The sequence below is a fragment of the Euphorbia lathyris genome, chromosome 7 (assembly GCF_963576675.1).
Source record: "Euphorbia lathyris chromosome 7, ddEupLath1.1, whole genome shotgun sequence".
NCBI lineage: Eukaryota > Viridiplantae > Streptophyta > Magnoliopsida > Malpighiales > Euphorbiaceae > Euphorbia > Euphorbia lathyris.
The window spans coordinates 33,604,376-33,676,464 of NC_088916.1; the positions used below are offsets into that span (position 1 = coordinate 33,604,376).

At 35.4% G+C, this 72,089-nt stretch overlaps 5 protein-coding genes across 5 annotated transcripts; all 5 read right to left on the reverse strand.

Annotated features, from left to right (window-relative positions):
* Positions 1–3,739: 3,739 nt before the first annotated feature.
* Positions 3,740–6,827, reverse strand: LOC136201404 (ACT domain-containing protein ACR3). Its single transcript, XM_065992068.1, has 8 exons — positions 6,572–6,827; positions 5,634–5,722; positions 5,508–5,553; positions 5,309–5,423; positions 5,167–5,234; positions 4,476–5,084; positions 4,268–4,372; positions 3,740–4,194 (listed from the first exon to the last, which is right to left on the reverse strand). Exons 2-8 carry the CDS (start codon positions 5,702–5,704, stop codon positions 3,847–3,849), a joined length of 1,362 nt encoding a protein of 453 aa, XP_065848140.1. The 5' UTR covers positions 5,705–5,722; positions 6,572–6,827; the 3' UTR covers positions 3,740–3,846.
* Positions 6,828–21,719: 14,892 nt separating this feature from the next.
* Positions 21,720–25,403, reverse strand: LOC136235928 (probable serine/threonine-protein kinase PBL7). The gene is made up of 9 exons (XM_066026014.1): positions 24,473–25,403; positions 24,264–24,397; positions 23,817–23,914; positions 23,422–23,744; positions 22,917–23,327; positions 22,684–22,844; positions 22,383–22,601; positions 22,147–22,296; positions 21,720–22,047 (listed from the first exon to the last, which is right to left on the reverse strand). The coding sequence occupies exons 1-9, from the start codon at positions 24,645–24,647 to the stop codon at positions 21,967–21,969; spliced, it is 1,752 nt and encodes a 583-aa protein (XP_065882086.1). The 5' UTR covers positions 24,648–25,403; the 3' UTR covers positions 21,720–21,966.
* Positions 25,404–30,739: 5,336 nt separating this feature from the next.
* On the reverse strand, positions 30,740–34,188 carry LOC136235929 (2-oxoisovalerate dehydrogenase subunit alpha 2, mitochondrial-like). The gene is made up of 8 exons (XM_066026016.1): positions 33,969–34,188; positions 32,348–32,497; positions 31,909–32,249; positions 31,734–31,833; positions 31,546–31,657; positions 31,327–31,466; positions 31,063–31,248; positions 30,740–30,984 (listed from the first exon to the last, which is right to left on the reverse strand). The coding sequence occupies exons 1-8, from the start codon at positions 34,134–34,136 to the stop codon at positions 30,817–30,819; spliced, it is 1,365 nt and encodes a 454-aa protein (XP_065882088.1). The 5' UTR covers positions 34,137–34,188; the 3' UTR covers positions 30,740–30,816.
* A 10,769-nt stretch (positions 34,189–44,957) lies between these two features.
* On the reverse strand, positions 44,958–47,193 carry LOC136234892 (pentatricopeptide repeat-containing protein At1g43980, mitochondrial). The gene has a single exon (XM_066024390.1). It carries the CDS (start codon positions 47,107–47,109, stop codon positions 45,223–45,225), a length of 1,887 nt encoding a protein of 628 aa, XP_065880462.1. The 5' UTR covers positions 47,110–47,193; the 3' UTR covers positions 44,958–45,222.
* A 5,843-nt stretch (positions 47,194–53,036) lies between these two features.
* Positions 53,037–56,055, reverse strand: LOC136235047 (putative pentatricopeptide repeat-containing protein At1g77010, mitochondrial). The gene has a single exon (XM_066024561.1). It carries the CDS (start codon positions 55,812–55,814, stop codon positions 53,751–53,753), a length of 2,064 nt encoding a protein of 687 aa, XP_065880633.1. The 5' UTR covers positions 55,815–56,055; the 3' UTR covers positions 53,037–53,750.
* Between the last annotated feature and the right edge of the window lie 16,034 nt (positions 56,056–72,089).

A 72,089-nucleotide genomic window follows, 5' to 3' on the forward strand; every position in this document is an offset into this window, starting at 1 on the left:
AGCTCAAGGTTGTTAAACCTTTTACAGTGAGCTTTTAGGCTCTGATACCACTTGTTGGTCCCTTATAACGTTACAAGTATAGTTCCAAGGGGGGGTTAGGAACTATTTTAAAAAAATTTAAGTTAGGGCAGACTTCTTTTTCGTGAGAAAAAGGTTTTAACAGTGGCGATGAGTGAATAGCAAGATAATGGCTTAGTCAACTAGTGACTAGGTCAGTTTCTTTACTTGAGTCTGGAGATAGCACTAAGAGTCTATTCCTGAGCTCAGATATTCAATGCGCACAACTCAGCTTGACCTCTTTACTTGGTCAGTTTTTGTTTAAGCAAGCAATAAATATATAAAGGAGTTTAAGGTTAGAAATATGTTACTCAGCAGATTTATCCAGGTTCGGCCTCCAAGCCTACGTCTTGTCCCCGGAACACGTTCTGAGATTTCGAATTCTCTACTGAGCTCTTTAACGGTAGAGCATCAAACCTTTTACAATCTTAGCAACTGAGTATAACAAGAGTACCTTCCTCTATACCTCTACTCAATCCTAATCTCTCGCTGAGTACTATAACCGAGTACTCAGCCTCTCCTTTCTAATCTCTAGAAATGATAAGTGTTTGTCCTAAACAACGATTGCTAAGACACCTTAGATGATTGAATAATCACTCTAGACTTTTACACAAGATATGAAATGTAGTGTAAGATTGCTTAGCTTTTTCTTGCAGAACTTTGCATAGAGATTTGGTCAGCGTAATGGCTTGATCAAGTTCTGTGTTGAATGAAGCAACTGAAGGGCTCTATTTATAGAGATGTCTGAGGCATTGGTCATTTCGAATTTTGAAATAACCGTTGGAGGGAAACGGCTTCATGTCGTTGTCATCCTGACTTGCTCAGAGCTCTCGGCCAATCAGATTTGAGTATCTTCTGTCCTCGGTCAGCTTTTGGTCAGCTCGGCAGAATGTCTCTCTATTTATGGTAAGGTCAACTAGACAGCATACTGTGTCGTCTGAACTTTACCCAAAGTGAAAACACTTTGTTCGGAAGTTGCTCTTAGCCAGCTGCTGTCTTGTACTCTTTGTCGAATCAACTCAGCAGCTTCGTCCCGAAGTTGTTCCACGAAGGTCTTCTAGATCCTTCTTCCGCTGAGTTGCGTTTTGTACATAACGACAGCGTTTTGACATACGTGGGCCGAGTTGCCTTAAACTGTTTGACTTGGGCTTTGACTTCCGTATTGGGCTTTGGGCCTTTTAAACTTTGTATCTTATAAACAATTTAACTCAACATTGAACAAACACATTAGTAGAATAAATCAAAGCATTTAAACTTTGTGTTTGGAATATGTTTTTAATTCTACTTAAACAATTTTGTCAAATGTGGAAAGGTGTTTCAACATCTAGGTCAGCCCAATCTTGGCGCAACATGCCTCGACACTCTAGGAACTTCCGAAGATAACCTTTTTTCCAACCTTCAAGACAAGAAGCTTTCTAAGTCTTATACATAAACCATCCACTGGTCAAGTACGCCTCAATAAGATCATCGACTTGCAACTTGGTCTGAGCGGGGATCACATTCAGCCAGTTCACCAGCCTTTCATTGTCCTCAGTGAAACCCCCATTGCACTATCCAAGTACTTGGACATGTCAGATTCATATTCCAATTCGTGTTCAAGGGCAAAGACAAATCAGCCATATGCACCTTAATAAACCGATGTCTCCACTCCAAGACCTTCGATTTCAGCCCTCCCAACTGTTTAAAGTGAGGATTTTGAAAACTCACATGCTGCGATTTGCGCACCTTCAAGGGCGTAAAGAACCAATAAAAAAACTGCCCCCGTCAAATGATAGCCTTCTTCACAACAGAGGGAGTACATCGCCACCATTAATCTCCACCCATTCCCCATAATCTGAGCAAGAGTGAGATTAAACTCACGTAACAACTTCACGAAGAAAGGAAGAAGAGACAGTCGAAGCCCAACATCCAATTGGTCCTCATAAAGATACATCTCATTTCTCTAGCAATGTGCCGTTAGCCTTTTCCTGAATGCCCAGAGCCTCTAAAATCAGCGATTTCCCAAGACGATACACCAAATCCATCGCTCCCAGATCATGGGGATAATTATACTGTGAGCTTCATCCACAAACTTATTATTCGGTGCACGTGGCCTATTCTCAACCCCAGGACGAAGATCGGCCGATGAACTACTGTTGCTAGACCCCGAGGCCACAAATAGTCCCGCATGTTCTAATAAATATCACCCAAGGAGACACCCTTCGCCGCGACATGAGAAGCAAGTTCGGTAGTCACCACCACTCGATTCTTAAGAATCTCACTGTTTCCAGGACACGGCAAGAACGGCTCTCTCCGCGAGACAACCTGTTTCCCTCCTGCAACTTCCCCACCAGAACTCCCCGACGTTAAAGGCCCTACTTCATCTTGCGCACCTCTACTGCCACTATTGGACATACTCCAACAACCACAACCCGTTCCCAAAAGGAGGAAGAAAAAGGCACAGTAAAAGATAAAAGGTAGAGCACTGACCTCGTCACCGATGAGCAATTAAAGAGGAGGTAGCAACCACACCAACAACCTCACAAAGCAGCAACAAAAGATCGAGAACACAAGCAGCAGAGGAAAAGAAGTGAACGCAAGGAACAACTAGAACCATAAAAGGTTAAAAAGAGCTTCCTTTTATACTATGACTTGCGCAGATGAAAGGTCCAACCTAGGGATGGTAAAAAAGTCGTAGTAAAAGAACCTTGACTTGTAATGATTGCTCTGCAGGACCCAATCAAAAAAAGGGGGGCTAATAATGACAACAAATAAAAGTAGCCGCCATTGTAATAAAGACAACAAATAATTTCAAACGCATGTTAAAAGATCCGGCAAAAAACATAATTACAGAGCGCCAACATCGACTGAAGCTAAGTGCCTCACACCCCAGTGACTCACCCAACAGCAGGAGAAGGAGCATCTGATGAAGTATGTGAGAAAGCTCTCCCTGCTAACCATCGACCTCAGTCCCCGATCTCAGATCCCGTTGGGTCCGAACCCAACTCACCGCCTCCAGGCTCTTAGCCTAGAGGAACTACAAGGGTGGACTAGCTCCGATCCTAGGAAATTATTGGCACCTTAAACCTTGCGTAGTTTAAAAATTGACACCTTAAACAATTATTGACATGTCAAATTTTGTCAAATTGTCATATGAGTATTTTTATATTTTTAGAAATTAATATTATACGCAAATGAATTTCGCATTCAACACCCTCATTAATCAATTCATCCAACTCATACGACTCTCTCCCCCTTTTCTATTTCTCTCTCCACAACTCCCTCTCTCTCCCTCAATATCGGAAAATTATTAGGAAATCCTGGTCTTCCATATCAAATGGAGGACCCCAATATACATTTTAACATGTATAGTGTGGATCACATATCTTATTTGTCTATAGTGCTCAGTCCAATAATAATAAAAAGGGACAAAAGAAAAAAAAAACAGTTGTAATGGAAACCAAAAATTCTTGCATCATCTGGCTGTTTGAGTTATGATCCTTGTCGATTCACAAGGGTACTGGAATCTAAAAGGCTAAAAGCCTTGGTAGTTAAAGGAGAATGAGCTCTCAACTTAGATACGAATTATAGCCAACAACTCAATGAAATGTGAGTACGAGCATCTTTTGTGAAACTCAATCCAAGTGAACTTTTACTGCTGGATGGCAAAAAAAAAAAAAAAAAGTAAAAAATAACTTGAGAATTGTCAAAAAGCTAGGTAAGTAGGATCTGTATTTGAGTTAATACATGCCTTGTTTGGGGGCTGCCCATATTGTTTTATTTATTGCTGTATATGCAATCTGAAATAGGTCAAGGTAAAAACTTTTCAAACAAGTTACCGAAGAAAAAACTGGTTTTGGCCCATCCTTTGGTTGGAGGTTGTTGTTGAGTTGGAGAGGGAGAGGGAGAGGGAGAGGGAGAGGGAGTTTTCTTAACATTGAGCATCATAGTGTGTCCGATTTCTTTCCGAAGAGCTTCAATTGTTTTGATATCCACTGTATTTCCTGAAGCATCTCTCACATAGAATACATTCACTGCTTTCTCGCCTACTGTTGTTACCCCTGCTCTTGATACTGTTAATCCATTCTCTCTCAGAATCCTTGTTACTTGTGATAGCAACCCTACTCTATCCTTGCCACACACTTCTAAACTCAACCCCTGAATCATCATTTATCCAATTAATACATTAATTAATAAATACTCTCAATTAGTAATATAGGTATGTATGTACCTCGCATACTCTTCTCTGAATGGCTGCTTCCAGGCATTTTATGACTCTCTCTTTTTCTACTTGAGTATCAAGTATGCAACCATCCATGTGACGGATATAATACTCCTGCAATGCAATGCAATGCATATATAGTCTTTAAAAAAGAAGAAGCAATTGGTGGCATATATATATATATATATATATATATATATATATAAAAGAAGGTTACCTGCAATGCATAGGGAGCATTAGATGAGATATTGGCATGGAAAACAACGTACTGCATGTCAGTGAGAGTGCACACTATGTCGAATAGCAATTTGGCTCTATCTTTGCAGCTAACTGTAACTACTGAGTAACCCTTTTCTTCACACCTTTCAACTGTTATCTTTGGCTTTAAACATCCACCATATGGAGAATGAGAATAATCAACTTCTCTATCCTCATCCTCATAATCTCTATCTGCAAATAACATTTGGTGCAGTCTCCTGTCAACATGTGTGAACCCCATTGACAAACTAGTGCGTGATCGTGCTGCTTTGTCATCGCACCCTCTTAGAATGTTCTTAAGCTGCTCTTCCATAATTGACATTCTACTTCCCTCTTCCACTTCCACTTCCACACCACATGTCACATAAACAACACATGCTATTCTTCTGTTATGTGTCCAAACTTCCGCAGCAGCTACATTCAAGTCAAGGTTCGCAAGGATTGCTGTAATCTCAGATAACAGCCCTGGACGGTCCCACCCTATCAGTTCAATGGCTGTGTAATTCCCTACTGAATGCACTCCCACCCTTTTCACTTCTTCTTTCTTGTACTCCTTTGGACCTAATGCCTTTTTTCAATACAACTCACTACTTTTTAATCACTACATTACAATATTAGATTAATTAGCTCAACATAAACCACCACCATACCTTCTCTATGTACTCAATGGTTTTACTGTCACTGATCTTCTTTCCTTGTTGGTCGGTCACATGAAATACTGTTCATTCAAAACTTAACTTTAAGGTTGAGTTAGGATGAAGATGAATAAAAGAAAGTTGGTTGAATACATACTGTCCATGAACCATCCTCCATCTGAGGAGATGTAAGCTTTGGTGATGATAAGGTCAATATCAGATAGAATTTGCACAACTTCTAGAAGTATTCCTGGTTTGTTCATGCTGTCAACCTATTTCATGAATTAATCTTTTTTTCTGATTAAAACCTACTTAATGTTGTTATTAGAACCTCAAGAAGGAGTACATGTACATACCTTAATTAGAGTAGAGTCTTTGCAAGTATTGTTGTCTACTGATACCCTGCAATAAAAAACAGGGAGAATATAATTATTAAGAAATTAAAAATTAAAAATAAAATAGAATGTACAATTGATAAGTACCTTGGAGGATTGATTCTAGTGCTTAAATTCTCATACTCAGGATCAAAATATGGCCAGCAAACTTTAGCCATTGAAAGTAGTTAGTTGTCCTGTTTGATTGAGGTAATAATTTAGTGAGTGAGGTAAAAGGTGAAAATGTTAGGCATGATCTGATTGAGAAGAAATGAGGTTGATTAAGAAACAGCTCTAGCAGTTAAACATATATAGGCATTGTTTGACTGCTCATTAATGAAATATAAACCCACCCCATGTACAAGTAGGACCACATTTATTTATTTGTATGAAAATAAACAAAAATATTTGAAGGTGGAGCTTGTGATTGTCATTAACAACAAATATATATAATATATATATCACTTTCAAGAATAAGTAACACAAAGCAAGTGGGTCTTCCCCATTTGATTCCCTGCCCTGCCCACAATTGTAATAGTATAATTTTATGCAGGAAATTAAACCATTTAATGAGAGGGGTCCATTAATTGATTGATGCAGTCAAAATGAGAAATGGTTTTATGCTTAAGTAAAGACACAACTGAATAAAGAGTGAAGCCAAGCCGACCAAACAAACAAGAAAAACACCACTACTTTTTCAGATATTGATTCCTTTAATTTGACAAAGGACACTCACTCATCCGTATCCCTACAGTCAGATAAAACCCCATCTCCATTAGTCTCTAAAACTGCTTTCACATGATTAACAAAACGACTCTTCATTTTGACTATTTTGGTGTATTCAAGTTCAATTGCGTTCAATTTGTAAAGAATTCATATCAGTTACGCAAGCGACAAAAAAAACAGAAAAATAAAAGGAAAGCAAGGAGAAATTATATCCACAGCTGAAACTCATAATAAAGATAAACAAAGAAAGAGTGAAACTAGTTAAAATATCCAATAATCAAACAGAAAAATCATGAAGCAGAAGAAGAAATTGAACTGACCAGAGCAGACCAGACCCTGTTCTTGAAAGTTGGAGGGAGGAAGAAGGAGAGAATAAGTGAGAAATATAATTAGCTAGCTATGTATGCTTTCTGTGTTGGATGAGCACTTTGAGTAGTGGTGATGGCGTGGCGTTGATTCGGAAAATGAATTCATTAATCATAAATAAATAAATATTCTCTTCAATGTATGCGATGCGATGCGATGCGGCGACCATACATCTCTCTTCTTTTCCCACTCTCACTTACTCACCTCCACTCCATTCATCTTATATTTTAGGGATGTGCTGTCAAAATAGTTCTAAAGTTTTTAGTGAGATTTAATATTCAAAATAGTATTAATATAGACTTAACGATTGGAACATAATATCAATTTAGGCTTAACGTTTACAATACAACATCAATTTAGGAATTACGTACAAAATGACACCAATATAGACTTAACATTTACAAAATAATACGAATTTAAACTTAACGTTTATAAAATATATCTAATTTAAGATAAACGTCACAATTAATCATATTATATTCTTTTTCTATTAACTTGATATGTTATCTTTTTATTTAATTCTATATTTTTATTTATTATAATACAATTAATTAGTATTTTTGTCCATTAAAACTTTATTTTTTTTATCACGCCCCTGCTTCTTGAATTAAAAGTCAGTTTTGGTTCTAATATATTTGTCAATTCACACAAAATTAGTCCTTAATTTTTCCGCAGCAAGATCATGACAATTTCAATCTCAAAATCACTTCATCCTTGTTTTTTTAATCTCAGTTTCATGTCTGTCTAAATTAACTTTGATGAAAAACAAATATAAAATCTTAATAGGCAATAATACTAATTAATTGTATTATAATAAATAACAATATAGAACTAAATAAAAAGATAACGTATCAAGTTAATAGGAAAAAAATATAATATGATTAATTGTGACCTTTAGTGTAAATTAGATATATTTTGTAAACGTTAAGCCTATATTAGTGCTATTTTGTACGTAATTCCTAAATTGATGTTATGTTATAAATGTTAAGTCTATATTGGTGCTATTTTGAACGTTGAGCCTAAATTGATACTTCCCCAAAAACCTTAGACCTATTTAAGTACCTTATCCTCATATTTTAATTAAATTGTCTAAAATATTTTACTGTATTATTAATGTATCAAATATTTTTGTTTTGTTAGTAATGTACTAAATATCTAAATATTTAACGTATACGTTTCAATCGAAATACAGATTTAACCATAACGTATGAAATTATGTAAATTTAGCACTAACGTCTCTGAGTAAGATCAATTTTAACCCTACGTTATCGAAAATTTGAAAAGATTTGTTTGACTATTATTTAGTCACGTCAGATCTTCTAAACTAGCTTGTTGATAAATTGAATCAGTTTCACACATTTTTTTTTGTAACTATATTGATAATATAGTAAAATATTTTAAACATTTTCAAAAAAACTCTACCTGCTACCTATAAATTAATCACAATTTATTTTTAAATTGTCTAAAATATTTTACTATGTTATTAATGCACTAAATATTTATTTTGTTAGTAATGCACTAAATATTTAACCGTAACGTTTCAAGTGAAATACAGATTTAGCCATAATGTATGAAATTGTGCGAATTTAGCGCTAACGTTTCCAAGAGATATCAATTTTAAGCATACGTTACCGAAAATTTGAAAAAAAAAAAGTTGACTGTTATTTAGCCACATCAGACCTTCTAAACCAGTTTGTCGATAAATTGAATCAGTTTCATACATTTGTTCGTAACTATATTAATAATAGAGTAAAATATTTTAGACAGTTTCAAAAAACTAAACCTGTTACATATAAATTAATCACAATTTTTTTTGAAAATGTCTAAAATATTTTACTCTGTTATTAATATACTAAATATTTTTTTTATTAGTAATACACTAAATATTTAATCGTAACGTTTCAAGTGAAATGCAAATTTATCCATAACGTATGAAATTGTGCAAATTTAATCCTAACGTTTCCAAGCAAAATTAAATTTAAATTTTAAACAAAATTTTATAAAATAATAATTCAATAACATTATTGTAATATAATTTTATTTTTATAAAATGATAAATTAATTTCTATTTATATTTATTTTATAAATCTAATTTTTATTTTTATAAAATAATAATAAAAATTAATATTTGTTGGGTTTTTGGACCGGAATCCCATTACCACGCCAATGGCGCCGTAATGAGTTAATCTTATTGAAAACAATTTCTTTTAGAGAAAAAATTTTCAACCAGATCTAATGGGTTTTACCCCAAACAAAGGTTTAATCCTTATATTTCTATTAAGTCCAAAATCCATTTATGTCTTGTCTCTTACCTCACCTCTAAAACTTGCATCTTTATCAATCACGATCAAAAAGAAAGTGAACTGCTATATATCGCAACTATTATACTTTTCATCGCACCTTTTGACATTTATGCCCTCTTCACAATTTCAAACCAAAAACCAAAAACTCTCAAATCCTCTCTAGCTTTTTTAGCTTTTCAAAAAACCCGACCTAAAACGACATGCCACCAAAGGAAGGAAGGGGAAAAGGCTTTATGAAGGTTTCGGTAAGTTTTATTTTTAAAAAAATGTCCGAAATCACGGGATCCGCCCGTGGTGGCAACGACATCGTAAGGTGGAAAGCATGGCGCACTCGTTCCACCATTAGGTGGAATGAGTGGCGCACCAGTTCCAGCGTAAGGCGGAACTTGGTGCCACGCTCGTTCCACCTAATGGTGGAACGAGCGGCGCATCTGTTTGGCCCTACGGCCCAACGGAACGCGCTGTCCGTTTGGCCGTTGGGCCAAATGATTGCGGCGCACAGGTCGGCCCTGGGGCCGACCCGCATGCCACAACCATTCGGAAGTCCGTTTAGGCCCAGTGGCCAAACGGACATGGCGTTCCGTTTAGGCCCAACGGCCAAACGAGAAATTGAGTATATTAAAAAAAATGCGTTATTTGCTTATATATATATATATATATTTGTTTTATAGGCTGATATTGCTGAGGCCCGATCTAGACACAGGCATACAAGGTCACGTGTTATGACTGCCTCTACCCGGAGCAACGGACGGAGCAGATATTGATGGGGGATGCCCAGAGGGCACAGATTGAACACGACGAGCGTGTTAGACGTGAGGAGATGGCGGATGCTGTGGAGATGGACGGAGATGACTCTATGCCTCCTCAGAGTGCTTCTTCTGTGCGAGTACATCCTCACACAGTGACGAGGGGTAGTGACGGACGTTTTGCTTCTACAGCAGGATCGTCTTCGGGTGAGAATTTTAAATTTAGTTATTATTATGTGATTTATTCGTGATTAGTAGAAAATATACGAATATTTTGAAATGAGTTTACTGCAATTTCAGGTAGCAGCAAGCGCTCGAGGAGTGCTGGAGAGGATGACTGGATCGTGAAGACCCCGGTTCTTGGGGGTACATCAGATGGTCTTGTGATCCCGAGCTTTCTGGGACATATTGCCCATGCTATCTAAAGCGGGCAGGATAGGGGCCTCCTCAGGTGTCAGACACGCTCAGTCTATTATGGGAAGCTGTGTGTATGGCACGGTGGTGCTTCTAGGGAGATCCAGACGCGTATAGCGTCATCTGGATTGTCCCATTTACCAGGTATCATGTATGCCCACATCGATGCGCCCCTGATTGCGGCTTTTGTGGAGCGGTGGTAGCCAGACACATCATCATTCCACATACCGTTTGGTGAGATGAGCATTATGTTGCATGATGTGTGGCAGATTTTGCGTATCCCCATCGATGGGGCTATGGTGACTGCTGAGGCGAGTATTGAGGATCTTCAGTCTTGTGTGATGGAGTTGTTTGGTATGACTCGGGATGAGTTGTTGAACGGTCACTACTTTAACGGCGATATACGATCGGCTTCCGTCCTGGAGTATTGTCAAGGAGATCGGATTCCTGATGCACAGGCTACAGCTTGGATGTTTCTTATGCTCGGTTGCACATTGTTCGTGGATAATAGTGGTGACCGCATTCGACCTTCCTGTCTGTTGGAGGTACATGACTCGGTAGCTGGAGCCATTGGACTCTCGTGGAGCTCAACTGCACTAGCATATCTATACCGTCATCTAGGTATTGCTAGCAGAGGAGACTACGGGTAGATCACGGGTTGTCTGACACTGCTTTAGGCATGGATTTATGAGTACTTTTCGTGCTTCAGGCCTCAGCGGGAGGGAGTTACATTGGATCCGGAGCTTCCGAGGGCTTACATGTGGCCATCTATAGCGTTGGAGAAGAGTGACTAGCCAGGTCTCTACCTTCGAACCCATCCTTCCTCATCTTATCCCTATAATTGTAGACGTGTTTAATTGTTGGGTTGTCTTCGGGATGCTTTTCTTTAACGGCTGCTAAAATAGCATAAGGCTTTGCTTGAGCCGAACTCATATCACGAAAAATTAATTTAGATACGGTACTGAGTCCGCTTATCTGCCGACTTCCCTCTAGATACACACGTAACGAATGATTGTGCTTACCAGTTAATCCAACCTTAGCCTTTATCCCCTAACCAGAAAGGTCTGGCCGTTGATAAGCTTTAATCTCAAATTTACACCTGCACGCTTTAGTTTTAGTTTGTCGTATTAACCCTGCATCATCTGTTCTTCCTCTATAGCGTTCACCCCATGAACATCTCAATTGCTTTTGCTTTCCCCCATGTTTATGCGAAGATATTATAATCTCAAACCCAATTCGAATAGCTACCTGTTTTGCCCAATTAACAACATCTTCATACGAAGGGAAAACGGTGTCTGTTATAAAACGGGAACTGTAATCAATGTCGTCGGGTTGCCAATCTTCTAAAGGTACCTAAATATATAAAAAACGCATAATTGGTATTAACAATACTCGCAAAAATTTAAAAAAATGACATTCGGGTGCATGATAGGTATTAACAATACGCGTAAAAATTAAAAAAATATAAATTTGGGGCTTATTCGGGCAGCCTGCACGTTAAAAATTAAAATTTCGAGCTTGTTCGAACCTTGTATAGGCTAAATGGGCAGGCTGCCCGTTAAAAAGCAAAAAACGGGCCAATATTGGCCTAAACAGGCAGCCTGCCCGTTCCACCGTCAGTTGGAACGGGCAGGTCACTCTGCCCGTCCCACGGCGGAACGAGGGCAACACGCGGCCCGTTCCGCAGGTGGAACGGGCGGCGCGCACTGCTCATTCCGTTGATGGAACGAGCGGCATGCGCCGCCCGTTTAGGCTAATTCCATAAAAAAATCGAAAAATGAAAAACGAATTTTCAATTTAATTTTAGATCGTAAGATTACCTCGTGTTCCAAATCATGGTCTTCGGGAATGCTCGGGTCCATTTTCGTCAAATTCGGGTTTTTATGTTTGGAAGAGAAAGAGAGAAAAAAAAATTTGAGTTTTAGAAAAAAATAAATGAGGAGGGCATAAATGTCAAAAGGGTGCGATGGAAAGAAAAAAAGTTGCGGTATATAACAATAAAATTATTACACCCATCAATGGTTGCTACTATTATTACACCTATCATCAATGGTTGCTACTATTATTATAACAATACCCAGAAGAAACCCATCAATGGTTGCTACTATTATTACACCCATCATAAAATTATCTTTTCTAATAACAATTAAAACTTAAACAAGATTCCTGTTTTATTCACATCAAAATAACAATAATAATGAATGAACCAAATTTACCATATCAATATTTTCTAATTCATATCGAGATCAACTTAATTATAAACCCACCACAACCTATCACATTGTATGTTTTCACCATTTAAATTTCTAATCATCACATCTTATTTCGGAGGGTATCAATTTGAATATGAAAATCTCTACGATCTAAAATAAACTTAAAAGGCTCAAACATGAAGGGCCTGCTTGGTACGTTATAATTGGTGTTGTAGTTAAATGCCCGTTACAATGGAGACTCAATATATTTCGTTAGTAATATATATCATTTTTTGACTTAATAGAATCACAAATAAATCACTTAATTTTTCTTTGTAAATTTATTTATGTAATGGGAATTATGAACAAAAAAGCATGAATCCTCATTACAATTAATCATTGTATTTTTATTACTAATGGCGAAATACGAAAAAAAAACATGAAAACATAAAAACCGAAAAAGTGTGAAAAAGAGAAAAATATGAAAAAAAAAACCAAAAACGAGAAAAAATGCAAAAAAAAAAAAAGAACAAAAGGGAAAAAGGCGAAAAAACATGAAAACCACGAAAAAAGAAAAATGAGAAAAAACGGAAAGAGCAAAAATGAGGAAAATAACGGAAAAAGCGAGAAACGGGACAAAACCGAAAAATGAAAAGAAAAAGGGAAAAACATGAAAACACGAAAAAAACAAAACGGAAAAATGTGAAAAACGAAAAAAACACGAAAAACATGAAAATTGCATTTAATTAAATAAACATATCTATTATAATGATAATTTCACTTTGTCAATTTTATTAAAATTTGTCAACTAAACATGATAATAAAATTATTATTCTATTCCATTATATTACACAACCAAACATGATAATAAAATTGCATTTAACTTAATTGTTGGAATTTAGAGAAGTATACTATAAATCAATTAATTAAGTGTTAATTGTTGAAATTTGGAGAGATCATTAAGCTAGTTCTTTTATACATCAAAAGATAAAGATATAATAGTATTAAATAATAATATTTATTTACATATAAATATTTATATGTGATATAAAAATAAGAGTGAGATTATTATGGTGTTTTATTAAAAAGAAAAAAATGAAATGAATGACTTATACGTGGCATTAGGGGTGAGCATCGGTTTGGTTCAGTTACTAACTAAACCGATCTGTTGGTTAATCCAACTGAGATATATCATAACTTCAAAATCGAACCGAACCGAATAAGATTAGTGACCACATATCATCAAACCGAAAATTTTCGGTTCAGTTACTGACCGAATAACCGAAAACTCATAATATTTAATTTCTTATATTTTTGTTTCATTGGTTGTCAAATAAACACCTCTACAAAAATTATGATTGAAGAAATTAAAGGACACTAAGCCAAAATTTATATACGTAAAGATAAAATATATTTTTTAGCAGTTAAATTTTAAATTTTACAAGTTATTTATATATGTAATGACAAAAATGGAATTTTTTTATATTTATACATTAAAATCGGTTCGGTCATCGGTTATACCGATATTTTTTTCAGTAACCGAATCGATAATTAATTATCAAACTGAGCCAAAATTAAAATCGAACCAAATTAGAATGTTAAAATAATCGAACCAAATTAAAATTTTGATTTGATAATCGGTTACGAGTTATTTTTCTTACCCTTACGTGGCATTCACTTGTGAAAGTGACATTTTATAACCATTGTTGCCATTCTATTCCATCCAACATTTATATAAAATATATATGTTGTTTTAGGTATAAAAAGAAGGTGTCTTTTATGCTTATTTTGTTTTTAACAAAGTAAGCTTTACTTTGTTTTTTCTACCATTGGATGAACTTACTTTGTAAAAGTTCATCACCATCCAACGGTGGAAAAAATAAAGTAAGACTTACTTTATTAAAATCAAAGTAAACATAGCCTAACCCATAAAAAGAAAGATAATAATTATCATTTGGTGTTAATTCATTGTTATATATGAAGATTGCTTATGAATGAAAATGAATCTTAAATTCAATCGGATTCTAAGATCTTTTTTTTTCATGTTGAAACATTCACAAAAATAAAGTTGGCTTATAGCCATTATTCCACATTATTCTATTATATATTTATATATTCCATCGACTTAGTTTGATTTCACTCTTCTAAACAATCCATTTTTTTTTCAATTCTTCTCTTTCTTATCATTATCCCACTAAGTCTTTATTTTCTTGTAATTTATTTTCTTATTATTTTTATTTATTAATATTTTTTATTAGTCAATCATTGAATTGAATAAAACCGATTAAAATGGAAATCACTCCATCTTTCTCGAAAGAATCTCTTTTTTTAATCACATATGGCCATGTAAAATAAATCAAGTCGAGTGCAATGCTAAGTGTACTATGTGGCTTGTGACTAGTTGTATATGGAATGTGATTGAATCCAATGTGAATAATATGAAAAATATTGATAATAATTGTGATATGAAAAGTATGAGATGAAGTAAATTGTAATGTTATGATAAATATGAAAGATATGAGATGAAGTAAGTTGTAATGTTATGAATTGGAATGTGATATGTTAATTGTGCACATGCTTGAACTAAATAACGGTTGGATGAGAAAAGAATGTGAGCTTGCTTAAATGGAGATGTGAAATGGTCCTAGTTGAGAGTGCTATCCGAATTAAGAAGCCAGAAGTACGCATGTTGAGTTATATCTATAGTATACGTGAGTTGAGTTAAACTCATCCGTAGCGCAGATGATTGTATTCTGAATTAGTAAGCCAGAATATATATTAGGTCCAAGGATCATTGTCACGTCCGTGACTAAATATCTAGAATTTATATCTTGATAGTAATATATATTATAATTATTAGGTGTGTGATTTTTCTTTGATGTTATAGGAAAAGTTTGGAGTTAATTTGATGGTTTTAGGTGTATATTAAAAGTTTAGAGTAATTTTTAAAAGATTATAAAAAGATGGAGGATCAAACGTGATATTCGTCAATTTGAGATATATATCTGAAATGATATATACGATGATCATCATCCTCTTTGTTTCATTTTTTCTTTTTCTTTTCTTTATTTGCCTCTTCATCTTTTTCATCGTTCCTGAACCGTTTTTCCACCGTTTCTTTTATTTATGGAGATTCGACCGTCTGAATCACTCGAAATTGGAAACATAGCATCCTTATGTATAGATCTAAGTCCTAACCAAAGAATTTTTGGGTTTCGGCAATGTTTGGAGGGAAACGTCTTAGATAGGATTTAGAGGAGAATTGAACGGGTGTAGTTTAGCCAAGGTAAGTAACTATCAACTATATTTTGAGTTTTATGTATATAGATATATATATATAATCAAAGAATTTTCAGAAAGTGATCTTTTAAGGTTATGCAGGAATTTTGTAAAATTGGGATTTTTCACGATTTTGCTTTTTATTGTGAAATTATGGTTCAAATGAAGCTTTTGACTATGCTTCTATGCGAATTTCAGATTTTACTTGATTATGTTGATTTAAGGCTTAATTTGGTTGATTTTCATACATACATATATGTTTTTGGTTTCAATGTATATATATATTGAATAAAATGAATTTGATGATTTCTTACGAATTGGTTTTGGACTGAGAAAGTTGTTGCGGTTATTGTTGTTATTATTTTGGATTGAAATCCATATATGATTTTTATGAGTTGTGATATTTCGAAAGATTTAATGGTTTTGTCCATCTAGGATTGCCCGGGGTAGGAGTTGTATTTGTAAGACCATATCTAATTGCGGTATGGCCAGAGTGCACGGCTGGTAGTCCTAACTGTTAGGCAAGGAACGAGATATAAATGAGATATCTCGATATTGTTATGATTGATGTTATGATCTACACGGGTGGAATTCGAGGATGGATACACATACACAAATTTTATTTTATGAACTTAAGTTTTGAGTATATTTTATAAGGTTTTGATGACTATCTTATAAACTTAAGTTTTGAGTATATGTTATAAAGTTTTGATTAAATCCCTTTATAAAAGTATATATGTAGCTATGTTAAGTAAAATTGGTTTTTATGGCTGATAGTTTCTTACTGAGATTTTTGTCTCACATTTTTAAATGTTTTAATGTTTTTAGGTGAGAAAATACAAGATACGGAGAAGGTTACCAACCGATTAGGCGGGGTTTGGAAGTTGGCTGCTTATTGTTAGAATTATGGTTAGAACTTTGGTATTTCGATTGTAAGATAATGATATTTGGATTAATTGGAGACTTCTAAGTATTGATTATGATCTTTCTATTTCACGCTCGATGCCAATTGAGGTCGTCTAGGATTGGGTGTGACAGTTTGGTATCAGAGCTTTAGGTTAAATTCTTCGGACCTAAGGTTGATAGTAATTGAGGAATACCGATATTTGGTAATACCTAAGAAATACTTGATAGTAATTGAGGAATACGAATAGTTGGTGATAGCTAAGAAATAATCGATAGTAATTGAGGAATATGAATATTTGGTGATAGCTAAGAAATAATTTGGAATTTTTCGAGGATTGAGTAACTAGCTAATGAGGTGTAAAAATGAGATTTGATGGTTAGCAATATCTAGGTGTATGAAAAATAGTAAATTATTTGATATTTGGTGATATGAGTTATGAGTAAGTCATAACTTTGAGCTAGAGATATAGAGAATTGTCTATATAGGTGCTGCTGGAAAATCAGATTCGTACCTGAATCTTGTGATGCATTTTTCGATTGGATATAGGCTGAATCTGTCATGGAGTCTTAAATGAAAGTTCTTTATTATTATCTTACGTTTCCAAGGGTTTTTGAATCGCCTTAATCGGACTCTGTATGAAAAAGTTATGCTGAAAACGGCATATGTTGGTCATTTTAGCGTTAAACCAGAATTTGGTTTTGCTTTGATTTTTCTCCTTATTTGAGAGACATTGCTACTGGTTTACATGATAAGTTGGTCTTCTTAGGAATATAGGAAATTGAGGAAATGATAAAGTGATCAATTGAAGATAATAGATATGAAATTGAGAAAGATACAATATGGAGGTTTCATTAAATGGGTTTGGAAGTTGATTCATGATTGAGAGATTATAACATGAATTTAGTGTATTATAGAATCTTAAGTTGAATAAATGAGATCTGAAATTTAAATTACTGGTTTATTGGTGAACTTCATTGGGTTGAGGTTTAGAATTATTGAGAGTTGTATAAATGATGTTTAGAGAGATACCGATGTTAGTAATCAATAAGAAGTAAAATGAGAGAATATATTAGATGTTTGAGGAAATAATTACGATATGAATTTTAGGGACAAATTTTTCTGATCTTAAGCACAATTTGAGGTAGGAAATTAAGAGATAAATATGATATAAGAGGAAATTTTTAGTTGACGTTTGTGTGATTATGGTTTAAGTTTATATAAGGATAAAATTGAGTGTTTATAGGCCAAATAAGAAAATCGAATGATATTATAGATTTATTGACTTTTATAAGTGTAAAGATATTATTTGGAGTTTGGAAAAAAAAACATTGATTATCGTAATTTAGGTACTCTATCTTCCTTGGTTATATGGTTTGGAGAAAAGATTGAAGTTTCGAGGATTATAGTATAAATTTACATAAATATCAATTGAGTATTTATAGATCAAATAAAGAGATTGAATGACATTATAAAAATTTTAGGCTTTTATTCTGTTTGAGGATATTGCTTGGAGATTTCAAAAACTTTCACATTGCGATTTAAGTAAATCGTATTTGTTATCCATATAGTTTGATGAGAAACTTAAATTTATTTGGAGTTATTAATGGGATGTAGGATGATGGGTATAAGAATGATCTATATTGATTTTTCTTATTGTCAGGATTTGATTATAGAAGTTTTACGAAAATACATAAGTCAAGGTGATATTCATAGAGGAAATATGTTATCGATATAAGGTTTATATTTGATTGATGATGATGACTTGGAGTTCATATTCATTATGATTGGAGTGAAAAATTATAGATATAAGTATTATTATTATGATGAAGTAAGATTATATGCTGATGCAAATCATTGATTTAGATTATTTAAAGGTTAAGGAAAATATAATATCGTACATATTAGTGGTTCAAACGTGATTTTTTTTGAAGTCTGTATAACTTGGAGATAGGTGAAATATATTTGATATATATGCAATTGATGGAATCAATTGCGATTTAAATTTATTAAAGTGAGATTTGGTGTATGTTAGGAAGATATGCATGATATTTGAAGTTTTATTGTGGATTATGGAGATGGAATTAACTACGTTGAAATTTAGAGTTACTAAGAATTATGTATAAATAATTGTTACAGTGATGTGGATATGGATAAATGATGAAGTTAATGGAAGAAAAAATTAGAATTTGTGGTCTTATGATGATTATGAGGAACCTTGATCATTTGAAATAACTTCGTAAGTTTGAAAATGGTTTCGGAAGGAAATTAAGATAGATTAGAGAATATGAATTTCGAGGACGAAATTTTCTTAAGGTGGGAAGAATTGTCACGTCCGTGACTAAATATCTAGAATTTATATCTTGATAGTAATATATATTATAATTATTAGGTGTGTGATTTTTCTTTGGTGTTATAGGAAAAGATTGGAGTTAATTTGATGGTTTTAGGTGTATATTAAAAGTTTAAAGTAATTTTTAAAAGATTATAGAAAGATGGAGGATCAAACGTGATATTCGTTAATTTGATATCTGAAATGATATATACGATGATCATCATCCTCTTTGTTTCATTTTTTCTTTTTCTTTTCTTTATTTGCCTCTTCATCTTTTTCATCTTCATCTTTTTCATCGTTCCTGAACCGTTTTTCCACCGTTTCTTTTATTTATGGAGATTCGACCGTCCGAATCACTCGAAATTGGAAACATAGCATCCTTATGTATAGATCTAAGTCATAACCAAAGATTTTTTGAGTTTCGGCAATGTTTGGAGGGAAACGTCTTAGATAGGATTTAGAGGAGAATTGAACGGGTGTAGTTTAGCCAAGGTAAGTAACTATCAACTATATTTTGAGTTTTATATATATATATATATATAATCAAAGAATTTTCAGAAAGTGATCTTTTAAGGTTATGCAAGAATTTTGTAAAATTGGGATTTTTCACGATTTTGCTTTTTATTGTGAAATTATGGTTCAAATGAAGCTTTTGACTATGCTTCTATGCGAATTTCAGATTTTTCTTGATTATGTTGATTTAAGGCTTAATTTGGTTGATTTTCATATATACATATATGTTTTTGGTTTCAATGTATATATATTGAATAAAATGAATTTGATGATTTCTTACGAATTGGTTTTGGACTGAGAAAGTTGTTGCGGTTATTGTTGTTATTATTTTGGATTGAAATCCATATATGATTTTTATGAGTTGTGATATTTCGAAAGATTTAATGGTTTTGTCCATCTAGGATTGCCCGGGGTAGGAGTTGTATTTGTAAGACCATATCTAATGGCGGTATGGCCAGAGTGCACGACTGGTAGTCCTAACTGTTAGGCAAGGAACGAGATATAAATGAGATATCTCGATATTGTTATGATTGATGTTATGATCTACACGGGTGGAATTCGAGGATGGATACATATACACAAATTGAACTTAAGTTTTAAGTATATTTTATAAGGTTTTGATGACTATCTAATAAACTTAAATTTTGAGTATATGTTATAAAGTTTTGATTAAATCCCTTTATAAAAGTATATATATAGCTATGTTAAGTAAAATTGGTTTTTATGGCTGATAGTTTCTTACTGAGATTTTTGTCTCACATTTTTAAATGTTTTAATGTTTTTAGGTGAGAAAATACAAGATATAGAGAAGGTTACCAACCGATTAGGCGAGGTTTGGAAGTTGGCTGCTTATTGTTAGAATTATGGTTAGAACTTTGGTATTTCGATTGTAAGATAATGATATTTGGATTAATTGGAGACTTCTAAGTATTGATTGTGATCTTTCTATTTCACGCTCGATGCCGATTGAGGTCGTCTAGGGTCGGGTGTGACAATCATTTTACATGTCACCTAAGTGAGCTGGAAGGAGTCGATATGTAACGAAACAAAGACCCAGTCAGCTCGATGTTCAAGTCTTCGCATATGTTTACCAATCCTAGCAAATCTAGCCAACCATTTAGGGAGAGCTAGACGGGACAAATATCAAAATTGTTTAGTATGTTCAGGACGCCCGAGGAAAAAGATAGACAAACTCCATTTTCTTGGAATGTCTTATAAAAACACGGATAACCTTTTGGAGCCTTAGTTATCACATGGCCAGAATGAGGTACGAGAAAGCCTAAATGCTCAAACTCAGGATAGTTAGAAACTATTTCCGTCAATGAGAGATCATCCATGGTACAGGGTTGCTCGTAATTTCGAAGTTAGGAACAATGATCTTTTTCACAGTACCCTCTTCAGCTTGTAGCTTCTTACGACCCATTGTAAAGCAAATAGAAAATAGAAAAGAAGGAAAATTTGAAAGAGGTACTTACTCAAAAAAATTAGGGCAGATGAAAACTTGAAAATGTGGATTGAAGAACTATTAAGAGGCAAAAGCAGCAGAAACGAAATATAGATAGCGATAAAACCTTTATAATGGAAGAAGAAAAACCACAAGAAAAACTAGATGGCATAATTAATGATCACAATTATTGAATTTCACTGTCGTTTCAAAATCCCTGAAAGACGCACAAACAAAGCTAATCAAAACACGCAACTTGGACAACGCATGCCAAACAAAGAGCAATTTCCGAGGAAACTCAAAATGGCACGTGTCAATAAAGAAAGTGTGAGACCAAAGGCCTGAAACAACCGAAGGCAAAAGATAGTTGCTTCACTTCTCCTGCCTGTACTGAACCCTGCCAAAATTCCAAAAGAGGGCATGGGGATATATGATATTGTATAAAACGAATCAGTCACATGGTAGTATGGGAGCCCTCACATACCATATGTTACAGTTTGGACCTTCGGATCAGTCAGGAAGCTTCCATAGAAACCCCCATACGACTAGGTTGAAGACACCACATTAAGGAGGATTTCTCCTAAAACTAGACTCCTAATTGGAGAATGAGTCCCAATACCAAAAGCACTCCTAAAAGAAGAGGGGTTCGGTCCATCCTTATAAATAGACAGGTATGGTCACATCCTACGGTACATTAATACTATAAGCTTACAATTAGTAACGGATTCGCCGGACTTTTGCCTCTTTCTGAACTTTGGTTCTGTTTTACAGATTGATTCTACAAAAACCAACAAGACATTTAGACTCTGACTGACAAATTTATATATGCAGTTATCACTATCATAGTAAGGAAGTTGTCCAAATTTATGTGTCTCTCTTTGATTAGGAGACAATTCATCCATATGCAATGCAATACAAGAATAACAATTACTTATTTAAATAATCAATATACAAAATACAAATCGTGTCCTATTTATATTTTTAATGGAAATTTTGAATCACATCCTAATTAATACCTAATTGGCCCAATGTATGAACTGGATGTATTCTAAATTTGTTCTCTTTTATATATAAATATATATAGAACATTACATAATAATAGAGCTTTAAATAAAATAGATACATAGAAGAAAAGGAATCTAAGTGATGCTGCTGCTCTTTCTCCAAAACCATTTGACTGACCAATAAGAATAAGAATAAGAAAAGATAAATATGTTGTTCATATGTTTGGATAACTTGGTAGTATTTGATCCCGAAAACGATGGATATGGTTATTCTCTCCTTCAAGAAGACGCACAATCTGTATGTATGTATGTATGTAGTATAATCAAATCAAATGAAATAATCAAATAATGTGTGTGTATATATATATAAATAAGTAAAAGTAAAGTAAAATGACCTCCCCCATAGATGGACGTTTTTCAGGGATTGCTTGTATGCATAAATAAGCAGCTTTAGCCATCAGGTATAATTCATATGTGTCATGTGAATCATCCATTCGTTTATCAACCAGTTCATGAAGTGCCAGCCTCTCTATTACTGCTTCCGCCTTATTATATAGTATATATTTATAATTAATGCATGGAAGGAGTTATATATAACATAAAGATAAATGATTGTATCATACGTACGTACCCACTGTCGAAGAGATTGTCTTCCTTCATTTCTTTTAGAATCAACTACTTTTTGACCTGATATTAATTGCAGAAGAATTATCCCAAATGCATACACATCTGTTCTTACTGATACCATTCCATTTTCTGCATATTCTGGAGCTAGATACCCGAGTGTACCCAGAACCCTTGTTTGCACCTCATCACTTGTCCTCCATCGTGCCAGCCCAAAATCCCCCAGCTGATTCATTTTACAAACAACCATTAATTAATTTAAATCCTACATCCAATAACTGTATAAATAAATATTACAAAAAATTCACCATTGGAACGAAGTCATGTGTGAGCAGTATATTTCCAGGTCGGACATCTCTATGAATTATAGGCCCCCCTCTACACTCTTCATGCAGAAATCTCAATCCTTTTGCAGTTCCAATCGCTATTGAGTATCTCTGGTGCCACTCCAGAGGAGTTGCTTCCTCATCTGTCAAGGGATGGATATACATATATTAGCAACCTCCTTAATTGATAATATCTATAGTATAATTGTACTCACCAAATAAATGCCAATCCAGAGATTTGTTGCAAATATACTCATAAACCAGAATGTTAAGGTTCTCCTTACAACAAAAACCCAAAAGCATGACGATGTTTTTGTGGCGAGCAAAGTTCAAGACATAAACCTCAGACTGAAATTCTGCAAAACCTTGACTGCTTGCTTCTTTGTGTACCTTTGCTGCTATGAGTTGTCCATCTCTAAGCTCACCCTTGTATACATGCCCATATCCACCTTCTCCTAATAACTTCTCCTTTGAAAAATCTTCAGTTGCTTCTTGAATCTCTGCAAAACTGAATCTCATTGTATCTTTTATATACAATTCAGTCCTTGCCCCACATGCTGAACACAAAATAGGTGCATCTGATGCTTGCCGTCCTGACCCATATTTTTTGTTCTTTTGCCTCCAACCTTGATGTTTGTTTGTTATCACCAATATATTATTAATTCATGAATTCTCAAATTGGTCAAACCACATATTTATATATATAATTAGATTGCTGACCTGATTTAGAGGTCCCAAAATCGGATGAAAAAGTAAGTTGATCCAAAGAAGAAGAAGTAAACATGTTGGTGGTTTCAAGGGAATTGGGGAATGGTGAGAAGCTTCTAATAGTGCTTGATATAACACATTGTCCATCGATTTCAGGAGCTGCTTGATTCAGCAGAGGAACATGTTTGGACAAGGAATAAAAGGTTTTATGTTCAATAGGATCTGTTTCATTTGTAGCATGAAGTCTCTTTACTTCCACTGTTAAGTTGTCCTGGATTAGTGCAACTTTGCAAGGTATTTGTTTAAGATAATACTTCAAATCTCTTCTAAGATGCCTGTTCAACAACTAATTAATTAATTACACCAAATCAATGGCAGACCAAATGAGAATATTTAAATATACCAACCTATCCAGAATAACCCAAGCTGCATTATATGATATAACTTCTTGAATAATAACATGCTTGGTTGGAGTTCCAGCTGTAACTTTAACTTCAATGGTTACCTATTTTCTCAAACAAAAACACAAAAATACAGTAGAATGAAATAATTAATGCAATTCAAAATTAATGTTCATGTATTAATGAAAATTTGGACAAAAGCCTAGATAGATGAAGTCCAACATTGTCAACCCATATGTATAAATATAGCATAGTGATATGACAAGTCCAACATTGTCAATCCAAATACAAATTTGAAATTGAACTTTGTAAACTAACTCAACCTTAGAGACTCTTATTCTTTCCAGTAGTAATCAACGATAAAAGTTAAAGATTGTCTTGTCTTGTGAAGAGAAAAGGAAAAAGTGTCCATGTAATACATAAATGATGAATGTGAAGAAATGCATTAATTACCCCTTCATCTTCACAAACTTGTGCAGTTTGCAACAGCATGTTTACGTAGACTTCAATTTTCCTTGTAACTTGTTCTTCCATCACTCGGGCATTTGCTCCCCCAAAAGATTCAGGACAGGGTTTCATATAACCCACTAATTAATTCATAAAACACAAACTCAGTAGTATAATTCAACAACAACATTAGAATTAGAATTAGATTCACTTACTGGGATTAGTCAACTTGTGAAGAACTCCGAGAACAATAAGCGTATCCCCTCCACGAAGAATGTCGCCTCTCATTCTGACTTCATCAATGGTGCGTTGAAGCTCGTGTACTCCTCGATCTTTTGTGGCATCATAAGCTATAACTACATGAGATGGCGAAAGAGGACTCTCCATCATATTCTCTATACAGAATACAATTACAAGAACGATTAATTATAAAGAAGCAAACATTTGAAGAGAATGGGATTGGCCATCCAATCAAAAATTAATTAGAGTCTGGAAATGAAGAATGAAAGAGGAGTAGGAATCGAGGAGAAAGAGTAGATTCGGGGAATAAAAAAGGAATGATGCTTCCAGCATATCCTATTCCTAACAGGAGGAACATTTTTGGATGAAGATAATTCCAATGAGATGATTATAAGCTACTTGATGACTCACTCCCTTCATGCTTTCCTTGTCTTCTCATTCTTATGCAATTCTTTACATTCAAACTAACCCCAACTCTCATTTGCGGCTTTTTTTTTTCTTTGCTAAATAACTTATTAATCTTTGTTTTTTTCTACGAGTCTTAGTTAAACTCAACAACATATTCTCAATCTTTCATAATTTTATTTGTCAAAAAGTTTAAGTTCGTTACTTTGAATTTGTCTCATTTTATCAACTAAAAAATTATTATACATTTTGATGAGGGCATCTTTTTAAGAAACCCAAGCCAAAACCGAAGGCGGACTCACATGGTGTGTCACCTTAGCCACACGTTGTGTGAGGCAATCTAGAGAAAAAGGTGCACCAGAAGAAGGAACCACGCGACGTGTGAAACCTCCACCCGCCATGTAAATGGACTGCTGAAGCTCCTAGAAATTTTGAGGAAATTCATATGGCGGGTGGCTATCTTCACACGTCATGTGACATCTGTTGAAGAGACCGTCAGTCCAAAATCAAATAGCCACATGACGTGTCAAATGGACCACACGCCATGTGGGAGTCCTTCGCTGTCAATGACACAAACCTACCACCATACTACTCCAACTTATTTACCTTTTTGCCATTGACTATTTATTGTCTTGTCATTTGGCCTAATGACTGATCTGCCATTAGTTTCCTTTCCTCCCATATCACCCCTATTATGTAAATAGAATTCGTAACCCTAGTAAGGGCTTTTAGGTCTTTTGTTATCTAAATGTGGGAGGTATTTAAGCTCATAATTTTGTAAGGATGAACAACTTTTTCAATCAAAAACTCAAATTCCTTTGGAAGCAAGGTTTGTAACCTTTAATTTGGGATTAACTCGTACTAGTTTAGCTAGTGAAGAAATGTCTTTGTTGATTTATAATGAAAATCAACTCTATCGTCATGAATCTGTATCAGTTGGTATCAGAGCCAATCATTTTCCTAACCCGAGACTTCTTCAATGGTTCAATCGAGGCTACCACAAAAATCAATGGAAGTTATAGACAAGAAGTTTGAGGATGTCAAAGCCGACATAAGAGAGATTAGGGAGTTATTAATGAAGCAAACTCAGGCTCAAACAGAGAGGCAAAGACGTTTCGAAGAACAAATGAAAGTCTCCATGGAAAGCTTCAAGCTAGAAGTGCGGAATATGATCCAACAACCCCCCAGAGGTCCTAACCGGAGGAATTAAGAGATTCTGATACCCCAACCACAAAGACAACCCACCCCACCACAGTCAACTCCACTAAGGCAGAACCTAGAACCACAACATTCGTATCAAGTGGGCCCACGAGCTCACGAGGTAAGGAGACCAAACTATATTATTGTGCATAATGAGGATAGCAGTATCGATACTTTTGATGGTGTTGGAAATGTTGGGAATGTTGGTGTTATTGGTAATAGAAATGTGGATATTGTTTGGGGGAACCCGTATTTTGATGATGATCATACTAGGAGAGGATATCTCGGAAACTTCGATCAGGATGATGCCTTCAAGCTTAAAATTGACTTGCCCTCGTTCGGAGGTGAGTTGGATATAAAAGGGGTTCTTAGATTGGATATCTAAGGTGGGTGGATGAGCGAAAAGTACGGTTAGTAGCTTAGCGATTGAAGGGAGGTGCTTCGGTATAGGGGGATCAAGTAAGGGAAGAAATAAGAAGAGGGGGAATGGAGCCTATTAGATCTTGGCTTCAGATGAGGACTATGGACAGTATATTTACAACTCGTGTCGTGGGTGTTCACAAGGCATTAAGAGCGTCCATGAGTATACCTCAGAATTCTTATGACTTTCGACAAGGGCGAACTTGTTGAAAACCGAAAGTCAAAAAACTTTTACGTGTCTTGAAGGGTTACGATATAACATTCAAGATAGGATTTGTATGCAAATGGTAATTCGGGTGCAAGATGCTCAGAATTTAGCTCTTAAGGTCGAATCACAATTGAGTATGAGAGCTCAAGATATCTATCGAAGATTCGGTGGTGATGGTCCGTATATGGGGAGAGATGCTTTGAAGACGGTAGATGAAGATATTGGAATTCGTACCCTATGATAATATCCAATAAAGAGGGGATCAATGGAAGTATTTTGGAATACATTTGAATGAAAGTCAAAAAAGTCATAGAAAATGTCAAACTGTCCTAGGTAAAAAGTCGACATTTTAATCGAAGTCGAGTTAGGTCCCAAATATCAAAGAAATTCATAGTGCTCTTCATGAGCTATCCAGCACCGTGTGGCACGCCTAAATCGAAAGTCTAACGAAGAAGTTATGACCTGCAGAAGTTTTGGTCAAACTCGATGTTTGATCCTAAAGTTGAATTTTTATACGGATAGAATTAGTCTTAGAGGTCTTATAAAGTAGTGTTCTTCTAGTCTTAATGGTTTCAACGCAATTAACCGTGTGCATGATTCCGATGCCAAACGAGAAAGTTATGATCTAGCAAAGTTTTCTGGTGGTTTGGGCTATGTCTGGACTGCACCCTGCCATGGCAGAGTATGTGTTGTGGGGTACCCTGCCGTGGCAGGGTGCACGCAGTTTTGAAGAAATTTCGAATTCTAAATTTTCCACCTATTTTAAGCGTATCTAATTAGCTTCTTGATCACAAAATTAGGGAACATCAATTCATATTCGGTTGTGGATTGATTCTAGGAGCTTTAATAAGATTCAAATCCATTTAATTGGATTTAAATGCCTTTTATTTCCTATAAGTAGATAAGAACGAATTAGGGTTAGGGTTAGCTACAATTAATCATCTCATAGCCTTCCTCTTTCCCCAACTAAGCTTCTTTAAGTTAGAAACACAAGAGTTAAAAAGAGATTAGAGTTTTAAGGTGAAAAATCCTACGCTGAATCACCAAAAACTAGGAACTTTCGATTAGGTTTAAAATTTCAATTGTATCTTTACACTTCCATTGAGAATCCTCAATTCAAAAAAGTAAATTTTGAAGGCGATTCATGAGTTTCGAATTGATTCTTTACGTTTTGTTTACTTTAGATCATTTCACGAGTTTTAATTGTGTTTTTCTTTAATTTTTTTATTCCTAGATGTTATGATACTGATATAACGAGTTTATATGTCGTGCATATAAATATAAAAGAAACATTTTTACAAAAAGAACTTTAACAGGAAAAATGAATTTGTAGCATCCCAATAGGGATACCTTGCCACAGTAGGGTACAGTCTGCCATGGCAGGGTGCAAGCCCATAGGCACCTTGTCATGGTAAGGTGTAGTGCATATTATGCCAAAATCACATGTTTTGCCCATTTTACAATTCTTCACCGTGCATTTTTTGTGTTTTCGAGTTTTAAATCTTTTTATATGCTTTAACTTTAGTACACCATGCTTAATGTGATGATAATCTATTTTTGGTATGTAAAATCATTTTAAATAAGATTCCTTCGTATTTTAATGATCTTTAAGGGTTAACCAAAGCATGTTTTAGCGGTTTAATGTTTTATCATTATATATATGTTGAAAGTTTACTGATGTGTTTACTTTGAATGAGTTAAAGGATGAACCGAAGGTTGTGGCGCGAAATTTGTCTTGTAGATGAGACCTTGCTGCTGCAGTGTGTGTCCTTAGAGGCACCCTGCCACGGCAAAGTATGACCAAAATATAGACTTTTTATCCTGTTCTTACTTTTTTGTTATTGTTAATTGATTTTATGTGCAACCAATTCTATTTCAACAAGGTCAAAAGGGAAAGAAGTCTCGGGAATGGTCGAGTTTGTTTATAAATGTCAATTTAATTCCGTTTTGGTAATTGTTTGTATTAATTTACCCTTTTTACTTGCTTCATCTGCTTTTTTCAGTAATCCCTAATTAAAATTAGGGTTAATACACATATTTACCCTTATATTTTTACGTTTAAACAGATATACCCTTATATCAAATAAACACATAAATTTATCCTTAAACTTTCAAAAAAAAAAAAAAAAAAAACAGCAAATTTACCCTAATTTAAACCGAACCCTTAGTTGGCAAACACCGTTAACAAGCTTTGTCTTCCTCCTAAATATACTCTTCTCTCACTGTTGCCCTTTCTTTTAAATCTTTCTCTCTCTACTTCCATCTTTTGCTTTCTCTCTCTATCAACTAAATCCCTGTTAGACTCGATCTACCCATCCAATCTTCACCTTTTTTTTTGTTGCTTTCTTCTCTATTGCTCTCTAAGGTTTTGATTCCTTTATACATCCTCTATCCTTCTTCCTCAATCATATTTCTTGAATATATTTCAGCTAATAGCATGATTTCTGTGAAAAACAATTTCTTAAATTGTTTTGTTTCTCAATTTTCTTTTTATTTTAAGAAAAGGACACCAAAGGAATTAAAGAAAAAAAGAAAGAAGAAAGGAACAGGCGTATTTGATAAATATGGTTTTTGGCATTTGGATTTTATGCCTTTAAAATAGGCTATTATTCTTTCTTGAGTGGCATCTGATCGATTTGCAGAATTACTTATCAGCTTTATTCTAATAAATATGTAAGCTTTTGTTGTTCATAAGTTTGTTTTAACTGATAAAATTGTATGTAGTTTCTAGCATATGACACTTCACTTGCTCTTGCATCATGAATTGGATTTACTTTTCTTTAAATTTTCTTAGGAAAAATAAACAGTTTCGGTTGAGAGAGGTTGAAGAAGGTGATTTTGCTGTGTTTTTTTTTTTTTTTTTGTAAAATGAGAAGTTGAAGAAGGTGATTTTGTAAAATGGAGCTGGTGGAGGAGGCAAAGACCAGACGTGAGTGAATGGAATGGGTGAGGGATTTAATTAAGAATTGACAAAAAAATCCAGACTTATTTCACTTGACTTGCTAAGCTGAAAGGGGGTATAGTAGTCATTTAATGAGATGTGTAAAGGTGCTACTAACGTGTTATGCTAAATAAGCATTTCTATTTAGCTTAGGGTATATTTGTTGTTTTCCGAAAAGTTTAAGAATAAATTTATGTGTTTATTTGATATAAGGGCATATTTGCTTAAACCTGAAAATACAGGGGCAAATATGTATATTAACCCTTAAAATTATCGTTCTTATTTCTACAAAATATGTTTATTCTTTAACATCATTTATATTTCTACAACATAATTATCGGAAGAACAATGTTTTGTTGCGTGCAATAAATTTTTTATTTTTTATATAGATTATTTTTATTAATTTGTGTAACATATTTTTTTATTTTATAGCTATGAGCAATTTTACACTTAACATCTAAAATGATGCAATTTATTCCCCTAATGTTGGCAGCCAAAAACATTTTTACCCCTAACATTGACAAGTTGGGTCAATTTGAGAAATAATTTATCAAACTTTTTTCTTGGTCATGAATATTGTCATCTACACTTCATATTTGCATCATTTTATCATCATTAGTAACAGATCAAAAATATATGATTAGACGTGAAATTTTTTTTAAGGAAATAAAAAAATATATTGTCTTTTGCACGAGTTTGACAAAAAAAATTTAAATATTTCGTCGAATTTATAAATATTAATTTTCAATTTTATTATTAAATCACAAAAAAAATATGAAATATCTTTTTTAGAACTACTGGTACATGCAATTGGTGTAGAATAAGAATTAAAATATTTATACTTTCTATTAATATTTGAAATCGACCAAACTTGTCAATGTTAGAGGTAAAATTGTTCTTAGCTGTCAGCGTTGCGGTTAAAATTTTCCCCATTTTAGACGTTAAGACTAAAATTATTCCTAGGTGTAAACGTTATGGGCATTTTTTCACATTTTTCCTTTTATAATTTCATTGTTGATTAATTTAAAACATGTCCATTTTAGATATTTTAAATCCGAACAGCAACAGTTCAATATAATTTTACCAAACACTAGTAATTAAACAACTAATAACAAGCTTGCTGCAACTGCAAACACGAAGGCAGTTTACAGAGGAACATCAGATGGATAGTCTTGTGGATGTTTACTGATAGTTTGTCTGAGATGTTTCTCTTGCTCGTAAAGATTTAATGGGGGATTATCATATACATCTTCAAACATGTGTTTAAGCTCAGGTTTTTCTGTTCTTTCTGCAATTTGAATTGCTTGCAATAGCTGCACAACACAACATAAATGATATTGACATGATTGTAACATACTACATTTATGAAACCTTAAAATGATTGAGCTCACCTCCTTCCTGATGCTGCTTCTCAGCTCCGACTCTTGTTTTTGACTCCACCAGCCATTTTTTTCGACCCATTTTCTATATTTATTGACAGGGTTTCGCGCCATTTTCCAGTATTCAATCTCATCTACTGGTCGATACTTTGTTGAATCATCTGATGTGGAGTGGTGTCCTACTCTATATGTCAGGGCCTGAATCATATTTTAAAACTTCAAAAGCTCTTATACAATTAATACAAATGAAAAAGAAAAGTGACTACTCCATCTTACCTCAACTAAAATAGGTCTATTTTCATTTACAGCAATTTTGCGAGCCTCCCGAATGGTTCTGTAAACAGCAAGAGCATCATTGCCATCTACTCTGATGCTTTGGATGCCATAAGCTTGACCTTTGACAACAATTCCATCACCTGCAAATATGTGAAGGCTTGCCTACTTATTGGAATTATTACAAGTAAATGATGGATTTAGAAGAGATGGAAATATTACTTCGGAATTGCTCTGCTACACGGGTACTAATAGCCCAGCCATTGTTGCGACATATGAAAACAACAGGAGCCTCCATAACTGCTGCAAAGTTCAAAGCAGCATGAAAATCACCCTGAAAAGAAATATTGAAATATTATTAAGAATTAGAAATGGTATATCAGAATGGAGAGATATGGATGATATGATACCTCACTTGTACCGCCATCTCCAATATATGTGACTACACAGGCATCCTTTTGATCCATTTTGAGAGAATAAGCAACACCAACAGCTTGAGGAAGTTGAGTCCTGCCATTATTAAGTTAAGAATGGTTGTTATGGCATGATAGAAATAGAAAGAGGGTCGGATTAGAGGGTACGTACGCTATAGGAGAGGAAACAGTGAAGTAATTGAGGGTGTTAGAACCATAATGGATAGGCATTTGCCTGCCTTTTCCATAATCAGCCTTATTTCCGAAGCACTGATTGGCAAATTCCTCAAGAGTAAAACCGCGCCATAATAGAACTCCAGGTTCCCGGTACTGAGGCAAGACAATATCACGTGCACAAAGAGCAGCAGCTGATGCTACGCTAATTGCTTCTTCACCTATCGATGTCAGATAAAAGGAAATTCTACCTTGCCTTTGTGCTTCAAAGAATATGGTATCCATTATTTGAAGAGTCAACATTTCCCTGTAAATCTTTACTGCTACTTCTTCTTTCACCTAATAATAATATTCAATTGTACTGGATTAACATGCATATTCCTATTAAAAAAAAAAAAAAAAAAAGTGGATTAAACAAACTTGTATGCTTTGCAAACCTCATCAAAATCAAAATCGGTATCTCGTAGTAGGTCTCCATCGTCCGAAATAACCCGATAACAGGCTACTCTCTTCCCATTTGAATATGATTGTGATATAAATCTCATTTCAGGTGTATATGTAACCTTTCCACCAGGATAATCCAATACCTGTAACCAAACAAAATCAATTCATAAACATTCTAATGGGCCTAAGCTCAAGCCCAACAGATAGCTTCCTAATTTACAATCATTTTCTTTCTTTGGGAATACTTGAGAGGATGCTTTATTAGCAATCAATTCTCAATGACTAGTTTGATAATTGAATTCATATAATTTGGTTTCAATGTTACATGAATGAATGAATGAATAAGCTAATTAATACTTGCAGTTCCATTAAATAGTACATCCTTTTCATCCTCCACTCAATCAATCACTTTATTTATCTGTTTGCATTCATACATAGTAAATACGGCTTTGTGGAAAATGATTTCTCATCCTTTAGTTTCAAAAAATGAAATCAAATATCAATAACCACATAACATGTAAAACAAGTTAAAGAATTAAAAGTAACTTTTCAATACTTGGATTATTTCACAACATTTATAAATTTAAATAAAATTGAATTATCAATAACAAACAGAACCCAACTTTAATTTAATTATAAAGAGAGAATGAATTTCAAGTCCGGACAACAAGGCCATGCTCTAAAAGCTATCCTATTCGGATAAGCATTACAATTAGATTTAGAAGCCCCTCCCTACCCAAGATAAGGTTTAAGACTATCCAATTTCATTTATATAATATCACTAAATATTTCTTTTCCTAAAAAATATTAAACTCTTCTATTTTATTTTATTTTATAAATCCATATACAAATTCTACAAAGGATCTAATGCATTTTTTGTTTAAATAAAAGGAAATGGATTCTTTCTTTTTTCTAGTATTCAAATTCGTTAAAAACATACAAATTTTGTTTGGCGACTTGTGGACTCTTATAAAGATTAGTCAAGTTTTAAGATGAAAGATTTACAAAATGTTAACAATAATAATAAAGCTAAACACATGGAAACAAAGATTAATTGGAAGATTATTTATCTAAAGATGAGTCTCGAATAATCGAAAAATCCAAAAACCTAAAAATAATAATAAAGCTGAAGATATGCAATCACACATGCATAGTTGGGCTACAACTACCGGCAGGCAATATAGTCGGGAAATTGATACAACAACAACAAGGAATTACTCATGAGCTCCGATCACAATCTCCAAAACTATAGGTGCTAATAAATAAGCAAATAGGAATTGAAATTTCTATGGAAAACAAAACAAAACCAAATCAAATTTCAGACCATCACATCTATTTTCTTAATGCCCATATTTTAAATTTTAAACTGCTAAAAATTATATATATGGTAAAGAGATATAATAGTTTTTTTTTTTTTATCACAATCGAATAATAAGGACAAAACAAATTTAAAGTAAATAAAACCAAAATTATGGTAATATTAGCACATCTAAAGAAAATATCTGGTAATATTATCACAGAAAAAAAAAGTTTATTCATACATGGATTTTTTTTTTTTAAAAAAGAAAAAAAAAATCGAGGGAAAGTTAATTTGAAAAAGAAAAATGGAGATACCTGAGGTTTTTGATGAATGTCGGCAGAGTAGAAGGAATCGAGTTTGTTGGATATGAATCGACGAAAGAAAGAATTGGGAGGCAATGCGTTAAGAAAAGATGGTTTTTGATTGAAAGAAATCCTGAAAGAATGATAAATGGTTTTTGATTTTGTGAGCCAAATTGCCATTATGGTAAATTAGAAAGCTGGTTGTGTTTGTGATGATTTTAATTTATGGAGATGAAGGGTATGTATGGACACGTGGGTTGTCCAAACAGAAATAGAATGAATGAATCCCTTTGCCCCGTTGGATGTGACGCATCCTTCATTTGTCCTAATCACCAAAACCAAATTCCTTTAACCAACTTACTTCTACACTCTTTCCATCCTACCTACACTTTCTTTTGATATCTATATATCGTGGACAGCCTCTAGCTATCTGTCGACCGTACGATACTACTAATTTCTCATTCGATTAATAGTTCAGTTTTAACTTCTATTGCTTAGCTCGAATGCTAGGCAAAGTAATGGAACGAAAATAAAGGATATTGCACAAAGTCTACAAAGGTTAATTATACATAAGGTTATTACTTGCAACATGATCTCACAATTTTGGTCGATGCTCACAAATGAGCTCATACTCCTATTTATAGGCTACAAACTCATCTTAGGAACATTTCACATATTTATAATACTTAAAAGATTGGAAAAGTCTAGAGAAAAAAGAGTTCAGAAGAGTTGGAGAAATTCTTAAATGCCCCTTTGAAGTTTCTTGGCCGTTCTAGCATACTCCGGGCGATTCTGGCCCGTTCTGGCCCACTTCGAGCTCGTCCGACAGATTCTGGCCCACTCTGGTCCCGTCTAGAAGATTCTAGCACACTCTGGGTCCATCTGGAACGTTCTGAGGCCATAGCTCGCAGACTTGAGGTTCACTAGACGAAGTCTCTTGTAGCTTGATATATGTCCAATTCAACAATGAAATGCTCACTTTAGTACTAGGTTATTTAGTTCATTTAATTGCTATTTTAGGTGTTATGGCTTGTTTTGGTATGATTTATCTCCATAAGATTAAAATGAGCAGAATTGGACTTAACTTGAAGCAAATTTGGAGTAGAAAGGAATTTTGGAGCTGAAACAAAGGCAGAGTTAGTCTTGTCCAAGACTAAGGATTTTGGGATTGCTGCAAATTTCTGAATTGATAATGACTATTTTCCTATTCAATCAAGAATGAACCTGGACAACTAGAGATGACTAAGCATGCACGAAATTAGGAGATATGGCATATTAGGAAGGATTCCTATTGTGATTAACACTCTATTATTTTACTAATTCTCCTTAGCTATCTTTTAGGAAGGATTTTTACTACTTAAACATCAGACTTTACGTTTGAGTAGGCAGTTTTAGTTTTAGCTTTTAGTCCTTTTGTTCTCTCTTTACAACAGAAAAGTATTGTTTTCCATGACTATTCATAGCAGAATCTTATTTTCAGATAAGGCTTAATTCAAGGATAAGATTTCTTAAGTATTTTAAGATCGTTTTACTTCTATCATTCTTCTTTATTCTGTATCACTTACTCATTCACTGTGTTTAGGGATTTCATCTCAATTGTTATTTTATATTTGAGTGATAGCGCCGATTGTTCATTGATTAAATTAACATACGACTATTTGATTAGACTAATGAATCGTGGAGTCATTGTTTATTTGAATCAAAGCAATTAGTGATTGATATCATAAAGTTGAATTTTAGATTGTATTCGGAGATAAATCAGATTGACAAACTGAAACCCCTCCACGTGACATCAATACATCAAGGTTCAATTTTATCATATCAATTGAATGATTAACTAATTTTTTAAATCGATATCGCTGAGAATCGGTTGTCTTAAATTAGGTTCTTCTATTTCATAACATTGTTAACGGATTGAATCTTAGCCGCTGAGAAAATTGTAGTAATTAATATTTAAGAGTTTGGAACCAACATAAACTTCTATTGAACTTCAGAAAATTTATACATCAATACAGACATCAGTTACAACTGACTTCCATAACTTCTCCTAAACATATGCAATAACTAAATAACTTCTTCTGAATTCAAAATAATTAAATAAAACATTATCTCATAATAAATTAACTAAGGCACATTTCCAACAAACTCCTCCTTGCCTTAGTATTTACAAAACCTTCTGGCTGCTCAACAAAAATTTCTTCATGAAGATAGCCATTTAGAAAGGCTGATTTAACATCCAATTGGTAAAGCTTCCACCCATTTTGTGCATCCAATACCAATAACATTCTGATGGTGTCCAAGTGTGCAACAGGAGCAAAAGTTTCTGAAAAATCCACCCCAAAAACTTGACTATACCCTTTATCAACTAGCCTCGCTTTGTGTTTGTTGACAGAACCATCAGCATTGAGTTTGGTTCTGAAAACCCATTTAACTCCAATTTTCTTTCTATTTTGAGGCAAGTCAACTAGCTCCCAAGTGTCATTCTTCTCAATCATACGAAGCTCCTCTTTCATGGCTTCTATCCATTTGTCATCCTTCTCGGCTTCTTTAAATTCCGAAGGCTCAAAAACAGCAACATTACTTCTTTCATAGATATCAGATAGAGATCTTGTGCCACGAACAGGAACATCATCGATCTTTTCATCAAGAATCTGCAAATTTGTTGGAGATTGCCTTTCAAGTGACTCCTCCCAACTCCATTGTTTATCTTCCATGAACTTGACATCTTGGCTCACAATAATTTTCCCATTTTGTGGTTGGAAAATTCTGTAAGCTTTTGAAGTGCTGCTATAGCCAATAAAGATGCCTGGTTCTGCCTTCTTATCGAGTTTGTCTCGCTTCACCTGTGGCACATAAGAAAAAAAGAGACAACAAAAAATTTTCAGATTTTGAAAGCATGGTTTATAACCAAACCAAGCCTCAAATGGTGTTTTTCCTTGCACAGCTCTAGTGGGCAGCCTGTTTAGTAGAAAAACTGCAGTACTCGCTGCTTCCGCCCAAAGACTTTTTGGCAATTCCTTTTCATGAAGCATGCATCTAGCCATCTCCATGACACTCCGATTCTTTCTCTCACTTACATCGTTCTGTTGTGGTGTGTAAGGTGTTGTAAGTTGATTGCTAACATGACTTGCTGGTGTTGCTTGCTCATCCTCCATCAAATTCAATGCAAAACTTTTGGCTTTCATCTTCACTTTAAACACATCTTTGCCCCTTGTATCCTTGATGAAGCACCACTTGTCTTCAAAAATAACTTTGAAGCCCTTTTCAACAAGCTATCCAACACTAAGCAAGTTTTGATCAATGTCAGGCACGTATAAAACATCAGTAATATGTTTTACACCTGCTAAGCTTTCAATGGCCACTGTTCCCTTTCCTTTCACTGAGATAAACTCACCATTTCCAATTTTGACTTTAGAAATTAGAGTTTTATCTATTTCTGTGAAAAGAGTTTGATCGTTGGTCATGTGATTTGTGCAACCACTATCTATCAACCACGCATCACTGGAGCTGTTGTTAATTGCAAAACACGTTGCCACAAAGAGTTTCTCTTCATCTTGTTCTTCTGTAACTTTTGCGGCTTCAGTTTGTTGTGATCTGCAAACCTTTTCCATGTGGCCCATATTACCACATTTCCTGCACTTGATGTCAGGCCGCCACCAGCATCTTTTTGCCATATGATTCATCTTCTTGCAATATGGGCAAGGTGTGCTCACATAATTTTTGTTATCACTGCTGAACTTGTTATTCTTCTTCTCCTTGTAATTTTTGTCTGTGCTGCCTCCTGAACTTTCTGTTTTGGCCTTGAAAGCACCCTCTACCATTTCTTCTTTTCTCATCATTCTCCTTTGCTCTTGAGCCTATAAAGCATTTACTAATTCTGCCAAAGATATGTTTGACAGATCTTTAGACTCCTCCAAAGAAGAAATCTTAGACTCATATTTTTCAGGCAAAGTAACAAGGATTTTTTGGACAATTCTCTCATCAGAGAACTCCTTACCAAGCAGCCTGACTTTGTTAACAATGCCCAACAACTTGTCACAATAGTCTTTAATTGTTTCTGACTCTCTCATCTTCAGCATCTCAAATTCTCTAATCAAATTGAGCACTTGCATGTTCTTGGTTCTTTCATTTCCCTGGTACTCCTTCTTGATGTAGTCCCATATTTCTTTTGCTGATTCCATACTCATAATTCTAGTAAATATGGTGTTGGAAACAGAAGAAAAAAGACAGGCTTTAGCTTTTGACTTCCTTGTCTTTCTCTCCTTATGATTCTTTATCTGTGCCATTGTTGGATTTAGTGGAAGCGGAGCAACTTCATAATCTTCTTCTACAGCCTCCCAAAGATCCAATGCTTCAAGATAAACCTTCATTTTAATAGCCCAAGCTTGATAATTCTGGCCATCAAAAACTGGTGCAGCAACATGATTAAAAGATACTGCATCTGCTTCCATTCTCACAGATCCCTCAAGATAATATGATCTACCAATTTGTAGTAATTAATATTTAAGAGTTTGGAACCAACATAAACTTCTATTGAACTTCAGGAAATTTATACATCAATACAGACATCAGTTACAACTGACTTCCATAACTTCTCCTAAACATATGCAATAACTAAATAACTTCTCCTGAATTCAAAATAATTAAATAAAACATTATCTCGTAATAAATTAACTAAGGCACATTTCCAACAAAAATGTTATTTGTTAATTAGGAATCGGTTATAGTCTTACGTAACCAATTCAGTAATTTGGAAGAAATAATCCAAACTAATCTAATATGCGATTTTGAAGAATAATCCTTTCTGCCAATGATCAAATCTCCCTTTGTTTAATTTTTTGTCTTCTTGGTTATTAATTTAGTTAAAGCAGTAGTAATCCTTTGGGTTCGACCTTTACTTGCTCTTTTGCAATCTATTTTCGGTCTATTAGTTTTTTTCAATGTTCTCTACAAGCTCATCACCAAGTGCATTGTGAATCGGTTGAAACCCTTCTTAAAGTCTATAATCAGCCCGAGCCATAGTAGTTTTGTGCTTAGACGACAAATTTCTGATAATGTGATTCTTCTGCAGGAAACTGTCCACTCCATGCGGTTCAAGACTGGGAAGAAAGGGTTCATGGTTATGAAACTTGACCTTGAGAAAGCTTATGATCGGGTTTGTTGGAAATTTCTATACGATATATTAGAGGTACTAGGTCCCAGCTTTGCTTGGGTGAACCTTATTATGAACTGTGTTGCTTCTTCTAACCTGAGTCTGCTTTGGAATGGGGAAAAACTTTCCGACTTCACCCCGACAAGGGGTCTCTGTCAAGGGGAAGATGCGCCTCCGAGCGGTCGCTCTAGAGACTCACTAAGGGATAAGTGTACCCTATTGTTATCAAGTAATAATCTGGACAATTCCAGGTATATAATCTATAGGATTTATACCACAAGTACCAAATTACTAAGCTTCTAATGTTATCTAGGCTATGGGGGGTTTGAGATTGATGGTTTTAAGTTAAACTACTCCTAATTAAGTTAAATCTACTCCTAAATGATCTTTAGCAAGGTAAATTAACCTGGAATGAGATGGGGTGATACGATAATATCAATTCCAATCCTATTTTAACATTCAATTGTTAACCTAAACCGAGTCACTTATGCCTAAGGCGATTAACCCTACTTATCCTTTTATGGTTCCTAGCGCGTGATTCCCTTGTAAGGTCGAAACTAGATCTGAGGCTCAGAAATTTGGGTTTAATCTTCCATAAGGTTGTCAATCTTATAGGCTCTGACTTAGTCAGATTCAAGACGATATTTAGATTTATGAATGAGCAACCCAGAAAGGCAAAGTATGAGCAGAAAAGCGATAACAATCAATTGAACAAAATAAAACTTAGATTAATATTAAAGATGAAAAATTGTTTGTCACGAGGATACAATTAGCCTAGGATTCATAGAATGGATCAGAGACAAACAGATATAAAAGAGAAAGAAATCTCTTTCAGGGAACCTATCGACCATTGCAGACGTCTTCCTAGGACTTGAAGGATGGAAGCCTTGAATAATCCGCTTGGAGCACGGGGGTTGGTGTTCTTCAATAGCAGACGAAGGAAGGAGGAGGATTCTTCAAGGTTGAGGCAAGGGCTTCTTTACATAAACTAAAGATATTAAATATAATGATAAAAAGTTCTATTTATAGTTGTAGTTTCGTGTCTAAACCTAATCTAACTTGTTTCCCAATGCAGGTGGAAGAGTGAGGGCGAAGACGTGAAGACGTGAAGACGGGAATCAGCTAAAATGTTGATTCTTGCAGGCCAGCTCGTCGAGCTGGCCTGCAGAGGCCAGTTCGACGGGCTGGTGATGCCCAGTTCATCGAGCGACTCTCGGGGGTCCCCGAGACGCGATTTCAACCCGAATTTGATCTCGTTCAACCTGCACACACACATAAACTACAAAAAAACATTAGTCCAAAGGCTAAATTGACCCACCAGTAGTTAGATTTGAGTAAAAACTCCTTTTGGTATGACCTTTGGTGGATCAATTAGCCGAAATAAATAAAGTGAAGTTCACGTGTGTGCTATTTTGGCAATATTTTGCCTGAAAACAATAAAAAACGGCTAGAAACTACAATAGTAAATAAAACATATACTAAAACTAAATAACATGTACACATGCATAAAAGTGCGAGAAACGCTCGCTTATCAAACGAAAACTAATCAAAACTATCCTAAAAATTGTACCTAAAGATAGGGGTTTTTGACCCCTATCAGGGGACCCTCTATTCCCTTACCTATTTATTTTATGTCTGGAGAGACTCTGTCACATGATTGATGATGCTATTTTTAATCATCAATGGCACCTTATCCGCTTATCTCGTGGTGGCCCTCTTCTCTCACATATTATGTTTGTTGATGATATTATTGTCATGTTTGAGGCTAATATTGGTCAGGCCAAGATTATTCAGAAGGTTCTCAACTGTTTCTGTGAGGGGTCAGGATAGAAAGTAAGTATTATTAAGTCTAGAGTATTCTTCTCTAAGAATGTTTCTTTACTCGCTAGAAATGATATTTGCTTTGCCTTGGGAATCATGGAAATGCAAGACCTCAACAAGTATCTTGGCATGCCCATTATTCATAACTGAGTATCCAAGAAGACTTACAGCTATGTGGTGGATAGGGTGAATGCTCGCCTTTTGGGATGGAAACCAAATGTCTTGCTTCGGTTAGGATACTCACCTTGATTAAATCAGTCACATGGCTATTCCAATGTATGCGATGCAAACCACTCTTTTGTTGTCACGTCCGTGTCTAAATTTCTAGAAGTGATATATTGATACTAATATATATTATAAATATTGGGTGTGTGATTTTTATTTAGTGCTATAGGAAAAGTTTGGGGTTAATTCGATGGTTTTATGTGTAAATTAAAAGTTTGGGGTAATTTTTAAAAGATTATATAAAGATGGAGGACCAAACTGGATATTTTTCAGATTTGAGATATGTATCTCAAATGTTCTAGCGATCATCATCTTCTTCTCTTTTATTTATTTATTTTCTTTCTTCTGTATCTTCATCAGTTTTCTCTCGACCGTATCTCCACCGTTTCTTTGATTTACGGAGTTTCGACCATCCGAATCACTTGAAATTTAAACCATAGCATCCTCACGCATAGATCTAAGTTCTAACTGAAGAGTTTTTGAGTTTCGGAAGTGTTTGGAGGGAAAACGTCTTAGACATAATTTAAAGGAGAATTGAACGGGTGTGTTTTCTTCAATTAATAGCCAAAGTAAGTAACTATCAACTATATTTTGAGTTTTATGTATATATATATATATATATATAATCAAAGAATTTTCAAAAATTGATATCTTAGGGTTATACGGGAATTTTGTAAAATTGGTTCACGATCTTGCTTTTTATTGTGAAATTATAGTTCAAATGAAGCTATTGACTATGATTATATGTGAATTACAAATTTTACTTGGTTATGTTGATTTGAGATTTCGTTTGGTTGATTTATTTGGAATTTTTTTTGATTCATGGTTGATATTTTGGAGAATGGAAAAATTATGAGCTTGATTATGAAATATATACATATATGTTTTTGGTTTATATATATATATATATATATATGGAATAAAATGTTTGGTATCCATTAAGAGTGATCCGGTTGGGTGGTTTCGAATCTAAAGACCATATTTAATGAGAAATATGGCATGTGTACACAGTCTGAAGATCTATCGGATATGGCAGAGAAGTGTCGGGTAAGACCATATGGGATAGGCAATGTTAAAGAGATGTCTCGTATATGTTGTGAATTGTGATTGAATTATAAGGGGATGAACTCAAGAATGGATACACGATTATATATTTTTGGTTTTTGGTTTAGTACCTTGACTATATTATGAACTTAAGTTTTGAGTATATTTTATAAGGTTTTGATTAAATCCTTTATAAATGTATATATGTAGCTATGTTAAGTAAAGTTGGTTTTTATAGCTGATAGGTTCTTATTGAGATTTGTGTCTCATTTTTCCAAATGTTTTTAATATTTTTGTTTCACGTTTCCAGAGGTTTTTGAATCGCCTTAATTGGACTCCGTATTAAGAAGTTAGGTTGGAAACGACATATGTTGGTCATTTTAGCTTTAAACCAGAATTTGGTTTTTGTTTTGATTTTTCTCCTTATTCGAGGGACAGTGCTACTGGTTTATATAATAAGTCAGTGTTAATGTCTCACCGTCTTATCTGATCTTATTTTAGGCCGGGTTTGACATTTGCCTTAATCAATCTGTCGCCGGATCGATTGTTGTAATATACGGTTTTTATAGGGAGGGCGGATGGTAAACGGAAAATTCACATTGTGAAGTGAGAGAGTGTGTGTAAGCCTAAGCAGAATGGGGGCTCGGAATTAGAGAGGCTCGACGTTCTAATCTAGCCTTCCTTGCAAAGTTGGGATGACAACTCATCTCTAGCTCGGAATCCCTGTGGTGTAAGGTTATGTTGTCGAAATACTGCACTGAGAAAGCAAGGATGAATATCTTTTGTTATACGGTTAAACAGTCGTATACTTGGAGAGGGATCATGGCAGGGGCTACCGTGTTGATGCTGGGACTATCTCGGGTTCTTAATAACGGACAATCTATCCGCTTTTGGACCAACTGGTGGTGTGGTTGTCCATGTTGGAGCAGCAGGCCATCAGAAACATCCCGCCAGATCTACTACATGCGTTTGTAGTAGAAATGTGGAAACCATCTTATGGATGGAACTGAGACCTTTTAATCTCGTATCTCCCACAGGCTATGATTTTCAGAATTGCTTCGTATTTAATCTTTGAGGGTATCGATCAACCGGACAATTTCTACTGGGATCCATCTTCGAACGAGTTGTTCAGCGTAGCATCGGCATATAAACTTTTAAACGGTATAGACGCTAGTTTGAATGAACAGATTTGGCTGAAGATTTAGAGCTTGGACATACCCGAAAGCTTGAAGTTCTTTCTTTGGCTTTGTGTGCAGAATAAAATCCTTTGTAATGATAATAGATTCCGATGTAACCTAGCTCCCAATGGTGACTGTGTGTTCTGTAGGGAACCTAAAACAGAACTACATCTCCTACGAAACTATGGGCACACCAGGAAGGTTTGGAACACCTTTGTCCTCTGCATCTCCTTGCTTGGTTTTATAGCATGGCCATGGATGAATGGTTTGAGGTTAATCTGACTGCGATTGTGATGGTCCGTGGGTTAGTTGGCCAAATATTTTTGCCATGGGTATTTGGTGGATCTAGCGTTGGCGAAATGACAGAGTTTTTTCAAGTACTTCCTCGGATTCAGACCGTTCTGGCTTCATTCGTCATCAAGCAAAAATCTATGTTAATGCCTTCCTACGTCTCCACCCCCTTCCCGCCATATGAAGGTTTTTGCGTGGATTTTTTGGAAGGCTCCCAAACATCAGTGGGTGAAATTGAACTTCGATGGGGCGAGTAAAGGCAACCCAGGTAGAGCTTTGGTTGGCGGGCTTCTTTGGGATGGTCATGGGAATTGGCTCAGTGGTTTCGCAACCAACATAGGCATTTGTTTCGCCTTCCTCGCGGAGCTTTGGGGGCTATTCTTCGGCTTGCAGCTTGCCTGGAACAAGGGCTTTAAGCGAGTTATTATCGAGCTTGACTCGAGAGTTGTGCTTTCCTTTATGACTGGGACTATTGCCCCCCTCCACCCCTTCTCGTGGTTGATCGCTCAATGTCTAGAGCTGCACGACAAACCTTGGGGGACATAGTTTGTGCATTCCTACCGGGAAGGGAACCGTGCGGCAGACTGGTTGGCTAACTTCGCAGGGAGTCTCTCTCTAGGGCACCATGAGATTGATGTGCCGCCGATGGGCATTCTGGAGATCATGTCTGAAGATCGGCGTGGAGTGAACCTTGATCGATGGATTTATATTTAGCTTTAGATTTTTGCTTTTTCTTTTTTGTTGTCTTTCCTCGGGCCGTTTCTTAAGCCCTCCTTACCTTACCAAAAAAAAACAAAGGAAGCAAAAAAAACCAATAATTATGCAAATTTCGGAGAAAGTAACAACATGGAGAGGAGTGGAAGTTTGATTCTTTTCACACCTAACGGATGAGAAGAAAGGGTAATGTATCATAACCTTTTTGGATGTCCTCATCCTGCACTAATTTTACCTTCAAGGAGTTTGTAGTGGTGGGTCACCGGAGAGCCTCCATTTTGAGCGGCGGACAGACACTGGAGAGAGAGGGGGGAAATATATATATATATATATATAGACAGAAAGAAAGAGGAGAAATAGAAAGGGAAAGCTAGAGAAAATAGGATGTGGTTCCTTATTTTTTTTTTAAATGAAAGAGTTAAAAATTGATGACGTGCTAGGTTTGAATCCAGTGTACACCATGTTGGAAGAAGGTCATCTAGTATATAAAATTGAAAGTTGTAAATTAAATTGAGGAGAAAAGGTTTTATAGTTTACCCAAGAAAACTTGAAATCTGAATATAAAGATATACTTGATTGATTGATCCCAACAAATAACTATGAATACAAACAATGTTCCTATGTAAAGAAACAAAGGTAGGGGGCAAAAGAGAGAAAGCCGACAGAAGGGTTAAGTATGAAGTGCTGAATTGAACACATAAAAAGAGGTCAAGATTTCCAAGATGCAAAATGAATCAAAACGTCACAAAGGGTCCCTTCCCTTCTACCCGCACGGTGTAAATGACTCAACTACAATGTGCCGAGGAGATGCTCATCTATACCTGCTGAAGATTTCTGGATGCTACAAAAGGAAACCACCTTCATTCTCCATATCATGATCGAGCAATCTTAATAACAAATAAATTTCCTCGCCTCCATGATGATTTAACTGCTCTGCCTCGAAAATATACACAAGGTTTTTTATTCCAATCCAACTGTATCCATCTACAGTCTTAAACTTTTTCTTTCTCATGGTATTCTTGACTCTAATAATGTTCTCCCATTGGCCTCTTGTTTCATATATCCGAGCCAATACTAAATAAGGGAAAGATGTTAATGGTTCCAACTCCATTAGCTTCTCTGCAACTAATTCCATGTGTTTCAAGTTTCCATAACTAGCACAAGCATGGAGCACTGATCTCCAAATCGATGAATTCATTTCAAAAGGCATTGCTTCTATTATGCTCATAGCTTTGTCAATCATATCACCTTGACACAACAACTCAACAATGCAAGCATAATGCTCACTTCTAGGACTAATCCCATAGCTTTCTTGCATTGATGAAAATATAGCTAGGCCTTGATCAACAAAACCTCCATAGCTGCATGCTAATAAAACTCCAGCTAGTGTTATTCCATCTGGTTTTGTACCTCCATCTAGTAGCTCCTTAAATGTGTCAAGAACATCAAGCAGTCTACCATTTTTAGTCAAACCCATAATCATGGTATTCCAGCATATCAAATCTCTTATTTTGATATTCTCAAAGATTTCCATGGCATAATCAACGCATCCACAATTAGCATACATCTCCACAAGTGAGCTACAAACAATATCATCCAGCTCAAGACCTAATTTGACAACTAAGGAATGGACCTGAGTTCCTCTTTCTGCTGCAAAAGTGGAAATACAGCTTAGAATGCTACTGATTGTAAACTCAGTAGGCCTAATACCCTTCCTCAAAGCAAGAACAAAAAGTCGGAGAGCTTCCCCTTCAAAACTATTCCCTTCATAACTTGAAATCATAGAATCGCAAACTGCAGAATCCCATTGATCTAGTTCTCCAAAGAGCTGCACTGCATCATCCAATCTGTTGCATTTGGAAAACAGGTCAATAGTGGCACTTGAAACAATGGTATTGCAAAGAAATCCCATCTTGATACAGAAAGCAAAAATTTGCTTACCCTTGTCTAAGTTTCGCAAATGAGAACAACAAGTAATTACTGCACAGCATGTAAACTCGTCAGGTGAGTACCCTAAGGATCTCATCAAACCGAACTGTTTTAATGCCATTTCTCCGTAACCTGATTTACAGCATCCTGTAATCAAGGAATTCCAAGTGATAATATCGGAGTCTTCCATTGTCAAAAACACGCCAAAAGCATAAACAGCATTCCCAAACTTCCCGTACATGTCAATTAAGGAATTCCCAAGTACTAGATTTGGGATGCTTAACCCAGTTCGGATCATGCTGCCATGAAGTTCTTTTCCATGAAATACATTGAAAGCTATGGAAATCATAATGGAGTAGGTGAACACACTTGGTCTCACACCCATATTCTGCATTTCCTTAAAAAAATCGAAAGCAGATTGAGAGTCGCCATGCGAAGCAGAACCAGAGATGATGGAATTCCAACTAACAACGTCCCTTTCAGGCATTTTATCAAACAGATAATGTGCCTTCTCATACTGGCCAAGATTAAACATTGCTTTCAAGCAAATGTTCCAAGATATAGTATTTGTACTAGTTATATCAGCAAATATTTTGAAAATATCATCAACAGGAGCAAACAAGCGAGAATAAAGATCAAGATAGCGATTTCCCACATAAGTGTGAGTATTAAACCCAACTTTGATCAACTGGGCATGAACAATCTTGGCGAAAGATAATGAGTTTGCTGACAAACAATGATCTATAATGTGAGAGTAATAGGAAAGTGTGGGTCGAGAGATTCTACGAGTTGTGTACATAAAAAGGTTGTGTTGTGTGATGACGAAAAACTAGGAGCACTTTCATCTCCTATGTAATTTTACCTTATAAAGGTTGTGTTGTGTTTGTTCTTCTTCTTGTAGTTGTGCATTCATTCACACCACACGATTTGGACAACTTTCATGGGCAGATGGATGGGACTTTCAAAAACTGCTTATCCAGGTCCAGGTCTATGCGGCTCTCTACATTTGCCAAACCCGTGCGTGCTCAAATCCTGTTTAACTCGCCCATCTACTCTCAGCACTACAAGTAATATAATTGTAATTTGTAACTTCCCTGCCTGCCTGCCTGCATATAATAATAATAATAATGGTTTATTTCCTGATTTCAGCCCGCCAACTCTACGGAAAAGTAAATGTTTCGGGTAAATTTCATCAATGGTGTACAACCTTTATCCTATTTCACACTTTGGTGTACAACCTTCATTTTGTCTCACTAATATATACGAACTTATAGATGACCTCCTAGTTTGGTGTATAACCGGTTAAAATGACCGGTCAACGCCAGTCAACGCGCCACATCATCCATTTTTCATCTATCCCATTAAAAACGTGGGACCCACTTCTTCTACAATTACTAAATTACCCCTATTAATTGTCCCGTGTTCAATCTTTCCCTTTCACCCCTCCATCTTTCCCTTTAAATCTTTTCTCTTTATCTCTCTAAGCTCTACTTTCTCTATCCAATTTCTCCATTATCAAAGCTTTCATTATCAATTTCTGCGACTCCGCCATAAAAAATTTCCTCTCCCTTTAAAATCCCAAATTACTATTATTTCATATCTAGCGGACTCATTGTAAATGCCTTTGAATCGCTGGACCCAAACATACCCACCACTATCTGAACCCACTCTCCTTGGATCTGTTCTGTTAATAAATTCCATGTGCAAAGTAGAGTTAAATCTGTGCTTTCTAGAGGGGCGATGATTTCAATCAGTTGATTCTGCTACAATTAGTTGTGAGAAATCAAATGAAAGCTTATCTTGGCTTGATTCGCAACCTGTGCTGTGAAACTGAATAGAAAGAAGTGTTCCTGTCGGCGGCGGTTGTCGTCTTCTCTGCACCAGGCCAAGGTCATGTGAACCCTTCTACAAGTAATATAATTGTAATTTGTAAATTCCATACGGCCGATGGAATTTCAACCGTCGTTGACTACGCTCCAAAACTCCAATTTACTGGAGGAATTAAGTGCTTATGATGCAGAAAATCAAGAAATGGGAATTAAGTCCTTATGATGCAGAAAATCAAGAAATGAACCAATTTGGATTGCAGTGTTTGTTGGGAGATGAATTGGTACAAGATGCTTTGTTGTGTGGAGTTGTTTCGATGTCCCTGGATTTTGATTAATTGAATTTGTTAGTTGTATAATATAATTAATTTACATGTAACCATCCACCTACTTATGTGACAAATGAAATGAGAAAATCAAATCACTTTAGTGAAGGTTAGAGAGAGAGAGGGGTGAGTTAGAGAGAGAAAGAAATTTAAAGAGAGATGAGTTAGAGAGAGAAAGAAATAGAGGGAAGAAGATGAATGATAATGTTAAAAGAGAGAAACAAGGATATTTTAGTAATTGTATATTTGAAGGGTCAATTTTTTACTTTTTGACCGGTCAACTGCTGAAGTGGCACGTTGACTTAGCGTTGACCGGTCATTTTAACCTGCTATACACCAAATTGGGAGGTCACCTATAAGGTCGTACATATTAGTGAGACAAAATGAAGGTTGTACACCAAACTGTGAAATTGAGTAAAGGTTGTACACCATTGATGAAATTTACCCTAAATGTTTCTAATACCAAAACGTCATAATATGTAAATTTAAAGACAACCTTTAATTATCAAATATGAAATCTTCAAAATCTATCAAAACCACCATATACTAAACCATTTAGTTAAGGGCCAATTCCAAATCTAGACCTAATAAGGGGACTCATTAACATATTTGATACACTTTCCTTCCATTTTATTAAATTAGACACTTTCATTAATTCTGGACAAAAATACCCTAACTTCAATTCGCGCTTCTTCTTCACTGTCAAACGTCTAGTGCGTTTCATATTCATCTCTTTCGTTCCGCAATTCATCTTCATCTTCATCTTCTTCATTGCACTTCGACATGGCAGGAAAAAGAACCGCAACCGAAAAGGAAGCACGAACCAAACTTAAGGTAAGTAGTCGCACACAACCGAAATGACATTGATTATACATTTACAGTAGTCGCACTTAGGTGAACGACTGTTAGATGCGACATCAATGGAAGTTCAAATTTCAAATTACAGTTGTTATTGTAGCATTTATAATAACTTCTGGTATAAATGCGGCAACAATTGGCTAGGTTTTAAGGCACGGTATGTATCTATGTTGTTATTCTTGCATTTACGACAACTACTGGCGTAAATGCGACAACAGTTGGAGTTGTTGCCGTAAATGCTACAAGTCCCATTTACCTAAAATCCTTGTCGCATCTAGTGATGAATGCGCTTGGATGCGACAAGGATTTGCGATAAGTTTATTCTCTGTGTCGCATCTTCTGTCGTAAATGCGATTAACTGCTAGTACTCCACCTTTCAAGAACTTTCCACCAAGATCTCAACCATCTGGTCCTAAATTGTTGTCATGTTTCATCTGTACTGGACCGCACAAGATGTCTGATTGTCCGAAGAAGTCATCTCGTTATGCAATGCATGTAATACAGGAAGAAGAGAGTTCCGTGAGTGAAAGGGATCGAGGAAGTTCAGAACCTTCTATAATGGGGGCTCTTCGGTTCTTGGGAGCATTGGAGAAACAAATCAAGGAAACGGGAGGTAGTACAAAGAATGGACTCATGTATGTCGAGATGGTAATCAACGGTAAGAATATGAGAACATTAATCAATACGGGAGTCATCGATATCGCAGATATCAAAACTTCCCAATTGGGCGTCCATGTACTCAGAGAGACGGGAAAGATCAAGGAAGTGAACTCCCCAACACAATCTATTGTTGGAACGACGCATATATACCTTATAAGTTAAGGCCTTGGACATGCACTAAACGGTTCACAGTGGTACCGATGGATGTCTTCGATGTAGTTTTGGGGTTGGATTTTATGAATAAGCCTTCGCCATCCCCATGGTGTCGGTAAGTTGTCTTCTTTTCATAAACCAATATCCATGCGTCATTCCAATCATGATGAGTACAATCCGTGAGAAGAACTGCATCTTGGCAATACAACTTAAAAATGGGATAAAAGGGGGCTAGATGTCCTATTTGGTGGTTCCTAAAGGTGATGACTCGGAGGGGAGTGTCATCGTCCCTCGAATCCTCGAGGGGATGGTGAGGGAGACATCATGTCAGAAACATTACCAAAAGCTTTACCTCCGCAACGGGACATTGATCATGCAATAGACTTGTTGCCGGAAACAAAATCCCCAGCAAAAGCTATGTATCGAATGGTGCCTCCAGAACTAGCAGACTTGAGGAAGCAGTTAGACGAGTTATTAGAGGCAAACTTTATTAGACAGAAGTCTGCGGTTGTGCATAGATTATTGGGCCTTAACAAGATCACTGTGTGGAACAAATATCATATTCCAGTAATATCTGATCTGTTTGATCAGCTTAGTGGAGCCAAATACTTCACTAAGTTGGACTTACGTTCCGGGTATTATCAAGTCTGGGTAAAGGAGAGTGATGTGCCAAAAAATGCTTGTGTGACTCAGTATGGATCTTTCGAATATCTTGTTATGCTTTTTGGACTAACAAATGCTCCGACAACTTTCTGTACTCTAATGAATCAGGTATTCAAAGATTGTCTTGACCAGGTTGTGGTGGTCTACCTTGATGATATCGTCGTATACAGTTTTATCCCTCGAAGAACACCAGGAGGACTTGAGATTAGTTTTCCAAAAGTTACGGGAGAACAAACTCTTAAGTTGTCAAAATGTGCGTATAGATAGACGAGCATCAAATTTCTTGGTCATGTCATCGAACAATAGAGAATCTGTATGGACCAGAGAAAGGTGAAAGCAATTGTTGACTGGGAAACCCATTCGAATACAATGGGGTTGAAATCCTTATTGGGGTTGGCTAATTAATATCAGAAGTTCGTTCAAAACTACTCAAAGAGAATTATTACACTTACCGATCTATTGAAGAAAGATAAAAAGTGGCAATGGACATGAGGGTGTGTGAAAGAGCTTTCGAGAGTTTAAAACAAGCAGTTCTTACAGACTCAGTATTGGTGATCCCAGATATGACCAAACCATTCACAGTCCAAACCGACACGCCTGATTTGGCCTTAGGGGGGTCATAATGCAAGATGACTAGCTAAATAGCATTTTAGAGCAGGAAGCTCAGTGGCACGAAACGACGATACTCTACTTATGAGGAAAAAAAACTACTTACCATTGTGCATTGCCTTAGAGTTTGGCAACACTATTGATCCAAATTCGTGGTGAGGATGGAAAATACAGTTGTGAGCCATTTTCTCACCCAATAGATGTTGGCCTCAAAACAGGCACGATGGCAAGAGTTTTTAGCAGAGTTCGACTTTGTGTTGGAGTATCATTTAGGGAAGTGCAATTTAACCGCCGATGCATTGAGTCGGAAGTCAGAGCTAGCAGGGTTGAAACAAAAGGCTACTTTGTCTAGTAACCAACTATCTTCCTTGTTACGATAGCAGATTCAGGAGAACCTACAAAACCAGACGCTTAGTTTTTGTTCTAACTCAGAACACAATGAATGAACTTAGAACTATTACACAAATGAATACAATGAGTGTGTATGGATTTTTGCTCTGCTTTTAGAACTTCAATAATGATTCTCTCTTGAATTCAGCGTTGATGATCAAGTCCAAATGAAGCAATTGATGGGACTTTTATAGTGACACTTAGAGGCTGATTATTTCGAATTTCAAAATAACCGTTGAAGGGAAACAACTCTTCTGTCCCTTTCATCCTCAGTAGCCAGTATCCTTAGCCAATGGTTGTTCTTCTCTTTTCCGTTCTGTCTTCGAGATGCCACGCTTCTGAATCTTGACAGAGGCAACCTGACTGTCTAACCAAATGAGGCAAAGGTTCCAGGTTGATCAGGGGGACAAGCCGTCTGAAGCTTCTGTTTTTTTCCTTATTTGGTGATACATTATCAGTTGATCATAATCAACGTTTGATCTTGTCTCTTGTGCCTTGATCTTCTGTCTTCGGAATCAGTCTTCATTTAGGCATGGCTTTGGACTTCTGGATCCTTCTTGCTATTGGGCTGAAGTTGATCCTTGGGTCTTTAATCCATTCTTAAGGCCTTTGACTATTTCTTTCATACTTATACTTTTAATTAAACATACACTTCAACAAACATATTAGCCCAAATAAATCAATATTTAATTTTAATGTGTTATTAATTATGAGAATATTAATTTCCTTGAATATTTTTGTCATGTGGAATTGTGTTTCAACAATTTGGACTTGTCACTAGGTTTTCTTGTGCTCTACCATCTCTAGTAGTTATCCCCTACTACTATGGGATGAGACCTCTTGAATGTATTTTTGTTGCTTATATATGAATAAGATTATCCATGTACTATTCACTCTCGTGTCTCTGATGTGTTGCCTATAAGATTGTATTGTATGTATAATATATTTCCCACGTACGGCTTGTATCTAATCTTTATACGTGATTATTGTAGATAGAGTGAGTTTTTCTTGACTGACTTACTTCTTGGAATCGAGTAAGCGCTACACGAATTCATTGGATTGGCCCAATGATACCCTGCTTTGCCCTCCCTCCCTGCAATGCTTTCGAAAAGGCATGGGCTGCAATGCTTTCCAAAAGGCAATCCCATGGAAAATATCGAATTAGAAAGGAAATTACATGAACCCGTGAGTATGCCAAAGTCAAGTTTCCTTTATAGAAAGGGATATTTTTGGTTTTAATTCACAACTTCTTGATTTTATACATGGACAACAACACCAAAATCCAAAAAACAATAAACAAAATCAGAATGACATGATAGAATTACATTTATATATGTATATATATACAGAGATTACCAAGGATGCTTAAAATAATTCCTAATAAATCATTTCAACCGGAATTTATAAAAAAAAAAAAAAACGCAACGCACCTTGAAAAGTATAATAGTAGCAACTGCTCCAATTGTACTTCTCCAAGAACCTGCTTATTATACAAAATCTTCTGCAATATAATCTGCTGTATAGATACGGGCCAGATCTTTTTCATGACGCGATTCAGCCAGCGAAGAGATTCAGAATTGGAGAGCAGCTGAACAACTCTTTAAGGCACAGCTACATGGAGATTAAAAATCCAAATTCCAAATTTTCCAGTTCCTAAATCATGAATTCATAGAACAAAGGTCAAACTTGTTATTAGGAATATGCTGAAAAATCTACTTTATCTGTGATTGTTCAACTCAAACCATATCAGTAAATTGACCAATTGTTTTCCAATTTCTAATTCTTGCAAACTTAAACCCAGATGCATGACCTTATGTATGCTCTTCTACCTTTTGCAGATTAAAGAAGCAGGAAAGGAAAATTGCAAATGTAGCAACTGCAGCCCCAATTGAGAAGTAACAGGGCTGTGTCCAAATATCAAATAATGTGGTTAAGATGGAATATCTTGTGAATTACTATCCATGGGCATATTTTCTTTTCTCAGCCCAACTGAATCCAGGATGTTTTTTTACCCGCTTCTCCCTCATTACCTCTCTAACAATGGCTGAGCTTTCCCATTCTCCAGTTGTAGCCAATATGCCCGACAGTTGCACATATGCAACTGAGCTGTCAGGATCGAGTTCAATGATTTTCTGAGCCACCCTTTCTCCAAGAACCTTATTTCCATGAGCCACACATCCTCTCATCACAGATGACCACATGCTTGCATCTGCCTCAAAAGGCATGTTCTCTATAAGATCCATTGCTTCCTGTAACCAACCAGCACGAGCATAGAGATCAACCATGCATGAATAGTGCTCAATTCCTGGAACAATATGGTATTCATATTTCATAATATTAAACCATTTCCATCCCTCCTCAACCAGTCCACAATGATCACATGAAGATAAAACACCAAGAAAGGTAATATCATTTGGCCTAATACCCGAGTGCTTCATTTCATTAAACAATGTCAGAGCTTCCAATCCATAACCATTAGTAGCGTACCCCATCAACATTGAATTCCAAGAGACTTCATCAGATTTTATCGTCGTGTCAAAGATTTTTCTTCCATTCTCAACAAAACCACACTTGCAATAAAAGTCTACCAGGGAGGTAGAAACGACCTCATCAAATTCCAGCCCAATAATGATCACTTTTGCAAAAACCTGTTCACCAAGTTCGAGTGAAGAGATACCAGAACAGGCACTGATCACACCAGCAAGGCTAAACCTGTCCATCATCAGATTTAGTTTATTCATTTTATGAAAAAGATCCAATGCGTCAATTGGACAACCATTCTGAGCAAGACCAACGATCATTGAATTCCATGATATCAAGCTTTTAATAGGCATTGTTTTAAAGATCTGTTTTGCATCCTCAATTCTACCACAGCTGCTATACACAGTTATCATAGAGTTCAGCAAGACTGTGTCATAGGCTTTGAGCTCACTGAACAACTTGCAAGCATCATTAGGACTCCCACATTTGGAATATGAATCAATAAAAGAAGAAGCGATAATGACATTCTCACCTAATCCCACTTTACAAACATAGGCGTGCATTTGCTTACCATGTTGAGTAATCCGAGATCTACTGCAGGCAGTCAAAATAGTTGGCACTGTCGAGGAGTCTACCTGAATTCCTCTTTTGTGCATCTCATTGACTAGTGCAAAGGCTTCCATTTCCTCATTATTGCTAACAAATCCAGAAATCAACGAGTTCCATAGCACAATAGATGGATTACTTTTTCTATCAAACATTCTCCGAGCATCACTCATTCTACCACAATTTGCATAGCCTGTAATAAGGGCTGACAAACAAAACTCATCCACCTCTGCCATCATACTCAAAACATGATTTGCGTTGTTTAAATCGCCACACTTTCCATACAGATTAATCAATGAGGTTGCCAACACTGAGTCAAATTCCACGTTATCAATTATAATTCGAGCATGGATTTGTTTGCCCCATTTAATAGCTCTCAAATCAGTACAAGCGCCAATAACAGTAGCCAATACAAACATATCAACAAATAATCTTTCTAACGGCTTTGAATTCAATTCCATGAAAAGCCTAACAGCTTCCTTTAAATACCCATTTTTAGCATAACCATGAATCATCGAATTCCAGGCAACCCCATTTCTGTTTGGCATATTATCAAACAACCTCCTAGCCGTATCCAGGTCGCGTACTTTAACAAACCCCGAAATGACCACGTTCCACGAATAATCATTTTTGAAGGGCATGAAATCAAAGAGGTCGAGCGATTTGAATTCGTTTCCTGAATTCATAAAGCCCTCTATGATAGTGTTCCATGAAAAACAGTTCCTCTTAGGCATTTCATTGAACAGGTTATGTGCATCGGTCAAACTCCCACAGCGGAGGTACATTTGTAGAAGGCGATTTGCTAAGGAAACAGTAGAATTTATGAGACCCTTCTTGAAAAAGTGAAGGTGGAGTTGTTTCCCCTGTATGATTGAATGCTGGGTGTTTAGGGAATTGAGGAAGCGAGCCAAAGATTGAAGTTGAAGTTCCATAGCCACAAAGAAGCATTACTAAGTGTACCGCATTATAGATGAATCAATAGCTTTGTTTTCAGTGATTCAAGGCGTATCATGCATGCACTATTAAATATGGCCGCAGTTTATGAGTCACTCCTAAAATGGATATTCTGCACTTCTTGTGTTGTCTCAGTGTCAAATCAAACCACAGTTTCAGCTAATTTCCAATTGGAGTCATTCCTTAAAAAAAGAATGCTTCTTTTGATGACAACTTTGAAAAGAATGCTGGGTTAAAAAAAAATCTACTAAAATGCTCCAGCTAGTTTAAATAGGTAACTGCCATCATTAACACACACTGCCACTTGCCACATATAAAAAAAAAAAAAAAAAAAAAACAACCTACAAATAACATATCACTATAATACTCTCTTACTTCTAATATTTATGGTACATAAAACACTATACATTCACTCATAAATAATTTTTATCCAATAAAATAATTAATTAAATACTTATTAATTTCATAAAAAATATTTATCCAACAAAATAATTTTTTTTTTGGTAAGAGTATCCAACAAAATAATTAATTCAATGTTTATTATAATTTTTATAAAATTTAATAATTAAATAATAATAACAAAAATTAAAAGTTTAAAATGCATAATCAAAAGTACGAGATTAAAATACGAGAACAAAATATATAAATTTTTTAAATAATAGATTAGGTGCAAAAATATCTCTAACATTTACAATCTGAAGAAATTTTACTTATAACATCCAAAATAATGCAAGTTAGGTCAATTTTGAGTCATTGTTATAAAACACAAGTATTTAATTATATTAAAAGTACTAAAAAAAGTTTATATATTAAAAAAATTTAATTATTAAAACATATATATATTAAAAAAAGTTTTTTTAATACTAAATGAAAAAAAGTTTAATTATAAAACACAATTTTTTTTCTACGGGAGTACTAATATATATGAAAGTAATATAAAATAAGGGGCTATATGGAAATGTTATTGTTTTAAACACAAACAATTTCTTTTTAATTACTTAGTAATTAGACATAAACATAAAAATAAAATAAATAAATAAATAAAGTAAACTGACAGAAGCAGTGAACTAACCAATGGGAGATGTAGAAAGTTTGTTATCAATATTGGTAACTTACCAATATTGGTAACAGGCTATCTAATGGTTGGAAACAACCAATCTCTTTAAGTAACAACTAAAGAACAGCACGAGAGATGCTCTAAGGAATCCTGTGTTTGCTGGTTTAAATAATTAAGTGACATGGATCATTATATTTGAAATTAATATTTATTTTTTATATTTTTTGCTTGTAAAAAGTTTAAGTAAGGGTGAGTCTATCCACTCCCAAGATCAGGATAAACCACAGAACTCGATAAGGGTTTAATATATTTTTTTTATTAATAATTCAAATCAAATTAAATTAATTTTGAAAATAATTGATTAATTTTTTTTATAAAGTTTTAATTAAATGTGAATGATTTATTTATTTTTATAAAATTCAATGATTTGTATTTTCTTAGTAATTTTAATATTTTTTCAGTTTTTTATAACTAGAATTCTATGAAACAATAATAATAAAATATGAAATTAATTAAAATAATATATTAGAATATAATGAAAAACTAAAAATTGAATTAAACTACAATTAAAATTAAATATTATATCTACGATATAAAAGAATTACCATCCATGTTAAAATGGAAGCAACATCAATATATTATGCTATAAACTATTAGAATCAATATTTTTCTAATGTTGCACGTGAAAAAACTTTATCAATTCAATATGTTATACATATATATTTAGTATTTGCCTTAAAAAACTTCAATACATATTAATAAAATAAAATTCATAAGAATTAGACACAAATTCATCTTGATGATAATCATGTTTGCTTGATGGGATTTTATAATCACCAAGTATTCGAATTCAATTATTCATTAGACTATAATAACCCAATATATCCAATTGAATCAACTTAATGTGATGATTTTTCCTATTTTCATCTTGTAATATCCCATCAAGACATTCAATCAATTTGTTCTTCATTCTTTCACTGTATAGACGCTCGCAGATATCACTTCTTTGACTTCATTAATATTTTCTAATAATTATATATTCTTGAACAAGGCCGGTCCTGGCCTTGATTTTTGGGGCACAGGCCCAGGGCCCATAACCCAAATATTGTTTTTAGTTCAGTAAATATTAAATAAAAATTATAATTATTAAAGAGTAAGCTAGTCTTTATGCGATTTCTTCCTTCTCTTCTTCTTGCGATTTCTTCCTTCAGAGCCATCTTCTTCGTTTTTGCGTCTTCCCTTCTTCCTTCTTTTTTCTGTTTTGCCGCTGCTTGCCGTGTCTGACTTCCGTTTTGTTGCATCATCTCCTTCTGTTCTGCCTGCTGCTGCTTCCTTTTGGTTTGCATTTGCTGCGTTTGTTTGTTTGTCTGGTAGGTAAGTAAAAGTGAATTCATAATATATTAGTTCAAATTAGCATAATGATTTTGCTGTGCTTTGATTTATGTTTTCGTATGTTTTAGATAAGTTTGATTTGATTTGATTTTTTTCTATAATTTTGCTGCTTTTATGTTGATGAGACGAACCCATTTTTGTTTTTCTGTTAGCTTGTTTGCTATTTGAATACTTGAAATCAAGGCGATTGAAGAAATACCACCATTGATCATTACCTGATAATTTTTATAATTTCATACACTGATGATGAAGTATAATTTCTATTACTATACTTTTCTTTATATAATTCAGTGCTTTCTAAGTAAGCTACTACTTAGTATGCAGTAGTACTTTCTATGCAACTATTCACAGTTCAGTACTTTATATGCAGGAGGGTATATTTTTATGATAATATATCTATAACTGATTATTTTAGTTCCCAATGACAGAAAATAATCCAGGATGGAAATATAGTTATTTAAAAAATCCTAAAGTCTCAAATTTTGTACCATGTAACTTACTATGGAAAAGTAACTAATGCTGGTGTATAGTGCAAAATTATATCAAATTGGAGGTAATAAAGAAATGTTAGAATCCTGTGTGGTAAGAATTGACATAACATATGGAGCAGAAACAGTTTGTACTGGTGAACTATGATAGTAATCTGATTGAAAATTAAGATGAATTGGAGAAGATGAAGTCAACCCATATGGTAAGAGTGATTAACTAGAAAGGATGGCTTAGCAGTGACTAGATGAGTATGTTTGAGAAATGATATCTGTTAAATGTTTAATTTTTTAAAAAAATTTGCGCACAATGCGCTTACATTAAAGAAGAAAGAAAAATCCCCACCAAACCCGGATGTGATTTGAACCCATGACCTCCCAAGTCATAGGTAAGCTCTCAACCACTAGGCTAAGAGCTTCATCACAAAAAAGTTATTGCTTAGGTGGATCGAACTTGAGACTCTACATCTACGCTCAGATATCTGTTAAATGTTTTTATGGTTAAGAAACATGAAATAGTTGTTGAACATAGTAGGTTGAAAGCCTTATTTTAGACCGTGTATTTGTTTATATTTTTTTAAATAAGCTCTCTTACTTTGATTTTGGCTTTGTTTACCTATTGTACTTGTAAATTTCTGCCATTGATTTTATGATGCATATAGTAATTGATGATTTCTTCATCCGTTGGATGGAATCTAAACCCTATTTGATTTGAAGGGCATTTCTTTTCAATGATGAGATTAGTATTCAAAGATGAATTCATACAGATTTCTGAAACTCAAGAGTTGTTAAAGATTTGAAACCTTACAAGTAGCTCAAATAGACTCAAAGAAATTACTAAGCAACTACATGGAAATTATTGGGAACATCATGGTAAAAAAAAGAAACAGATGAAAAAAAAGACTGTGATAAAAGTAACTAAAATGGAAGTTTTGATGATTTGGTGAGAGTGAAATACAAGTTATTCCATTTAGGGGAAAATGGGTGGTGAAAGGGATGGGCTTGGAAAATGAGCCAGCAATGGATGATCAATTAAGCTTTGAGATGGGAAATTAAATTGGAAAAAACTAAAAAGCTCTCTACTTTATGGAATTAATTTTGTATTAAAGGGTCCAATTTTATTTTCTCGTCTCGGGCCTATAAAAGGTCAGGAACGGCCCTGTTTTTGAATTTCGTAAGCAAGAACATAAAACAAACAAAGGAATGGAAAATACAAATGAATAGACAAAAAAGTTAATTAGGAGAGAATTATCTTCCTCTCATTTTTTCCGGAAATAAAAGAGAATGTCAAGATATAGACATATAAAGAGGAGAGTGGAAATATTTTTTGCCCATTAATTAAAAATTTTATTTTTTTCTTAATGGAGTATTAAGTCCATAAATTAATTTTAGTTAAATAGAATTAAATTGCAAATGTAACCACTCAGTAAAAAAACATTTTATAATTAATATGTGAAATTAATTCTATTAATTAGAATCATTATGCTCAACATTTGAGAATCTGAAGAGATTGAAATATGTAATAATATTTTTTAATTAATATTTTCCAACAACTTGTTCTATGATCATGTTTCATTTTCATCTATTAAAAACTCTTAAAATACTAACAATTTTGTACAAACTACAATATAATAGTTAAAAACTATATAAGCCAATGTTGTAAAAACAATCATCTCAATATCTCATAATTAATGTACATTTTTAGGATTTTGAGCATCAAAATTTATTTACCTTGATGATAATAATAATAATAATAATAATAATAATAATAATAATATAATATAATTTATAACTAAAATAAACTTCATTGGAAGTATACTATTTCAATATCTCTTTAATATTTTCTTCAATATGTCTCCAACTTCAATGAACAATTATTGTGTGAAACTTTATATCAATTCATACCAAAATGCATAAAAATAAAAAATACAATCCATATCAGTTAGATAAACTCAAACTAAAAAAATTAGTGGACTTTACCAGGTTCTAGATTTGAAAAATTAATCTAACTTCAATTAAACCTAACAATTGAGTTCATATAAAGCCGAAAATCTAATTTTTAGTTAGAGTTAACAATAGAAATGATTACACCTAGCAACATATACTAAAAAAAGAATGCAAATGTACAAAATCTTTATTCTAGTCATTTTGGAAAAAAAAAGACAAATAAAAAAACATGGATAAGATAGTGAGAGGTATGTATGGAACCTGGATAACGGCAGAAATGGAATTTCCTCTCTGAAAGATGAAACTATAACAATTATTGTTTATTAAAAATAAAGCAACAACACGATTAAGAACAAAATAACTGCAACATATGAAAAGAATCAAATAATTACCTTTAGAAACATAAGGATTTCTTGTAATTTTTGACACCTTTGTGTTTCCCGATTTTAGTCGTCAATGCATCTTCTATTTCTATCGGATTTCTTCAATTGGAGATATCAGTTTGAAAAAAAAAAGACAAATGAAAAGGAAAACATGGATAAGTTAGCGAGAGGTATAGAACCTAGGTAACAGCAGAAATGGAGCTGAAAGATGAAACTATAACAACTATTGTTTTATAAAATAAAACAACAACACAATATTATTAAGAACAAAATAACTACAATATATGAAAAAATCGAATAATTACCTTTAGAAACATAATGATTTCTTGTAATTTTTTACACATTTGCGTTCCCCGATTTTAGTTGTCGATGCATCTTCTATTTCTATCGATTTCTTCAATTGGAGATATGAAAGTCTGAATTCTCCAAATTCTTAAAGAAAATGCTATTAAATAGTTTGTCAAGAGAAATCGCTCCTAAATAGATCTGAATCTAAGAACAAAGTTATAAGACTTTGGTTTTTGATGGCCAATGAATATAATGGTGGAATACTATCCATCATGCTTTATATATAAGTTCATTTGTGACTTTTGGATTTCCTTTGCTTTGTGTTTTTTCATCTTCTTGTAACTCTTACATTCTTTTATGGCCTAATATATCACCAGCTCCCTGAACTTGTCCAAAATAGTAGATTGACTCCCTAAACTTTGCAAGTGTTTTACCAGCTCCCTAAACTTGCAACACTAATTATTATAACTAGTCGAAAACCCGTGTGATGCACGAGATACGAAACTTTTATATAATTTAGATAAATAAATAAATTGACATATTTATTTTTAAGTAATTTTATATCATGCTATGAAATTTTTTTTATATTATGTATATTTGAAATTAATATATATTTTTTATTGATAATTCAAATTAAATTAATTTTGAAAATAATTGATTAATTTTTTATAGAATTTTAATTAAAGGTGAATGATTTATTTATTTTTACAAAATTCAATGATTTGTATTTTTTAGTAATTTTAATAAATTTTCATATTTTGGAATTCTATGAAACAATAATAATAATAAAATAGAAAATTAATTAAGAAATATATGAAAATATAATAAAAAAAACTAAAAATTGAATTAAACTACAATTAAAATTAAATATTATATTTACGATATAAAATAATTACAATATATGTTAAACAAAAATTGAATTAAACTACAATTAAAATTAAATATTATATCTACGATACAAAAGAATTACAGTCTATGTTAAAATGAAAGCAACATTAATATATTATGTTATAAGCTATTACAATCAATACTTTTCTAATATTGCACATGAAAAAACTTTATCAATTCAATATGTTACATATAAAAAAATAAAATTCGTAAGAATTAGTTACAAATTCATCTTGATGATAATCATCTTGCTTGATAGAATTTCATGATCACCAAGTATTCGAATCCAATTATTCATTTTGCTACAATAACCCAATATATCCAATTGAATCAGCTTAAGGTGATGATTTCTCCTATTTTCATCTCGTAATATCTCATCAAGACATTCAATCAATTTGTTCTTCATTCTTTCACTGTATAGAATATCAGTCATGCTCGCATATATCACTTATTTGATTTCATTAATATTTTCTAATAATTATATATTCTTGAATTTTGTAAGCAAGAAAAACAAATAAAAGAATAGAAAACAAAAATGAATGGACAAAAAAAGATAATTATGAGAGAACTATATTCCTCTCATTTTTTTCGAAAATAAGAGACAATGTCAAGATATAAGCATATAAAAAGGAGAGTGAAAATATTTTTTACCCATTAATTAAAATTTTTTCTTAATGAAGTATTAAGTCCACTCTGTACAAAAAAAATGTTCTATGATTAATATATGAAATTAATTTGATTAATTAGAATCATTATGCTCAACATTTGAGAATTCGAAGAGATTCAAATAATAACATTTTTCTAATTAATATTTTCCAACAACTTGTCCTATAAGTAAAAAAACGTTTTATAATTAATATGTGAAATTAATTCTATTAATTAGAATCATTATGCTTAACATTTGAAAATTTGAAGAGATTCAAATAATAATATTTTTCAACAACTTGTCCTATGATCATGTTTCATTTTCATCTGTTAAAAACTCTTGAAATACTAACAATTTTGTACAAACCATAATATAATAATTAAAACTATATAATTCAATGTTGCAAAAGCAATTATCTCAATATCTCATAATTAATGTACATTTTTAGATTTTGAACATCAAAATTTATTTTTATTTACCTTCATTTTGAATTCGAATCTAGCATAATTCAAATTCTTCAAGAATAAACATCTTATCAAGTGCATTAGACGCTTACAATCTCTTTGTCTAGAGAAGTGGAAAAAAATAACTTCTTGATAATAATAACAACAACAACAACAATAATAATAATAATATAACATATAATTGAAATAAACTTCATTGTAAGTATAATATTTCAACACCTCTTTAATATTTTATTCAATGTGTCTCAAACTTCAATGAACAACTATTGTGTGAAACTTTATTTCTATTTGTACCAAAATTCATAAAAATAAAAAAAAAAAATACAATCCATATCAGTTAGATAAACTCAAACTAAAAAAAATGAGTGGATTTCAACAGGTTTTGAATTAGAAAAATTAATCTAACTTCAATTAAAGCTAAAAATTGAATTCATATAAAGCCGGAAATCTAAATTTAGTTAGAGTTAACTGTTGAAACACCTTTCCACATGATTTTGATTTGGCAAAATTATTTAAGTTAATCTCATGATTAAGACAATAAAATTTAAGTGCTTTGGTTTAATTGTACTAATATGTTTGTTCAATGTTGAGTAAGTAAACTGACTAGAACAGGAACTAAGTGTTCATGAAAAGAAAAAACAAAGTCAGCATAAGCAGATCACACAGCAGAAGCTGAGTGGAATACAACTCAGCGTTGCAAGAGAAATGTCTTCTTCAGAAAAGCTTGAAGGCGAAGCTGCGGAGTCAAGCTGAGCAAACTTCGAAGTCGCCGCTGAGTCAAACTGAGTAAAGATCAAGTCAGCGCCAATGATCCATTTGCTAAAAGACAAGATCCGACAAGTCTCTGCAACAAATCAGAAGCCTCGGAAATATGATCAAGGATCTTTTCGAGACGCATGGACCGTCTGGCGTTTGGCAAAAAGACAAACCTGGCGCAAGAAGACAAAATTGGCAAGCCTGCCTCCTACACAAATCAGAAGACAGGATTGGCCTGCGATTCTGAATGCTGACCACATGATGACGAAGAAGACCGTTCTTCTCAACGGCTATGTCGGATTTTCAAATCATTGAAGCTTCAGAATTCAGTATAAATGGACAAGTTCATCACTTGGTTCATTGCCGAACTCATACAAGAAAAACAAACAAGCAAAATCTTCACCAAGTCAAAGAATCCAAAAGAGAAGCTGTCTGATTAGAAAAAACAAGATCTTACACCCAATTCCAATCATTGTGTAAAAGTCTAGAGTGAATTTGTATTCATCTAAAGTGTTCTTCATTTTGAGAGAACAATTTTGTATCAATTGTAAAGGTTAAAAGAGTGGTGCTGAGTACTCGGTTATAGTACTCAGTGGTAGAGAAATTCTGGATACTCGGGTATAGTATTCAGTGTGAGATAGGATTGAGTGGACGAATAGAGGACGGTACTCTTGCATACTCAGTTGCTATTATAAACGGTTTGTGCTCTACCTTTAAAGAGCTCAGTAGTGGATTGAAAAAGCCCGGAGGGATTCTGGGGACTGGACGTAGGCGGTGAGGCCGAACCAGGATAAGACTGCTGAGTAATCTCTAACCCTTTCTCTTGATATATATATGTATGTGTTGCTAGCTTAACTTACTCAGTATATAATTTGTACAAGCCGACGCTGAGTAATCAGAGTGCTGAGTTGGAAGCTGACCTAAAGTGTTATTTCTCAACTCACAATTGAAACAGCTCTAGTCAGTGTCTGATTAAAGCTGTCTCACACTTCACTCAGCCTTGCTGACCTAAAACTGAGTTAAATTATCAAACATTTAATTAAGTCAGCATAGCTTTAGATCGAGAAATGATGCTTCAGGCCATCCCCTAGGTGTGCAAGGATGAGGGCGAGGATAAGTTTGAAACCAAGGGTTGTAAGGATGGGGATTTGGTTTTGATGAGCTTGTGTCAAGGGGCTCTCGCCTTTAACCAGAGATTGACGCATTCATTTTTTCCCTAATTTTGCTTAAGCCGCCCTTTTCGGGTTTTCGACTCAACGGGTCTCTCTGATATTCTCTATCTCTCCTTTTGCATGAACCGCCCCTAGGGGTTTTCAATTCATCTTTTCTATATCTCACCGATTTTCTCTATCTCTCCTTTTGCTTGGATCGCCTCTTTTGAGGTTTTTAATCCAACTTTTGTTCAGTTTTTTTTTATTATTGTAAATGATACCGGATAGCACAGGGGGTTCATATCCACGTGCCACTTCTATGCTGAGCATTTGACGATGAGTTCATGCCTGATGCCTTCGTTAATGGAGAAGCTTCCGGGGCGAGATGGACGGTGATCTGATTACATGGTCGTGCCCCCGATTAAAGTTACCGGCTTGGTGTGGGTTAGAAGTTGATGCGAGCGCATGCCCCTGCCAACTTGAGGTGAGATTTCACGTTCGCTCAAGCTAGGGATACTGCCGTTGGGAGTATTTATGGAGGAGATATGCTTCGGTCGAAGTTTGACTCTTGAGAGGACCACATAGGAGCGGAGGAACCAGACTTCATGGGGCATGAGAGAGAGGAATAGTCTCTTTTTTTTAGTTTTTTTTTCTAGATTTTGAATCGGTTTATGGGTGTGATTTTAGTTGAGACGGAGTGTCTATTGATGCGGGTGTTTTCATTGCAAATGCAACCGTCTAGCTTAAATAAAGCACTTGGCAAACATAAATTGAATTGTTTACTGCTCAGTTCATTAACCATTGTCACCAAAGTATGCCCTTTCGGGTTTTCACATTTCAGTTATTTTAACGCTCTCCTTTTACCCCCCGGAATTTTCAAATAAGCGCCCCATGAGGTTTTCACTTATTGGGGTGTCCCTTATTGTTGCATAGGCCGTCCTTTGCGGATTTTCAACCTATCGGGATTTTCTTTCTTTCTTTTTTTTTTAATTCTCATGAGAAAGATTCCTTTGGTTCCTTTAAGATTGACCGTAGTTCTAAACTTCGTCGCCGCCTTTGTCTTCATTCGACTACGCATTTGATCTTTCCTTGCTAAAGTGAGCTTTTCTCGTACATTTGATCACCCATTTGCTGGGCAATGTCAACTGCTCTTGTCCCCTTGACGCCCCTCGGCTAGTTACATCTGCTTGATAATTTTCTCTTACTTCTGATTGGCTTGACTTTGCCCCTGAGCCTTTTCAGCAGTGCCTTTTTTTTTACTTTGAGTCATCATAGATCTGAACCTTTTCATTGATCCTGGAACAGGATCCTTTATCATTGATAGGTTAGTTGCCCCCGTCTTGTTCTGAATGGTGCACTCATGCACTGGTGTCCCCTTTGGGGGGGAGGAATTTTTGTCGATGCCTTAGTGCTAGCATGGTTCTGAGGGTTTGTTGCTTGCTCCTTCTTTTCTTTTCTTTTTCTCTCTTTTGGACTTTGTTGATTGTCGCTCAGTCTTCTTTTTGGCAAAAGCCGGTGAAAACCCTTCGTTTGATGGGTCTACGCCCGACTTATCATCGTAGAGTCAGGGAATCGCTTCTCATGATTTATTTTGTTTTTTTTCTTTCTTCTCTCTTAATTTTCTCTCTTCAGTGGTTAAGTACTGAGCAATAATTATATTCTAGAGCTTACGTCCGTGCCATGATAGAAGCGGGAATATCTCAATTGAGTAGATATCAAATGTAAGTACGTATGTTTAGGATAAATTTGCGGAAACAAAATTTCATTGAATTCAAAATGAGGTTAACAACATCTTGTGGAATAGAAGATAAAATAAAAGACAAGGATAAAGACTACAAGTGCAATCCTCTCTCTCATGCTACTTCAGGAAGCTTCAGATTCTTCCACTTCATAAGTGTCCTCAATCTCGAGAACTTCTTCTTTAGCTTATCCTGATCCGTTGTAGACTTCACCGTTCAAGGAACCAATCGAAGGCTTCATCTGCTGAGAAGGATCTGGATCACTTATCTTTCCAGCCTCGATGAGATCTTGGATTTCATGCTTCAACCTCATGCAAGTACTTGTTTCGTGACCATATTTTTGGTGGAAGTGGCAGTAGCCCCCGCGTTTGGCTAACTCAGTGGTTTGACCTTCCGTGGCTGGTAGAGGATGAAGTATGTCATGCATTCGTAGACCCTCCAACACTTCAAATAAAGGTTGAGTGAAAGTGGAGAACTCCTTTCTCTCCCCTCTATACTGAGCGGGTGATGGAGGGCGAACGACCGTAGCAAAATCATGTCCCCGATGGTGTGGAGCTTGTTGTGAAACATGGTGTGAGGCTACCCTTAGTAGAGTGAATGTTTATGGGGTAGATTGTGATACGAACTGGAACATAGGTTTCTCTACAGCAGCTTTCGGGATTTCCGCAACTAGTGACTCACTCAAGACCTCCCGGACCAACCTTTTCAGCTCTATCTTGAATTCATCTGAAGCGAGGACATCGGGAATAACTCGCTCGATTTCTGCTTTGAGATTGAAATCTCCTATCATCTCCTGGGAACTTTCAACCTCATCATTCCTAGCAACCTCCGGATCATTAAGAGCACGTTTGAACTTGTCAGAAAAGATGTATTTGGCTAAAGCCCCTTGTACACGGCTCTCGAGATTGTGGTTTGAATTGTTGGACTGGGCCATGAGTTGGGTTTCTAATAAGGAAAGAGAAATGATCGGTGAGTGGAGCTTTTTAGGTATTATGAATTTTGATGATGCAATGCACGTGTGATGCGGATGCCAGAGCTATCTACTTGTGCCTCCTATCGATGGATGTATGATTTATGCATGATTCGTGGTGCTTTATTTCTTACAATATAAACACGATTTTGACTAGAGCTAAACCCCCCTTTTTTTTAACTAGAGCCGTCGGCAGCACTTTGGTCGTCTGTGCTAACTTACCTGTTTGGAAGTGCGGATGCCTGAAACCATTTCAACTGTTATGCACACATTAGTACGAACCCTACGAGTTTACCTTGCAATGCTTTACCAGATGTACAATGTTGAATGACGCTTGACACGACTGACGCTTGTGAGATTGAGACGACCCTCATGATAAGTAAAATTCCCAAGGACGCTAGGTAGATGAGAGTGTACCCCGATGGTATCCCTGACGTGTAGATACATTGGAGGGGTAGCGACATGAGTGGGGGGAATGACATACTTGGTACATCGACACGGCTCACGATCTAAAAAGAACAACCTAAGCGACTATGTATGAGGTGTATGTGAGGGATTGTCATCACCGGTTGTAATGACGTACTTCGAACATATAGGGCGTTACCAGGCTGAGGTGACTCTCATGGTACATTTGAGACTTAAACGGACCATGATGAAGACGTGTGGGGCATGTGTCCATAGTTTACTTGGTATCGATACCGATAGCATGGAACCGCTTTTCTGGGAAACACAAGTTTCCTGAAACAGGCTGACATAGAGGGTGTGTCCTAAACTAGAAGCGAGCGAGATGTGACCACCACACATGGGGTGTGGGTCAATGGTTAGCAGACGTACCAACGGAACCTTGGTGTGCTACGTAAAAAGTGGTAACGCACGGGGTGTGCCCTAAACAGGTTAAGGCATAAGGGAGACGCGAGTGACATACGTGATGTGCACTAATTGTCAGTTTTTCTTGGAAAGCAACTATTACAATGACGGGTATTATTTGACGGGATACGGAATACCCGATACTCGAGGTCCGAATAGGGTACACATATGACACACGTATTATCTGACCAACTTTGGGCATAGATGAAGCACAGAGATGACTCGAGAGGTACCTCCTAACAACATTGGAGGTGTCAGCTAGACACAATACCGACCGCAGGGTGCAGTCTAAGGATTAAATCAAGCTAGAGACACAAATACCTTGATGAATTTGCGGACATCGGTGCGTCTGGTAGAATGAGGGGTGTCCTAATCCGATCGAGGTACCAACGAGACAGAAACGATGACTTACCTGGTATGTGTCAAAGGTCAATTTGCGTCATAGCGCAAACCCAATGACAATATGTTTTATGAGAATCCCTAAGATCTTACGTGGATATTTATGACGTATTTGGTCCATCACTGATATTTGAGACACCAGCAATGACACACAGGGTAGATGTCGATAGTTCGACTGGAACCTATCACTATGAACAATTTGAGGAGCAACGAAGGTGCAAACCAAGACCTTAGAGGTAAGTGCCAAACGTTGGACTTAGACGCGGTACGAACAACTCGATACTACTGATACGAGCGAGACCCAAATAGCGACACATAGGGCATATGTCTCAGACTCGTGAATAAGGCAATTCAGAGTTTGGGGGCGTATGGACAATGGTACCAATGATGTAGGGGGAGCGTGTCGAGGATTTGACAATATAAACAAACCGCTGTTTGAGGCGTACTCAAGACATGAGTGACGATTTACAGGGCATACGTCAAGAGTTTGATAGGAACCTCACAACATGAACAACTCAGCGTGTCAAGGTATGAGAGGGACGCTCAAGACGGCCCATAGGGTACGTGCCTAAGGGTATGATTTGGACTCGACGATATGAATCACTCTATATGACAGGTACGTGCCAAAAGTTCAACTCGAACTTGACGATACAAATGACTCGACATTGGAGATGTAAGCGAGATGCACGTGATGACATATATGAACTTGCCCCAGATTCGACTTGAACTCAATGACATGAATGACTCGACATTTGACCTGCGAACAGGATGTACCAAACCGTGTATGGGGGTGTGTGCCACAAGCTTAACCCTGACTGGATGGTATAAACGACTCAGTCTTTGATATATGAGTAAGGTGCGAGGGATGACACACGGAACGTGCATCAAAGGTCGGTCTAGAATTGGATAGCCTAATGACATATTCGTGGACTACAAATATTGCCGATGACAAGGCGACATGTGGGGCATGTTTTGACAAGGCCCAACGTATGACTAAAGCGCAAGCGGTGACATACGAGATATGCACCGAAAGCTGATACGTGTTCGAAGCACTAGTGTCACATGTTTGGAATACTGACGTGTTACGATATACGGTGACACACCTGGTACGTCTCATATCGATTTGGCTGTTTTGAAGATGCGACGGGGTGTCTCAAGAAGACCAAGGATGCACGGGGTACCCTAGTATAATGACATGTCGATATACAAGGTACGACCGAGGGTACCAATGGGGTGTGACGATGACCTACTAGCCAAGAGGTTAGTACAATGACGCATAGATTCATTAGATGTGATGAGGCGACATATAAGGCGCCAGTTAAAGCGCGGATGTGACGCCATGACTTCATGTGAAGCGTGCGTCAGAGGGTCAATGTGAACCTGGGGTCCGGACAGTGGGATGATGTAAATACGAGGGGGCACTATGATGACCCACGTGGCGCACCTAAAGGTACAAATGGGAAGCATGGACAACACACCAGTCAAGGGTTCTTTTCGAAGCTCAGGGTGTGGCCATAATTCTGAAATACGGAGGTGCTACGTATGGACTACCTCCCCAGATGCGAATGACGACAGGTAAGTGAGATTCGTGGGAAACAGTTAACTTGGCCCTTAGGTACCGATCGTATAACAACGTAACTTTGGAGTATAGGTGTATGGTGCGCCGACATGCGTGGCATGTCTTAGCGTACGAAGGTCATGATGACAACTTACGAGATGAGAGGTACGGATAATATAACGACGTAATTTGGAATCACATGGGCATGGCGACATATGTGGGTATGTTTTGAGATACAAAAGGGAGGTGATGACGACCCGGGAGATTATGGTTCCATTCGAGTCCAAGGTACCGGTCGAGGTATTTGCTTAATTGCATCAAGTAAATGGATGTTTACCTCTACCTTTCGAAAGGTTTCGAAGATGTCTCTTTCTTCCTTCTCCCTCTTTGATTTGGCTTGTCGGCTAGGAAACGGTGGTCTGATCACCAAGGGTGGGTCTTGGTTCTCAATTTCTTTTTCTGGAAGTTTGTCATTTGTTGAGCTATCAGACTCTTTCTCTGTTACCTCTTTTTCTTTTGTAGCGGCCTGCTGCTGGACGCAAGGTTGCTTAGTCTTGGGCAAGACCAAGTCCTTTCCGCTGCGCAATGTGACAGCACTAGCGTTCTGTCTGGGATTTGTTTCAGTTTGTGAAGGCATCTTTCCCTGTGTCTGAATTGCACTCAATGAGTTAGCAATCTGTCCCATTTGTTTTTCTAGGTTCTGTACTGTTGCTTGTAGGCCGGTAATCGCCTTGCTTTGTTCCTCCTGAAGCTTAACCAAATTAGTAATGACAGAATGATCATTAGAACTGGATGCCATACCTGAGTTTGGGTCGGAGTGGGGAGGTCTGTACTGTTGGGGCCGATGGTACTGTTGCGGAGGGTTTGGTTGCGGGATATTGTTTTGCTGTTTATAACTCAGATTCGGGTGATCACGCAATCCGGGGTTGTATGTGTTCGAGTATGGATCATACCTCCGCTGGGGTTGTCCTTGATACCCGAGAGCATTGAGCTGTTCTGGAGCGTCTTCCTGCAATGTTGGGCACTCATCCGTGGCATGTCCGGCCATCGTACATATCCCACATATGATTAAAGGACTATTCAATTAAATCCTTATACTTTAACGAACCTGTGGTTGTTGAATATGGACATTGCTCAAAGCAACAACTAATCATAGAAATAAATGAAAGAATATACAAATTCTGATGGTTAGAACGTCCCTGGCCGGGGGACTTGAACAGGGGTTTGTCAAGAATGGGGAAAAGGCTCAAGTGTGGTTAACTA

Bases quoted from the DNA above. Each gene is read 5' to 3' on its own strand.
- LOC136235928 (XM_066026014.1), bottom strand. From the start codon at position 24,647: ATGATGGAGAGTCCTCTTTCGCCATCTCATGTAGTTATAGCTTATGAT. The intron at 24,398-24,472 runs GTAAGTGAATCT...TGAATTAATTAG, and splicing joins TCACAAGTTGACTAATCCCA to TGGGTTATATGAAACCCTGT. The intron at 22,602-22,683 runs GTGAATTTTTTG...AAAATGAATCAG, and splicing joins CACATGACTTCGTTCCAATG to CTGGGGGATTTTGGGCTGGC.
- LOC136201404 (XM_065992068.1), bottom strand. From the start codon at position 5,704: ATGGCTAAAGTTTGCTGGCCATATTTTGATCCTGAGTATGAGAATTTA. The intron at 5,554-5,633 runs GTACTTATCAAT...TTTTTATTGCAG, and splicing joins ACTAGAATCAATCCTCCAAG to GGTATCAGTAGACAACAATA. The intron at 4,373-4,475 runs GTAACCTTCTTT...ATTGCATTGCAG, and splicing joins ATGCTCCCTATGCATTGCAG to GAGTATTATATCCGTCACAT.
- LOC136235047 (XM_066024561.1), bottom strand. From the start codon at position 55,814: ATGGAACTTCAACTTCAATCTTTGGCTCGCTTCCTCAATTCCCTAAAC.
- LOC136235929 (XM_066026016.1), bottom strand. From the start codon at position 34,136: ATGGCAATTTGGCTCACAAAATCAAAAACCATTTATCATTCTTTCAGG. The intron at 31,834-31,908 runs GTACGTACCCTC...TAATAATGGCAG, and splicing joins ACTGTTTCCTCTCCTATAGC to GACTCAACTTCCTCAAGCTG. The intron at 31,658-31,733 runs GTATCATATCAT...ATTTCTTTTCAG, and splicing joins GAGATGGCGGTACAAGTGAG to GGTGATTTTCATGCTGCTTT.
- LOC136234892 (XM_066024390.1), bottom strand. From the start codon at position 47,109: ATGTACACAACTCGTAGAATCTCTCGACCCACACTTTCCTATTACTCT.